The 72,089-nt window shown below is 41.6% G+C and overlaps 4 protein-coding genes across 7 annotated transcripts; 2 read left to right on the top strand and 2 right to left on the bottom strand.

Moving 5' to 3' along the window:
- The first annotated feature begins 4,274 nt into the window (after positions 1-4,274).
- LOC131250564 (uncharacterized) lies at positions 4,275-6,072 on the top strand. Its single transcript, XM_058250852.1, has 3 exons — positions 4,275-4,523; positions 5,381-5,583; positions 6,015-6,072. The coding sequence occupies exons 1-3, from the start codon at positions 4,275-4,277 to the stop codon at positions 6,070-6,072; spliced, it is 510 nt and encodes a 169-aa protein (XP_058106835.1).
- Positions 6,073-12,452: 6,380 nt separating this feature from the next.
- Positions 12,453-14,518, top strand: LOC131251107 (uncharacterized). Its single transcript, XM_058251619.1, has one exon. It carries the CDS (start codon positions 12,510-12,512, stop codon positions 14,289-14,291), a length of 1,782 nt encoding a protein of 593 aa, XP_058107602.1. The 5' UTR covers positions 12,453-12,509; the 3' UTR covers positions 14,292-14,518.
- A 5,628-nt stretch (positions 14,519-20,146) lies between these two features.
- Positions 20,147-41,178, bottom strand: LOC131251108 (uncharacterized). Of its 4 annotated transcripts, XM_058251621.1 has the most exons (7): positions 41,111-41,178; positions 40,927-41,015; positions 37,496-37,596; positions 30,588-30,764; positions 30,156-30,254; positions 22,865-23,107; positions 20,147-21,121 (listed from the first exon to the last, which is right to left on the bottom strand). In XM_058251621.1, exons 3-7 carry the CDS (start codon positions 37,577-37,579, stop codon positions 20,654-20,656), a joined length of 1,071 nt encoding a protein of 356 aa, XP_058107604.1. In that variant the 5' UTR covers positions 37,580-37,596; positions 40,927-41,015; positions 41,111-41,178; the 3' UTR covers positions 20,147-20,653. The 4 variants fall into 4 exon arrangements, with proteins under 4 accessions (XP_058107604.1, XP_058107605.1, XP_058107603.1 ...); XM_058251622.1 differs by lacking the exon at positions 37,496-37,596; XM_058251620.1 differs by lacking the exon at positions 41,111-41,178 and having other exon boundaries at positions 40,927-41,067.
- Positions 40,974-44,254, bottom strand: LOC131250565 (uncharacterized). Its single transcript, XM_058250853.1, has 3 exons — positions 44,243-44,254; positions 43,359-43,839; positions 40,974-41,140 (listed from the first exon to the last, which is right to left on the bottom strand). The coding sequence occupies exons 1-3, from the start codon at positions 44,252-44,254 to the stop codon at positions 40,974-40,976; spliced, it is 660 nt and encodes a 219-aa protein (XP_058106836.1).
- Positions 44,255-72,089: the final 27,835 nt, after the last annotated feature.

Raw genomic sequence — 72,089 nt, forward strand, 5'->3', positions numbered from 1 at the left:
TGTAAAACCATTACCTCTGTTTGTAAAACAGAAGGATTTTAAAGTTGTAGTTTAAGTGTTTGTGGAAATGCCTCAATGGCGAACTCGGCTCAATCTTGGCTCGAACTCGGCTTGAGCTGCTGGCCGAACTGAGTCGAGCTGGCCAATTAGGATCGAGGATCGAGCCGAGCCAAGTTCGAACTGAGGTCAGCCACTATTCGAGGCAAGTCGAGCTGAGGTCAGCCACTATTCGAGCCCAGTCGAGCTGAGGCCATCTCGACTCGATTCGACTCGATGTACACCCCTACACATAACTCTATCTGATTGGTTGTGGCAGGGTATGACAATAATGGGGATGAATAACTTTAAGAAAACAAGCTACTTTTGCAATAATAATAATATACGCCTTATCATATCAACGGTACGGATCGCTTCACGATGGGCCCCACTTATAAAAATTAAAAACCCTAACATACTATAAAAACTCTAGGCCAAGCATAGTATAAAACCTTTACAAATCGAACTATTTAGAATACTGTCACTATGGTGGGCCATCGCTTACATGCACACATCCACCGCATGCTTGCCAATCTAGACCATTCGATATGTGTGGTAAGCTGTGGATCGATAGAACCAAAGAAATCAAACTTATCGGATGATCCTAAGCATCCAACTCCTATAGCTGAATTTTGACCCTTGAACATATTTAATTTTTAACCATCCGTTCGATGACCAAACTTTAGACATGTAGGATTGTCTAATTAATTGGATTTTTCGAGTGTGCCCCACCCTCCGTGGGACTCACAATGCAATCAGTCTAGATCAATCGATCCACATAGGATGTATTCCTGTCCAATTTTTGTGAAAAATCATAAAACACCTCTGCAATTTCTTAATTTCTAAAATTAGGACCTCTAAAAAGGTAAATAGCCTTGTTTGAAGTAAATATCTCATTGAAGAAGATCACATACATTATGGTTTTTTTTTTTCTTCTTCTTCTTTAAAGAGTTTCTCTCATTTAATTTGTCTAAGATGGGGTCCATGGGGAAGCTGATTGAGTACTGAATAAACTCTCTGAGGCCCACTGTGATATACGTCTTATCCACACCGTTCATTTGTTTATCAAGGTCATTTCAAGGCATGAGCCAAAAATTGAAGCATATCCAAAGCTCAAGTGGATTACACCATAGGAAAAGTGTGAATTGAATGCTTACTGGTGAAAATTTCTTGGGGTCTGCTTAAGTTTTGCATGAAGCTAATATTTGTGTTTTCCTTTCATCTCTATCTTTGTGACCTTACAGGTTGGATGATAAATAAACATCACAATGGGACCATAGGAGGTTTCATCCATATCTTTGTGACTTATAAATAGGTTAGTTGACAAATAAACATCATTGTGGGCCCTAGGAGTTTGCAACGGTAGATGTCATGATCCCCATTATTTCCTGTGATGTGGTCCACTTGAACTTTGAATATATGTGCTTTAATTTTGGGCTCATGATTTAAAATGATTTGAAAAAATGAATGGACGACGTGGATAAGATATTTATCACAGGAGGCCCTATAGAGTTTACTCGCTACGCAATCCAGTTCCGGTCTATGGGACTTGTTATGGGAAGATCCGAGCCCCTTAAATTTCGAGGTCTGAAGCCATCTTACTCTGATTAGATACGTTAGGACTAATTGGAAATGGGGAAAACAACTGAAGGGAGATTCTCAGCTCGGGTCCAGTCACGCTCCTGCTCCGAGGCAGTCAGCTCTGAGTATTCTAAGACCGGGGCAGTCAACGTGAAGCTCAGATCGAAGCCTACTCGGGAAATCTCAGGTCACCCCGCCACTGCTTGGCCAGTGATGGAATACTCGAATACCCATGCCTGCGCGACACCCATTATGAAGAAATCCAACTCAACAGGTTAAGTCCGCCAACCACCTTGGAGCTTGGAGGGGAGACCTCGGGAGTACCTAACAGACAAGTGATTCTGAGTCCACCACAAGCCCAGAACTAAACTCGTCCCTACCTCTGGAGGCTATCCTCTGTATACTAGTCCAGGTCCGAGGCTCGAGGTCAGGGCTTCTTTAGCCTGAGATCCCGAGCCGAGGCCGAGGTTAGATGTGGACGTCTCATGCACCAAACTAAGAAACTACCTTAAGTGAACACACCCAATTATCTTGCCTGCGGATACGCACGATACGCTACACGATCTCCTAATTACGGACAATATCTCCACGATCGTAGAATCCGACTGATTGAGCAAATCATGCCGAGATTAACGGACCCAGACCATTCGATAAGCAGGTATAAATACAACGAGACTCCATTGCTACAGGTATGCAAAATCTTGCACTCTCTCACTACACCCGAACTTAGACCCAGATTCCCTTGACCTGACTTAGGCATCGGAGGGTCCCCTGCCTAAACTAGGATCTCCTTTGCTCATTGTGAGTGTACAGGTTCAAGACGTTGGAGTGGTTTGGAGTCTGTAGATCAGAGTGGAGAGCCGTCCAGATTTAGTCATCAACATTTTTGGTGTCGTCTGTGGGAATCTGATACAAAAGGTCAGGTTCTTATTCTTAAGCATAATGGCAAGAGGAAAGAAGAAAGTGGTAGCTGCGAAACCGGACTAAAATGATCAGACCTGTTCCTCTTCACTACTTCATGCCGAATCGGCCCCATGGCCTTCCTAGCGTTCTCGCAAGTGGGCAAGCAAGTATCGAGCTATGTATAGCAAGATACAAGTCCTGCGCGACGAAATCAACCAGATGAAACAGCAATGGGAGCTGCGAACACGTCCTGTTCAGGAAACAGTTGGCCCGGTAGTGGAAGCCCATTCCGTGCCGAGGAGTATGAGACCCGAGGGGTCTCAATGTCAACCTGCTCAGACACCAACTTCGGCTCAGAACCCTCCCTCGACCCAAACATGAATTTTGGCTCGAAATATAGAACTCGGATTCCAACGAATGCCTCAGTCACCTCGACCCTGGCACCAACAGATCTCCGCCATGAGCTAGAAAGGAGGAGGGAAAAAAAACTCCTAAAATAGAAGAACCCAAGAGATAGTGGCTGAAAACAATGATCTGTGGGAAACATGGTTCGTGAAGATCAACAATAAGATCCTAACGCTAGAAAAGAATCTGCAGCCGTCGTCAGTCCCCGCCACTATCCAAGCAATGATGAAAGAGACCGAGCCTCCCTTCACCTCTGCGATCATAAGCGAGGTGATGCCTCAGAGGTTCTGGATAGCTCCCGTCATCTAATACTCTGGGTCCGGTGACCCATCCAAGCATGTGGAGGCTTATCGCTCATGGATGCAGATCCACACATCGACGGACGCGATGATGTGCAGGGAGTTTTCAATCACACTTATGGGATCCGCTTGGAGTTGGTACCACCAGCTCAAACCCAACTCCGTTGAATCCTTTGCAGAACTCAACCGATTATTCCTTACTCAATTCATAAATGGTAAGAAGAGTCGGAAACCGAACACTTATCTATTCACCATCAAGCAAGAGCCTAAGGAGTTGTTGAAGGACTACATCGCTCGTTTCAATGAAGAAGCGTTGTAGGTGGAAGACTACGACGATAAGATGACGCTCTCTGTAGTGTTCAACGGTTTAAAAGAGGGGAAGTTCGTCTTCTCCATTGGAAAAAATCCACCGAAGACATTAACCGAGCTCATCACCAAAGCTCAAAAGTATGTTAACGCCAAGGAATTCTCCAACGCCCAGAAAAATATTCAAGTAAAAGAGCCGACTGACAAAGAGAAGAGGCCAAGGAACGAAGAACCTCAGACATCTAGTAAAGGACCAGATGACTGTGCTCCCTGCGATCGTCGTCCAAGTAGAAAACCATAGGGCAAATTCCGTTCCTACACCCCCTCAACATATCCACCGAGCAGATTTTACTGGACATCTAAGGGCAAAAGCTTCTGAGTTGACCTGTTTGTATGAAGGCCGACCCGGATCATCGAGACAAAAATGAGTATTGTCATTTTCATCGAGATCACGACCACAACACAACCGACTGTGTGAACCTCAAGGATGAGATTGAGACCCTTATTCGAAAAGGTCATCTACGCCAGTATACCAAGGAAGAGAGAACAGCTTGGAAAGAAGAGCGAGAGCAGCCGAATAATACCCCAGAAGAGCCATCCAAAATCCGCACCATCTTCGGTGGCACGTCCGGTGGAGGAGACTCGAACTGGGCTCGAAAGGCCCACTCTTAGAAGTCTGATTTAGAACACTACATCCACATGATCGAGAGGCCAAGTAAGGAAATCCGGGTCAACCCGTGCAGTATGACCTTCACGGAAGACAATGTGCATGGAATCCAGCATCTGCACGATGACGCCCTAGTGGTTACTATGACCATAGCCAACCACAAGGTGTACCGCATCTTAGTCGACACCGGAAGCTCAGCCGATGTGATCTACTCCGAGGCTTTTGAAAGAATGAGAATTCCAAGGTCACGCCTTAGACCTGTGAAGACCCTCCTACACGGCTTTACTGGAGAAAGGATAATCTCCGAGGGAGCTATTTCCCTCCCTGTAACTGTGGGAGAAGGACAACACCAAGTCACCCTCATGGTAGACTTCCTCATTATCAACGTGTCATTAGTACATAACATCATTTTGGGTAGACCGTATCTCAATGCAATGAGGGTAGTCGTCTCCACTTATCATCTGATGATGAAATTTTCAGCCAAGGGCGGGATAGGCTACGTCCGAGGCAACCAATGCGAAGCTAGGAGATGTTACGCGATAGCAGTAAAGAAAGGGTCCGTGAAGCAAGCACTCACCTAGATCCCCGATGACTTACAGAGGATTCATTTATGGAAGACCTGGAAAAAGTACCGCTCGATGAAGCAGACCCAAGCAAGACTGTTTAGCTCAGAATGTCGTTAAGTTCCGAGCAATGGTCTGAAATGATGACTTTCCTACGACAACATAGGGATGTCTTTGCATGGTCGCATGGGGACATGCCTGGGATCTCTCTAGATGTCATGGTCCACAGGTTGAATGTGGACCCGGATTACAAACTCGTGAAATAGAAGAGGAGACCGTTCGATGCCGAGCGGTATGAGGCTATAGCTGACGAAGTCTCCATTTTGCTCGACGCTGGCTTCATAGAGGAGGAACACTATCTCGATTTGATCGCAAATGTAGTCTTCGTCAAGAAAGCCAACAGGAAGTGGCGGGTTTGAGTGGATTACTGGGATCTGAACAAGATGTGTCCGAAGGATAGTTTCCTATTATCTTGGATTGATCAGCTAGTAGATAGCACAACAGGGCACGAACTACTCTCCTTCTTAGACACTTATTCTAGGTATAATCAGATTGCGATTTATCTCCTAGACAAACAGAAAACTACCTTCATTACTGATAAGAGACTCTATTGTTACTAGGTCATACTGTTTGGCCTGAAGAATGCTAGGGCCACATATCAGAGGCTGGTGAATCAAATGTTCGCCAAGCAGATCGTGTATACTATGGAAGTGTACATCGATGACATGCTTGTGAAGAGCATCAAGGCGTCCGATCACTTGGTAGACCTTGGAGAAACATTTGTCATCCTCCGAGAATATCAGATGAAGTTGAATCCCGTGAGGTTAGGATCTTGCACTCTCTCACTACACCCGAACTTAGACCCAGATTCCCTTGACCTGACTTAGGCATCGGAGGGTCCCCTGCCTAGACTAGGGTCCCCTTTGCTCATTGTGAGTGTGCAGGTTCAAGACATTGGAGTGGTTCGGAGTCTGCGGATCGGAGTGGAGAGCCGTCCAGATTTAGTCATCAACAGGACCCTAAAAGTTTATGATCTTGTGACCCATCACACTGCAGGGTTGATCATTTGGGGCCAAAAACCCCACTTTCGAATTTGAATTTGTAGGGTTTAAAGGGCTAATAGAAGAGCCTAACTTAGGGTTTTAAGGGCCATTTATGTGTCCTATAGGTACATGAATTTGAAAGAGACAAGGCAAGCTACATAATTTTAGTAGACTTTTGTTAATGTTAGGCACAGCTGTGTGTATTTGGCAGAGAGCTTGTGAGGGTCCTCTCATGTGGGGAATTGGGTTTGAATAATTTGAAGACATAGACATAATTTAGAAGGATTTGTGGGCCTACCTCCATGTATGCTGATTATAACACTTGTCATGATCTATAGCTACCTATGTGACATTCACGTCCACAAAATTTTATTTATTTATTTATTGAATTCCTCCTTCTTCTTTTATTATTATTATTATTAGCATTTTTATGACAGGTTTGCTAGAACAACCTGACCCCACCTATTTGTGGTACATGAGGTCAGGATCTTCCTATGATGCGCCTAATGTTTTTTCATCCATCGGTTTATATTGTAAACTGGGACCCACTTGATGGGCTGAATCTTGTGGCAGAGGGATCACATGATCATGAACCTGACCCATTTGTTGGATGGCTTAAATTGCATGCTTGTATGCAACAATGCCACATTTAGCAGTGTGTAATGAGAGGGCTCACTCTCGTGGGGCTTGAAAAAGCTCTTACAGCATTCCTTCTACATCATTTCACTAATTTAATTAATCTATACTAGACCTTTTTGAATGGAGTGGTAGTTAATTAGGGTGCGTTTGGTTGTACCAAATATCACAAAATTTCATGGTATTTTTATATCATGAAGTGATATTTGGTGCAACTAAGTGCAACCTTGGGTAAAAGTAAAAATTTCATTATTATACTTCTTACTCAAGATATTACCTTCATACCTGAGAAATAAAAAGAACTTAAGGCAAAAAGATGAAATGATTATATGAATTATATGGATGGTAGAAGTTAAAACTTTTCAATTTAACATTAACATCGGCAATTTACTCGTTTAGGCTCTTAATGGTACCAAGATGATCAGTGGGTATTTGCGCGACCCAATTTTAAACGATCTGGATTCAATTTAGTCTAGAGTACATCGGACCACATGCCATGATCTACGATCCACTCTGATATCACCTGTAGGATTTTAAAAAATAAAATATAAACAGAAATTGTCGGACCATGCCCGGAATCTGTCGTTGCTTGAGATGGGATCCCTAGATCCTTGTGTTGGTAAATGTTGCATTGAGTTATCTCATTGGGCCCCCACCCCTTGGGTGGTCTGATGTATGGGTCCACAAGTACCCTATCTAGAAGTTGCATTGGTCCCAAATGTGGGGCTGTGCCAACCCACAAACAGATCCAATATGAAATGCGCGGCGGGCTGTATTGTTTAGATCTTGTCCTAAAAATATGGCTATTATTGCTTGGGTGGGTCACAATGCATGAAACAGACTAGTGGCCAGAAAAGAATGTTTTGATGATCAGTATCACTCTATGCATTGTGGCCCACATGAGCAGGGAAATGGCCTTCCTTAGGTAGAAGATTTAATAAGCATTATTTCCAATTAGTTGAAAAGCTTGGATCTTACACATCTTCTAAATTGTTACATGTTTGGGTGTGGATGGGTGCAACTCTACTCAATTATGCTATGATTACTCTCTAGCCTATAATCCTTTGTGTTTGACATGTTTCAATGGTCTATGTTTCAACACTGTGGGTCTTGGGTTAAAGTGCTCATGCGAGGTGTGTGAGTAGGTGTTTAAAATAAAAAAAAAGATCTCCTTTGATTTTAATCTTTTAGGGCCTGCTTGGATTTGGGCAAAGTTTTGTAGCGGTTGGTAAACCATGCTATTAAGGTTAGTTGACCATGGACATGATATTGATGACCGGTTGTCTTGTTCCATTGTCGTTCAAATATCTTGGATCATGAACTAGAAGGACTGCGGTGCATGTGAGGAAATTAAAATTTGTTGGGTGGAATTACAATTAGATGTATGCATGTGTTGCACATTGACACATGCACCACACTTTTCCTTGCTTGAAGATCGTTAAGAGAACATATGCATGTGTGAGATGTTGGAATATGGACAGATGCACATGTGGCACATTAAAACATGTCATTCATGTGCATAGATAATACAATCCTTGTATGTATCAAAATTATAAAGTGTCATAAGTAAGTTCCATGGCTCTATTAGAGACACCTACTCCATGTTTTAATAATCACATATTCATGACTACCTATCAAAATGTACATTAGCTATTGTGGGCCAAGGGGTTGACAAACCATGAACATATAAGGTTGTACATAACTTCATGTTGGAATGCAACTTTGTCTAAATCTAAGTAGTCGACCCATGTTTGGGTATGAGCTAAGAGTGGGTTAAATAAGCTTTTCTCTTATAGACATGACTGCTGGCTAGGATCTGTTTACCCCATAGGCCTGAATTTTTTCAAGGGAGGCCTTTTCTAGTCATGGCACTTTGGAGGGATGGTTTGTATCTTTCACAAGCATAACGCACCCGCAAACTTGTCATGAATCTTTTTTTGGTATGTTGGTGTTGGGATTTGGTCTGCGGAATCACACAGATATGGATCTAAGATAGCAATCCAAGAGCACCGAGCAAACACAAAAGAACACAAAGATTTAAAGTGGAAATCTTTATGGAAAAAAATTACGGCATAAAATGACAAAAATTCCACTATGAAAACACATATTACAAAAATAGAGGACTTACTCGGCTTGAGCAATCCTCAAACCTCACATTCTTTCCACCCCTTAAAACCTTAGAACCCTTTTAGAAACGCTAGCACCCTTTTAAAAATACATAGAACTTCTTAGCATACCTTCCCAGTCCGTATAAAACCCTTTATTTAGTTTTACAAAGAAGCCAAAATGAAATAGGAAACAAAAAACTCAAAATCTGTGTTTTCGTAGAAAATTTGCGTAAAACATTCGATCTCATCAAAAAATGACAAAATATGTCCAGTGAGCAGGGGTGAAAATTTGAAATAAATTCGATGACATCGATTGGCTTCGATGTCATCGAACCCTCCTTGATAGGTTGAAGACATCTGTCAGCAACAATCGGTTGTGCTGGTAGAAATTAATTTTCTCTTTTTTTGAATGGCACCCAAGCATGCCCAAATTAAGAAGGAAAAGGCTAAGAAGAAAACAAGTGTTGCCTCGGTTTTAAAATTTAGTCACGTGTGATATTTGTGGGTGTACCAGAACCAATTGTGCGGCTCGGTTTGAACCGAATAACTTTTACCCCACGCGCCAAGATAGGATGATATGTCAAACTTGACTGTATATAATCGAGATTTAAGAAGACCAGTCACCTATTTAGTCACTTGTAAGTTGTTTAAGATAATCAGAAAATTATTGAAGGGTAGGATTCGTCATCCAAAAAAGAGTTGCACATTCCCTTCAGTATGAAAGGACTTTCAGATTCAAAGATAAACAAAAAGGAAATACTTACAGTCGACTGCAGAGAATAACTGCAAAATACCTTTCTGAAAGGAGAATTGCTTGTATTGAAATAGAAGTTGTCTAGCATAATAGCATAGAATTAGATTACAGCAAAGGATTACAACTATTGGTTTATTGCTGCTCCTAACGTAGGATTAAGCTACTGATTACGCTAAGAAACATAAAGGACATATTATTAGGGCTGTTCACAGGTCAAACTAGCTCGAAAAGCTCGCTCGACTCGGCTCGAGTTAGCTCGGATTGACTCGGCTTGAATGGCCGATTCGAGCCGAGCCAAGCTAATTATTTGAAGCTCGAGTTGAGTTCAAGCCAAGTTCGACCAGGGGGCATTTCAACTCGACTCGGCTCAACTCGAAGCTCGAACTCGAGCTCGACTCGGCTCGATTAATAAATATATTAAATATTATATATATATATATATTATTAATATAAGTTTTAAGTTTAAACTTAAAAATAAAAAAATAAAAAACAAACCCTAGAATCTCTACCCGACCGCACACCCCCTTCCCTTTCCCTTTCTTCTCTTTCTCTGCACACTGCCAGCTGCACGCTCGCCCCGACCACCACCACCAATTTTCATTTCAGCTCCACAATAGTATAATTTCAATATCTTGAGATATACTTCTTTGGCGAGAAACCCAAGAAATTCGAGATGGGTTCTTCTCAAATTTGTTAGAGTTTCAAGGAAATCCAATGATCTGATTGGCTAGAGCTCTTTATTTGGATTTTTGATCTGTGTTCTGCTCTATTTCTTTTCTAGTACTTGGATTTTTGCTGGTGGAAGAAGATCAAGAACAGATCGATTTTTATAGGTTTCCTCATCCAATTCGAAGCTTTGTTTGGTTTTTTTCATTGGGTTTTGCTTTGATTCTTTTAAGATTTTTGAATTTTTCATCAATAGAGGAGGATTAAGAATAGAATTCATTACTCTCTCACCCAACAAGCTCGAGCTCGACTCGAGGTAAACTCGACTCGATCCACTAGCTCGACTCGAACTCGACTCGACAACTTTGGCTAACAAGTCAAGCTTTAATGTTGAGCTCGAGGCCAAGCTCGAACTCGAGTACATCATGGACAAGCCAAGCCAAGCTTGGCCCACCTCGACTCGACTCGGCTCGATGCCCACCTCTACATATTATGCTAAGAAACATTAAAGATAATTGATAATATTTTGCTATGATAGATTTGATTAAATTGGTTTCTTTAATTGACTTGGTATAAGACACTTTGCTTTGTTGAGCTCATTCGCTATTTATAAACTTCCCTAATATAATCATTTGACTGCATCTTCCCGCGTTCGTTCAACGGTTACAACAATTACTCCAACACCACTTTGTCCTTCCATATTCTTCTTTTTCTTCTTGACACCTATCTTAATAACTGCGTCAACACTGCTTTTTGCTTGACCACATTCTATCTTGCTAGCCACATTACATCCTGGAATGACGTTTATAATCTACCGAGTGCCTGTTGTCATTTTCACAAAACATGCTCCAAAAATCCTCGCATACCATATGCACGTTATATACTTTTTATGTGATAACACACGTCCTTTCCTAATTAGCTCTTTCAAAAATGGTAAAAATAATGTACAACAACATACACCACTTGTCCATTGGCCGCATGCTCACCCTTTCCACACATGCCACACATGCCATCTTAAAAGTCCATGAGACATCTAAGCAATATGTAAGTTGACCCAATCATAAACATAGCTATATTGAAAAATAGTCAAGTTCATTTATCGGTGGGCCAACCCTTTGAATAAGGAGTGGATGGTTTAAAAAGAAGTTACCAACAATCTACATGCAAATATTAATTAAGCATCGACAGTGTAATGTTAAAGTGGTGGTATAAGCGTGGCTAAAGTCAGAACTCAGACTCTTTTTTTACTAAGTGTTTTTATTATTATTTTTATTTTTTTAATTTTATTTTAAGGTGACGTATTGTCTATAGTAATAAATTTTTTCATCAAAGTTGTACAGATTGGCTGAAAAATGTTAATATGAATATATATTTTTATAATAAATAATAAATGGACCGCATTACTCTTCCAAATGATCACAACAAGGGATATAATGGGAGTTTATAAATCCCAAGGATGTCATGCACACATCACAGGTCGACTAATTAGCTGCTTGTGAAGAGAGGAGGTAGTTATGCTGAGCAAGCTCTGTGTTCAACGTGATGTTTGTATGTCATTATCCACACCGTTTATCTGTTTTTCCACCTCATTTTATGACATTCAAGCGTATCCAAAGCTCAAGTGGACCACACGAAATTAACAATAGACATATTGACACTTTTATTGGTTGAATGAGAACCGTTCATCTAATTCCTTTTTAATTGCGCCTCTTTATGGTGCAGATCTTGCGGATGCATTACACGTGGGCAGATGTGCTGCGAATCGCCTCTTTAATATTTCCTTGCGCGATTCCTCCAAAACCCTATCTACGTAGACATAAGTTAGTATGCGCGTACAGTTCTCGTACTCATACATGTATAAGAAATCCTACAAAATACACGTAATTAAATCAATACAAATCCTACAAAATAAAGCTTAAATCATCACCATACATCACGTCCGACCACCTACATAAATACGTACGTAAAAGCATATACATACCTGTATTTACACAAGTATACGTACGTATTCATATGTACGTGCATGCACGCAGGAGACAGCTTCAGTTGTAGGAGGGATTGCCTTCATCGCGCTGGATATGGAAGTGCTATTCGTCACCCAATAACCTATACATTGCAGCTGATAAAATGGATCCAGACTGTTCATCAGTGGGTCATAGCAAAACATGCTCTATAATTGAAAACTGAAACACAAGAGACAATCACTACAATACGGATGGTCTCCTTCAAACAAACGGTTAATATAATAATAAATTCAAGAAGAGAACATGAAACCTACTATCATTGGTAAGGACTGAATTTTCAACCAAGATGGATGGTTCAGATCTATCTCTTTGCCTTCAAAGTATTGGACGATGATGATCATCAGTTGCTGATCAAGGGCGACGGATCCAAGTGGGCCACTAGTTCTAGAATAAGAAGATACTGTACGGTGGGACTGTTGTATCTGACTCTACATATACCAAGAAGGAATTTCAGGTAGCAACTGAACTCTTCCTACTTCGAAATTTAGAGAGAGAGAGAGAGAGAGAGAGAGAGAGAGATGGAAAGATGCACATTAACAGCAACAACCTCCTTTAATGGCAGCCTCGGCCAAAGGTCCACCTTCCAAACTACAGATATATCTCCTCCTTACACCAGATTCCAATCCAAACCCAATTTCAGAGACGGTTCCTTCTCTTCATATATCCGTCCTGATACTGCTACAACCGTCGCAAAACCATCCCTCAAACCTGCCGTTGGAAATCGAACTGACGACACTGAAATCAGCATATTCGACGCGAAGCAGTATTTCGATGAAAACCCAGATCAGAAACAGATCAAGACATCTCAGCCACTCGATCGAATTGCGGAAAGATGCGATCTTTCTACCGCTCCACGCCTCTCCTCTGTTTCTTCTGTAGATGGGTTTGGGAGAAATTGCAGAAGTGGATCTTTCCATGCAACCCCAACAGCTTCTTCAGAAGCTAGTTGGAATAGTCAGTCAGGGCTTCTTTCAAATCCGCCGGGTTCGATTTCAATCTCCATGAAAAATCTCCCTTTGAATGGGCATAGAAGAGGGTCATCTTCTTCCAGAAAATGGCTCTTTGGAAGAAAATGCCCCTGTTCTGGGAAGAAATCTGTCGATGTCGAAGAGAAATTCCCAGAACCCAAACACCCAATTCATTTGAATTCAAATCCCAACGGCTCTGTAAATCTTAAGAAACAGAGTTTCAAAGCAGGGGAATCTGTTTCCATGGAGAAAGGAGGTAAAGAGAGCGAGAAAGGAATTGGAATTGAGGAGATGGCAAATTTGAAATTAGTGGCTGGAAGTTGGGCAAAAGATCAGGAGTTTACACCGGATTTAGGCAGTTTTACACCGGATACATGCAGTTTTTCATCGGAAAATGGTATTGCAGCAGAGATTGGTCACCGGATTGTCCCCTCCGGGAGGTCTTTTGGCGATATGGGTGGTTTTACTTTTCCCATATTGAATCCACCGGCGGCCGGAAAACTGCTTGGGGCGAGTCCGGCGAACCACTTGGAGGACCTGCCACGGGAGTCGCTGGAGGTATTCCGACCGGCAGGGGATGCCGGCACCGTTCGGAAATCAACGGAGTTCCAGCATCGGGTGACAGTGCCATTCCCAGGAGATAACGGCCGCCGGAGCTTCACGTTTCCCACAAGCCCGAAGGGCCGGGCGGTGGTAACGGACGACGACGTCGCCAGCGATTCAAGCTCAGACCTCTTCGAGATCGAGAGCTTCTCGACACAGGCAACGTCATATCCAATGTACCGCCGCCGAGACTCGCTCGATGAGGTGACGAGCTATGAGGGGCGGCGGGTCGGCGCCCCTTCGCTGGGGGTGTCACAATTCCGCCAGAGCCTCGATGAGACAACTGCATCGATGGCTCCGACGGAATGTTACGAGCCCAGTGAAGTGAGCGTTGATTGGAGTGTGACCACGGCGGAGGGGTTCGACCGCAGTAGTGCGGCGAATTTCTCCACCGTGTCAGAATACGAGGAAATCAGGTTCACACAATTGGAGTCTGAGAAGACCACCTCCGCCCTAGGCGGTGGGGTGGCTAAGCGGAAGAGTAATGGTCTATTGAGCTGCCGGTGTGAGAAAGCGGTTAGCGTCGGGCCCCAGCCGGTGAAATGTGGGCCTGATCACCAAAGGATGAGCCCACCATCTTTCCCTATCGAATCAGCGCGGATTTCAGCCATGTCGAGATTGGCCACCGTTAGCTCGGTGCACGCGGCGCGGGCTGTGGCTGCCTCCGATAAGCCACCCCTCGCACGCTCACATTCGGCCCGTATCGCACGTACGATCGTGACAAGGTAATCGGGCCGCACATGTGTTTCGGGTGCAAATGTGACCGCAAGTGCGTGCTACATGCATGCATGTTATTGGCACCTGTGTGGATATGTTTCCTTTATGTGTTTGTATGAGTTAGGGAAATCACATGAGTGATGTATTTTATTTTATTTTTTTTCATGTTTGCTTTGGTGTATGCAAGTGATTGTTTCCATTCAATTCGTGTAATTCCATTCAATTTCTTTCTTTTTTTTGTTTTTTTACTTTTACATGCTTGTAAATTAGATGGCCAGGATTTATCCAATGGAAGGTGGGGCCCATCAGATAATTTCAACCCCCAGTTGTACGGACGGTGTGGATCATGACCCTTTAATTACTAAAGTATGCCATTGACATGAACGTATGGAGGTGTGTTGTTTTTAAATGCATGACAACGTTGCTGTTATGATTTTATGAAGTATGGGCGTTAGTTACTTTCACGTGATGATGTATGCATGTCGATGGTCCATGGAAATGTTCTAACATAGGCTTGAGTGCGCATGAGTGTTATCATGCGCCCAAATAACTAGAAACTTGTTACACGTGTGCATGATTTAGTCATGTGGGGTGCATGATAAGTACGTCAAGCCACGTGTCACGTTATGATTTTAACAATACACGTCACTCTTTTGTACTGATGGATTTGATGGATGGTTATGGTAGGTCCCACCATGTAGATGGCCTCTCCAAAATCAGGTTGATCAGCTTGGCAGGTGGTCCAGACCTGTACGTCGAATCAGACCATACGATGGGTTGTACAATGATTTCAACGGTGTGGTCCACCTGATGCTCAGAAAGGCCTGATTATTGTTCCATGTGATATTCATGGTGGGGACTACCTTTTCCATGGTAATGATATCTCTACAAGTGGCAGGTAGGCGAAAATGATGGTCCGGTACCGCAAGTTGTGGTACTGGTAATTGATCTTTCTCCCACTAATATTACACGTAAACCGGCCAGGCTGTTAATGGGCCAGACAGTTCTAAAAGCTATAGGCTTTCACCAACTTAGGTCCATGTACTGCGGACTTGCAACTAGAGCTAGGCATGGGACGACTTGACTTGCCCTGACTTGACTTGTCCAACTCGTTCAGATCCGCCTCAATCCAATCTGAATGGGTGAGTCCGTCCGAACTGAGTATGCTTCGCTTAATTTGAACTCAAACCAAGTCGAGTTTACCCAGTATCACAACCCAACTCAATCCAGTCATACTGCACTCAATTTGAAACCCGACTGAACTCGGATTTGAGTATATATATAATATAAAATCATAATTTCTAAGTATCTCTAATCCTATTCACCGCACCCGGTCCCGACCCCAACCTGATCACAAACTCTCTCTCTCTCTCTCATCCTCTTCCACTTACAAGACCGGCAGCCACCCACAACCATCTTCACCCTCCTCCTCCTCCTCTCTCTCTCTCTTTCCTCTCCACTCCCTCCCTCCTCTTCCAAGCCCGATAGCCCCTCACCACCATCACCACCCCTCCTCTTCCTCTCTCTTTCTCTCTCTCCTCTCCACTCCCTCCCTCATCTCTCGATCCGATTCGGTGCCAACTCGACCCGACTCGGTACTTTTGACCGGTCAGACTCGGTCCGGATTAGTCCAGGCCATACCCGAACTCGGATTAGGTCAGTCATGCTAGACTCGGTAGCGAGCCGGGTCAAGTTCGGGTCAGGCCTATTTCAAAACCGGGGCAAGTTGGGTCAGCCCTAACTTGGTCCGACTCGACTTGATGCCCAACTCTACTCGTAACTCGTCCAATTCAACTCGAACTCAGTTGCTGATGCTGTGGGCCCAATTTTTCTATCATTTAATGGGGTGAAAATGGGCCCGGACGGCATGGAGCTTTATGGGCTTGGCTATGAGTATTAAGCCCCAAAAGCTAACGGGCCACGCGTAGATTCAGATACGCAGAAAGCTTCGACATGAAAACCCAGCCCGGCCCAACTTTTACACAGTTAGAATGGGTGGGGCCCAAGTACGCACGTCACATGTTAGGCCCACTATTGTCCATTCACACACCTAATCATGGCCCACTATCTATAAATGGTCCCAATTAAACCCACATATCGAAGGGAGGTCGACACCTGGGCCAGGCCCACACACCATTCAACAACCCAAGGAATCTGATGATGGGCATATCATGCATGCATGTGCACCTAGGTAGATGTAGGTTAGGAGCATGGTCATGTGGGGGAAGGGACGGTGAGCTGTTGCTTTCTTTGTTGATGTATATTGCTTTGTTTTGAATGTCAAAGAGACCAAACCCCTTGTCTCCTTACATGAAACAATCAATGTGCAAGAAAAAATAAAAATAATAATGAAAAAACAAAAGGGCTTTCTATCCATGTATCTCCCATGTCTTCATGCTTTCAAGAAAGTCATGTATTCATGCATGAATGTATCATGTAGGCACACATGTGTCATCATGCATGGTAATGGCACTATGATTGACTATGCATGAGTTCTCATGCATGCATGTATGCAATAACATCGTGCCGACATGAGTGAACATCATGTATCGCAAGCCATGCAGCATTATGCACATCTTATCAGATGCACATGCGCATCGCATGCATGCATGCATTCACTTATATACATGCATTAGACATGTCATGTCAATTAGGTAACACCAACATGCATGTCATGGAGAATGTCACATGCCATCTGATGATGCAACATACATAAGAAAACATGTTTTTATGTTCTTGGGAGGAGAAATTTTGTAAAATGGTGAAAAGCTATTTTTGGTGTTTGGATACATGGAAGAATTTAGAAACATTTATTTATTTTCCTGGAAAGGCTTTTCTCCAAAGATACCATAAGATGTTTCTTTCATAAAAAAAGCTGGTAACAGCTATTTTCTTGAAAATATAAAAGATCTCAATAACAGACAGTATTTTCCCTCTTTGGTCGAAACATAAAATCATAATTCTATAGGATCACAATTCTATGATCCAAACATGATTATTTGAAGAGTATGCTTCTATTACAAAAAAGCTAGCTTTGACCTATTTATTCATATACATACAAACAATCTTTCCTACCCAAAAAGCCTTCCTAATTACAGCTCCTCATTTTCACACCATGCCTGTAACTACTTTTTTCTTAAAAAATTTTAGAAGATCTCAACCACTGAATGACTTCCTTTTGTTCGAATTGAACATAAATTCATGATTCCATGAAATTACAATTTTATCACTCAAATGTGCTAATTCGAACAATTTTTATTTGGAAAAGGTACACTTCCTATTCATTAGATTTTACGCATCGTTGGATTATTATCTCGAAAAAGGCCATAGTTTCTTCCTTTCATGAGAGCTTATGGTAGAGAGTCATTTTCATGTCTCTGATTGACAAAGAGTGGTGTGACATGCAATACTCAGTCAATAATATTTGTGCTTCTGTTTACACCTGATCTAGTTAGATTTTCCATGTGGCAGTGAAATCTCAATAAGAGAAACAAAAGATCTTTTGGCTGGCGTAATGGCCGCATGTGGTTAGAGTCCGCAAAGTTACGAGCAACTTGAAAAAGGTTAAGCCCAGCTGGCTACAGCTATGAGACATATGTTGCATTTCTCGCTCATGTGGTGCCAACTATTCATCATAGTGGCCTTTTGACCGAAATTGAGTATCGATCGAAACACAATCACAACAAGTGACGAGTTCAGGTGATGCACCCTAACATTTCGTAAAAGGCTTTCTAGGTGAAAACATGTGAGGAGCAGAGTAACAACCACGCTAAGTTGGTTGAGTTTTACGGTGCATTACACATGACCGTGCGGAAAAGGGATAGATATCAACAACATGTGCTCGAGAGAGACTCGTCTATCTAATAAGAGAAGGATGTGTCGTAACCAATGACCATCTCACAGCAAACGACTAGCACACATGACATTATTTGATAGTCCATAGCTGTCTTTTGGCAAAGATGATTATTTCCACATTAATAGATGTGAGGGGTGATTATAAAGATTTCTCTTCAGTTACTACCCCAAGATCTTGTAAATAGGAGAAATATCAATGAGCTCTGGACCCTCGCCAACCTAACACAAATCAAATCCATAATGCAATGTTGCCTATCCTTTTATTTTATCGTAGCTTATCTTAAACTAAGACAACCTGTCTACATTATTATGCTGGATTGACTTTATGACGCAGGGATGAACGTGATGAAGATAACTATTCCGAATCCACGGAGCTTCTCTGGACTCCTCACAGAGACTTCTCGAATCCACGAGGAAAGAAAGCAGAAAATAGAAATAAATTCTAATAAATTCGAAATTGATTAATTGATGAATAAAAATGAGTTCACAACCCTTTAAATAGGGGAACCAAGCAATGGGAAAGAAATCAGAATCAAACAACAACTCAAACTCCTAGAATCCAACAATTGCATCAACAGACCATTCGATACCACCGAGAACCGTTCGATGTCATCCAACAATGCTCGATCTCATTGAGAATTTTCTAATTTTCTCTAGTTGGTCACTGGATTAATTGGGTACTTTTTCAATGCCATCAAAGATGGCTCAATGCAATCGAAGGAAATCCGATTTTCATATATTGTCTCTAAACTGATTAGGTATTAGTTCGATGCCATCAACATAGCTTCAATGTCATTAAAGGATAAGCTTCAATGACATCGATCAGATCTGCGCAGATTTTCGCAAAATAGATTTTGCAAGATTTGTTTTATATTTCGATTGTGATTCTTCCAAAGGCTATATATTGGGGTATAATCAGGATTGAGAGGTATTCATAGCTTTCTAATTCGTTCTAGGGTTTCAAGGGTGTAGCTTGGGTTGATTCAAGGTTGTTCGGACCGGGTAATCTCTCGACTCTTGTAATTTTATGCTTTCATAGTGATATCTATTCCTTTGTGCCGTGGTTTTTTCCCACAAGAGTTTTTTCATGTTAAAACTATGAGTGTTTGTGTTGTGCTTGCTTAGTGTGATTGGATTACTTCACTCGATTCATCTCTGTGTGCTTTTGTGGTCCCCAATGATTTCAAATATGAAGAAGAACCTGATGTCTGTGTCTCAGCTCATGAAATCAAGTAAAGAGAAGAAGAGTGAATTCATCTATGTGATATCAGACCAAGACGCATAAGCAAATAAAACACGAAAGAATGATATTGTTGATATACTACAAGCTCGACTTGCACGTCTGGTATACAAAGCTGTGTGATGGTGAAGAAGCAGCTATTGAAAGGGCCTCCTTAGTCAGACATTCGCCATGAAACAGTATGTCCCAATTGTCAATACGGGAAGACAAATAAGCTCCTTTACATAGATTCGACTTTTTATGGAAAGAAAACACTCAAACTAGTAAATTTAGATGTGTTTGGCAAAGTAAGAGTACCCTCTATTGGGGATTTTTCTTGTTACATTTGGGTGTATTTTCTAGAGGAGAAATATGAAGCGATCAGGAAGTTTGAAGTTCCACGATCGAGAAAGAATGATCTTAACAATAAGATCAAATGTTTTAGGAATGATATTATGATGTAGAGCAGGTCGCGGACAGTGGAATAGTTATCCTCTTGAGGAAGATGGTGCTCGACCTCACGTCCTCCCCTGCGTCATATTAGCGGAGAATTCTCATCGAATGCAACTTCCACCCTTGAAAATGGACTAGGACATTTGGTAGACGCCTAAAAATGAGTTCATCTCATTTGAGTTAATCACAATTATATATTAGAGATCATATTTCTTTTGGGTAAGGATTTGAAATAAAAAATAAATAAAATTCTTGATAACCAACATGAGATGAAATTTCAAGCGTCTATCAAACAGTATCTAATAAGAATCGTAGTAAACATTTCAACAAATGGGCATGATTCTCACAAATGCGAGTCAGTGGTATTATTGGTATTTAATGATAAGACGCGTAGTTTAGGGAGGATACAGGATATTTTAGTATTACAAAATAAGAAAGCTTAAAACATTTGAATGATGGGATTACCATTCACCCACAAGATGATCATGGTTTGTAACCTTTGCAAGAGTAGCCGTTACAAAGTGTTTGAATTCAAGAAGAGCTCTGTTTAGGAGGTTAAAGATGGTCTTCTAAGAACATGTGTGCAATATCCTGGCTATTCATCTGGTGGAGCCCACTGTTAACGGGCTCCACCCAAAAGAATCAGGTTGGTCCACTCATCAAGTGTGCTGCGTGTATACATTGAATACATGCTGCTTGTCACCTTATCTAATGGCTCTCCTCATACACATGCAGCCCAGCTAACGAGTGGACGGGTCTGATTTTCTGGCCATGGCAGTTTCTAGTAGGTCCCGCCTGATGAAAGGCCCGGATCTTGCATACATGTGCCATGTTCATCATATAGCCATTAGCCTATAGCTTGCAAGTCTTTAGCTGATTCAGTCAGTTGCGACATATCTTGTGCATCTGCTCCAGCTACCTTTGCAATCTCCTTGCAGCTGAGCTGGGGTTGTATCTTACCGTCCGATGAGTAATCAACGACTCCAGAATTTGGAGAAGGAAGATCACTTGATGCAGAAGCTTCATCTGAGGCGTCTGAACTGGGGTCTAAAACTAATGGCTCAGATAGCTGGATAACCGATTCGACGGTTGAAGATTCCAAGATCAAGGAAGAGGACATCTTTCTTTCATCGTCGCCCTTCATTCGGTCTCCGTACTCTTTGTAATCAAACCCAATTGAGCTCCGCCCACCAAACGTGGATTCGAGCTTGTCCAAGTTGAAAAGGTCCTCCATGATCTTCTGACTGTCCATGTTGTCTGAGTAGACGAACCTCGCTTTCTTGTATGTCTTGGGCTCTAGAAAGGGTTTCACAATCTGCAAAATACAAACCAATTATGGAAGTGTGGTCAATGATACAGTAGTAGTTGCTTGGTTTTAATACTTGCCATTTGGACCCACTCCTGATGTAGAGCGGGGGTTGCGGACACTTTCATGTCCCAGATGGACCAAAGAAGGCCTGGTCGGAGGTGAAAGTGATAAGGACAGTTAGAACCCTAAAGCAAGCATATCTCACCCTAAAGCAAGCATATCTCACAAATCGAAATAAGTTACCCAACGTACCATATATGACTTTGGGTAGAAGAAACTACTTTAGCCACCCAATGCTGAATTTGCCAGATTTCATTAAATCCACGGTCAAAACTTCATTTTAATTTCATTTTTACTATTTATAATAAGTTTTAGTTTGATCAACACCCATATCCATAGCTCAACTGGGAGACTGAGCAGAGATACGTCGTTTCAACACTTGAGGTCTTGGTATTGATCCTAGCGGGGGTGGCTAACATGGAGTGTGTGTACTGACATGGGTGTGTACTAACAAGCTAACCCGCAAAAAAATAAAAATAAAAATTAGTTGGACCGTAATCCTTTGACCTTTAGGATTGGCGCCCAACATGAAAGGGGCTTAGAAAAATTACGAGAATAACATGGTTATGCCAAATTGGACACTTACTATTTTTGGCCCAAAACCAAGAAGTCTAGTAGAAATCATGACCGTATATAAATAGTAAGTTTACCATTTATAATAAGTCACATTTTTTAAGTAGTTTGATTTGGAGATTGATTCTGAAACTTCTTGTAGGTTTGATATCATTATTTAAAGGATTGTAAATTCGCTTTTTTACTATCAATTAATTTATTTTCGAATTTATTTAAATTTTCTTTATCTTTTTTCCTTGTGAATTTCATTTTTTTAAAATTTAATTTATTTATTAATATTATGTTTAATTATCAATCAATTTGAGTAGTCTTTGTGAGGAGTTCAAAAAGCTCCATGGATTTGGAGTATTTATCCCCTCGAGCAAAACAAGGATTGACCTTATCACATCCATCCTAGTGACTTGGCCGAGTTAGACTGAGTCATATATTTTCAATCTGCCTTGTGGTGTTAGACCGGAATGGACCTGATGAAGTCCGAGTCAACTCGGATGAGTCCACAAGGGACTTCTTCTGAGTTTTAAAACTTTGGTGTAGTTGACGAAGTATAGCGTTCTCACCTACAATTCTGAACATGTGGGGTCCATGATTTGGTGGTGATACATACAAATGATCGGACGGTTGGATATGGGATTGTCCCACAATCTCTCATATCGAAGATCCTACTCCTAACCCTTGATTGGTGGCCTCAAAATAGACATTTCAGTGGAAATACAGAAATACTTCACATTCAACAGAACCAAGCCAAAAATCAAATATTACAATCTTTCCAATTTGGGATGGGTTACCCCACTTCCACCATGGGGCCCATCAGATCAATGATCTGAATCACCAAATCATGGGCTGTGACTGTCTAACAAGGGAGAATTTAATACCATTGCCCAAAGAACATGTCATCGATAAGATGAACGGTCTGGATCTCAAAAGGTCCACCCCACCTATAAAAATGCATCCTCAATCTGGTAGTATTTTATAATGAGGAATGGCCCAATGAATCACGTGTCTTCTATCGTTTCTAAGGCCAGTACCAGTAGTCATATAACAATAGCTCGAAATCGAAGGGCTTAGATTTGAAGGTTTTAACAGAAATGAAACAGAACAAGAAATCAAATGACATACCTTCCAGAATGATTCGAATATCTTCGGGGGGTTGTAGAGGATTCCCAGGCCAAGCCTCTCAGGGTAGTAGTTCTGCAGCACATGAGCTGTCTCACGGGTTACCTTCACAGATATGCTCGACGGATTCCAACCTTGGAAATCAACGAGCCAAACCATCTGCTCCTGATCAGGCCCCAAGTTAAAAATCGCATTCTCGATGCAGTATACCAAGTACTTGATCTGCCCTTTTGATGAGCTTGTGTTCTGATAAAATAACATGGAAGCAAACCATTCAGATGAAATCTCATGCCAATCATGTAAGTGAGTTTTATTATATGGCTATGTTGTTCATGTCTCAAATCTTTTAGCAACAGGGTTTGTCAATGCCATCGACAGACCATATGATTCCATCAACAGCTGTTCAATGCCATTGATAGCTACTCGATGCCATCGAGAAAATCCAGAAATCCCATGTTAGTTAATGGACACTTTGTGGTATCTTGCTCGATGCCATAAATGGGGTTCGAAGCCATTGAAGTCCCATAAAAAATGCCATCAGAAAAAATCGGAAAATCTATGTTTAGTCGCTTGAACGTTTTGGTGTTCTATTCGATGACCTCAAGGGTATTCGAGGTCATCGACAGTTTGTCGATGCCATCAAGCGTGTGCAGAATTGCATTAAGTGCGAGATTTGTTTCCTATTTCGATAGTAATTCTCATGAAGGCTATATATGACGCAGGGATGAACGTGATGAGGATAACTACTCCGAATCCATGGAGCTTCTCTGGACTCCTCACAGAGACTTCTCGAATCCACGAGGAAAGAAAGCAGAAAATAGAAATAAATTCTAATAAATTCGAAATTGATTAATTGATGAATAAAAATGAGTTCACAACCCTTTAAATAGGGCTACCAAGCAATGGGAAAGAAATTAGAAGCAAACTACAACTCAAACTCTTAAAATCCGTGACTTACTATAAATAGTAAACTTACTATTTATAGACGGTCGTGATGTCTACTAGTGCGCAAGGTTTTCGGCCAAAAATAGTAAGTGTCCTATTTGGCTTCACCAAACCGTTCTCCTAATTATTCTAAGCTCTTTTCACGTTGGGCGCAACTCCTAAAGCCCGACGGATGAAGAGTTATAATCAAACTAAAACTTACTATTTATAGTAAAAACGAAATTAAAACAGGGAAACGACCGTCAATCCAGGGGTATTTTGCAAATCTGGCTTGCGCAACCCAGCATAGTAGGGTTGGTTGGCTAAAGTAGGTCGTTCTACCCTAAAATCATATATTTTACACCTGATAACTCATTCCGGATTGTGAGATACGCCCGATTTAAGGTTCGATGGTCTGGATCACTTCTGTCGTCGACCGGGCCTTTTCTGATCCATCTTGGCCATGTAATTGTCTGCGACCCGCTCTACATCAGTCTCCTCCACTTCAAAAGAACTCGTCCTCGAGTTCTCGTCATGCTCTGGTTCATGATACTCGGTAGGTCCGCGACATTGAAAGTCTGTGAGATTGCCATGTCATCTGGAAGATCAACAATATAAGCGTTATCATTAATCTTTCGGATGATTGGGACGGGTCCAATCTTCTTATTTTTCAACTTGTTGTACGTCCCGGTCGGAAATCTCTCTTTGCGCAGATGGACCATAACACGGTCGCCCACCTCGAACACTTTTAGTCGCCGATGCTTGTCCGCTTGTTCCTTGTACTTCTCGTTCGAGGCATGTAGCTTGGTCTGCACTTCTGCATAGATGCCCATGATCTTGTCTGCCATATGTTCTGCTGCAATGCTCGTGCCTGGGTGCTTGGGCAGAGGGACCAAGTCAAGTGTGTGGTGAGGCACTCGTCCGTATATAATCTGGAATGGTGATCTCCCTGTTGAGCGGTTCACCATGTTGTTGAATGCAAACTCTGCCTGAGACAAGGCCAAATCCCACTGCTTCGGTTTTTCTCCTGAAATACAGCGAAGGAGGTTTCCCAACGTGCGATTCACAACTTCGGTTTGCCCATCAGTCTGTGGGTGGTAAGCACTGCTGAATTGAAGTCGTGTATCGAATCGATTCCATAAAGTCCGCCAAAAGTGGCTAATGAACTTCGTGTCACGATCGGAAGTAATGGTCTTGGGGACCCCGTGTAGCCGTACAACCTCCCTGAAAAATAAATTCGCCACGTGTGTTGCATCGAGGGTCTTCTTGCATGGGATAAAGTGCACCATCTTAGAGAAACGATCTACCACCATGAACACCGAATCCATGCCACGTTGTGTTCGTGGGAGGCCAAGCACGAAGTCCATTGATAAATCCTCCCAAGGACCATCAGGAACAGGTAACGGGGTGTAGAGGCCCGTATTCTGAGATTGTCCCTTGGAGGTCTGACAAACATGACAACGTTGTACGGCTTTTCCCACATCACGTACTAACTGCAGCTAGTAATACCGCTCTTCCACAAGAGCTCGCGTCTTGTCTCGCCCCAAGTGTCCACCAAGGCCACCTCCATGTAGCTCCTGAATAATCTGCTCCCTCAGAGAACTTTGGGGGATGCACAATCGATTCCCTTTGAAGAGAAAATCGTCATGTATATGAAGGTCACTGGGGTGACCTTCTTGACACTTCATCCAAGAATCTTTGAAGTCCTCATCTTCGGCATACAGCTCCTTGAGACAGTCGAAGCCGACTACCTCGTTGCTCATTGTAACTAGTAGTGATGCACGACGGCTAAGTGCATCAGCCAACTTGTTCTGCTGCCCTGACTTGTGCTTCAGAACGAACGTGAATTCCGGTAAAAACGCAACCCATCTAGCATGCACACGATTCACGTTAGTCTGACTATTAATAAATTTTAATGCTTGATGGTCAGTGTACAAAACAAACTCTCTTTGAATCAGATAATGCCGCCAATGTCGCAGTGCCTGAACAACTGCGTACAACTCAAGCTCATAAGTCGACCACTTCTTTCGGGCTTCGCTGAGCTTCTCGCTGTAGAAGGCTACTGGCCTGCCTTCCTGTGATAATACTCCTCCAATTCCGACGTATGAAGCGTCACACTCAACCTCAAACAATTTGTCGAAATTAGGAAGCACCAAGACCGGTGTTGTAGACAAACGATGCTTGATCTCATGAAAGCTCTTATCAGCTTTATCGGTCCACTGGAACGGTCCTTTTTTCATGCAATCTGTTATAGGCGCGACTATGGTGCTAAAATCTCGCACAAATCGATGATAGAAAGTCGCCAACCCATGAAAACTCTTCACCTCATGAATGTTTGTCGGGATCGGCCATTCCCTAATAGCTCGCACCTTTTCATCGTCCACACGAATGCCTGTGGACATTACAACAAATCCTAAAAACAACAGGCTGTCAGTTAAAAAACTACACTTCTTCAAGTTGAGGTACAACTTGTTAATTTGTAGGACCTGTAGCACCTGCCTGAGATGTTTCCTGTGCTCCGCCTCATCCTGACTATATATCAATATATCATCAAAATATACTACCACAAATCGACCAGTGAATGGTTTTAGAACTTGATTCATTAAACGCATAAAAGTACTTGGTGCGTTCGATAGGCCGAAGGGCATGACCAGCCACTCATATAACCCTTCCTTAGTCTTGAATGTCGTTTTCCACTCATCACCGGATCGAATACGAATCTGATGGTACCCGCTCCTTAGATCTAGTTTAGAGAACACCTTGGCCCCTTCTAACATATCGAGCATGTCGTCCAACCGTGGTATTGGAAACCGATATTTGATGGTAATTTTGTTGATTGCTCAGCTGTCGACACACATGTGCCAGCTTCCATATTTCTTTGGCGTTAATAATGCTGGTACGGCACATGGGCTCATGCTCTCTCTCAAGAGACCCTTACGAATCAATTCCTCCACTTGCCCCTGAAGTATCTCACACTCCTTCGGACTCATCCGATAATGAGGGCGATTGGGCAGGCTAGCCCCAGGGACGAGGTCTATGTGATGTTGGATGTCCCTCATGGGGGGCAATCCATTAAGTAAATCCTCAGGCCAGACTTCTTTGAATTCGTTTAGCAACAGTCTTAAACTTGGAGGGATGTTTGAGGGTTCCTCTTCCTCGCCCTTTACTACTACGGCGTATACCTCGCCAGTTTCCTTGGATTCCCTTATGAAATTCCGAATGGTCAAGAGGGAACTCCCCTCCACTTTAGAGGCTTCAGGGTGGTTCTCTGGTGCCATAGGGGCAAGGATTATTTTTCGACTATCTTTGACGAATACGTAGACATTATCTCGTCCCCGATGGGTCGCATCACGGTCCGACTGCCAGGGCCGACCGAGTAACATATGACAAGCTTCCATATCGACCACATCACAAAGTATTTGATCCTTATAATTTTTGCCAATTGAAAACGAGATAGTGCATTGTTCAGTTACCTTGGTCTCATTCACCTTTTTTATCCAGCCAATAGAGTATGGGGAAGGATGTTTCATCGTTGGTAGCCGCAACTTATCCACCATTACTCTCGAGACGATATTTTCGCTACTACCACTATCTATGATCACATCACAGACCTTTCCGTTGACGGTGCACTTAGTACGAAATATATTGTGTCGCTGTGGATGTAATTCCTTTAGTGGGGCATACAGTAATCACCTCACAACTAGAAATTCGCCACGATCCTCGCCCGTCATTTCATCGCCACCTGCTATTTCTTCAGTGGTTTGTTCATGTTCATCAAAGCGATGGTCTTCTTCTGCGGCCTCATCTTCAGTGCCCCCTTCGTTTATAGTCAAGTGCGCTGCGGGACGTTGAGGACAAGTGTTTGATAAGTGGCCTGGTTGGCCACAGCGGTAACAATTGTTCGACCTTGGCCGAGTATAAGGATTTGGAATCCTACTCGGACTTGCTGTTGTGGGTGCTGCACGTTGAGGTTTGGATGAGCCGCTCCCCGTATCACGGTTTGCAGTTGTAGGAAGTTGAGGTACTGGATCTTTTCCTCGTGGTAGCACTGGATCCTGCGTGGGACCCGTCATGGGGGGTCGATTTGAAGGATATGGACGAGCAGGAGCTCTTGCAAGTTGTGTTTCTGCCCTACCCGCCAATTGAACTGCTTCATCCACGGTCCCGACTGGGTACTTCTGAACTCAGTCCTGAATTATCGGTCGCAACCCACCTATAAATCGTGCCACCTTCTGTGACTCAGATTCTGACAGATCGTTTCGTGTAGCCAACCGTTGAAATTCTTCAGTGTAATCTGTGACAGTTCGATTTCCTTGTCTGCAATTTTGATATTGCTGGAATAATATCTGCTCATAATCACTGAGGAGAAATCGAGATCGAAGAAGACGTCTCATCCGTGGCCATGATGAGATGGGCGCCTTGTTATGGCGGGCTCGTGAGAGTTGTAATTGTTCCCACCATGCAGAAGCACCAGATTTTAATTTAAACGCTACCAACTTTACCCTTTTATGATCTGGCACGTCCATGTAATCAAAATATCTCTCTACTTCGGCTAGCCAATCGAGAAAATCTTCTATACGTAATAAACCGTTAAAACTAGGAAGTTCAGCCTTACCTCGATAGTCTCTTTCAGCACGATCTAGATGATCACCTCCATGGATTGGCCGTCGAGCAAAACCCTCATTAAAGTCCTCGTCGCTAGAACTTGAATCATCTGGTGTAGCCCTACGGTTTGCCACTGGTAGTGATCTACGAAAATCGGGATTGTGTCGTACAGCAACCATGGGTGGTGGAGCCACCATGGGTGGTGGAGCACCGCCTAGGGCTCGGGGCGGAAGTAGCGCATCCGCAAGACGGTCGAGAGTTGCCTGCAGCCCTTGCATGGTCAACTGACTCTCCCGGTGGAAAGCTTCCATTCTTTCCGAAAGATAACGAATCCCTGGATCACCGTCCACAGGATTTTGATTCATACCTTCGTTGTTTGCCATCGGCCCGAGAGAAATCCTCGCTTTGATACCAATTGACGCAGGGATGAACGTGATGAGGATAACTACTCCGAATCCACGGAGCTTCTCTGGACTCCTCACAGAGACTTCTCGAATCCACGAGGAAAGAAAGCAGAAAATAGAAATAAATTCTAATAAATTCGAAATTGATTAATTGATGAATAAAAACGAGTTCACAACCCTTTAAATAGGGCTACCAAGCAATGGGAAAGAAATTAGAAGCAAACTACAACTCAAACTCTTAGAATCCGCGACTTACTATAAATAGTAAACTTACTATTTATAGACGGTCGTGATGTCTACTAGTGCGCAAGGTTTTCGGCCAAAAATAGTAAGTGTCCTATTTGGCTTCACCAAACCGTTCTCCTAATTATTCTAAGCTCTTTTCACGTTGGGCGCAACTCCTAAAGCCCGACGGATGAAGAGTTATAATCAAACTAAAACTTACTATTTATAGTAAAAACGAAATTAAAACAGGGAAACGACCGTCAATCCAGGGGTTTTTCGCAATTCCGGGTTGCGCGACCGGCGTAGCTAGGTTGGTTGGCTAAAGTTGCTCGGTCTACCCCAAAGTTATATATTTTATGTCAGATAACTCATTCCGGATTGCAAGATACGCCCGATTTAAGGTTCGATGGTCTGGATCACTTCTGTCGTCGACCGGGCCTTTTCTGATCCATCTTGGCCATGTAATTGTCTGCGACCCGCTCTACATCAATATATATATTGGTGTAATCAGAATTTGGGAGGATCATAGAGGTGTGAGGGCTTTTTAATTCGTTCCTAGGGTTTCAAGGGTATAGCTTAGGGAGATTCGAGGCTTGTTCGAATCAGGTTATCCCTCTCTTGTAATTTTCTTCTTTCATAATACATTATTGTTACATTGTGCTATGGTTTTTTTTTCCTGCAAGATTTTTCTACGTTAAATTCGGAGTGTTTGTGATTGGAGATTATGCGATTGGAATAGTTTGCTTGATTCATCTCTATGTGCTTCCGCGGTCCCCCAACATGCTATATATTCCAACCCGATATGCGTGGGGAGCGTCCATGTCATGCATCAGGTGGACCCCATGTTGTTGATGACCTGCCCCAAAAACAATTAATCTCATCCATCAACACTTAGGTAGATCACTCATGTGAAACCAATATATGGCTTTTTCTGAAATTGCCAATGTTCAATCTTCAATATACAGAGCGATCTACTTGAGATAATTGGGCCAAGTTATCTATAAGTGGGGCCCACATTATGAACACTTTGGATGCCTCACCACTTGTCCAGATCATCAATCAAGGCAATTTGAATGGTTGGACTAGTTAGATCTTTGATCAACCAGCTTGTGTGACCTTCTCTCATATAATTATACCTGGAAACCAGGTCTCATGACTAGAACCGTCCTTCCATGCTTGTCAAGGTAATTCGCCCGGTAGATCTTTCCTGTCTCCGCTTCCTGGGCCACATCTTCCTATCAGTCACAAAACAAACAACTTCAACATATCATACAAACAAGAATCCACATTCAATCAACCCATTGCACCATCTTAGAAGAGGAAGTAAAATACATCGAGTCTCAGAAAATGTGGGTCCCACAATGTGGTGATCTAGACCATTGATCTAATGGACCCCAAGTACATTTGGGTGCTACTGCTCCCTGAAGATCTCACAGATTGAACAATCAACGACCATAACTGTCAATTTGTAGACCAAAACAGTTAAAATCTTTCTATCTGGGAGATTTTTCAGGCCTACTTCCTCAAGGGAGAATTAAAATACAAAGCATAACACAAGAACTGCATACCCATTTGATTTTTTCAGGCTTGTGTTCCAGTCTCCACTTCAATGTTTCTTTCAGTATCTTACTCGCCTTTTTAGTATTCCAGTTCCTCGCTCGGAGGTACCTTGATATCAAAGTGTCCGAACAGAAGATTGGCAGCGCTTCATTCAGTGGACCTAAAAGCTTTCGAACCTCATTGATCTATAGAAGAGTATAGATGCTAGTATTAGATTTTGTTCAACAAGAATGACAGACTACACAGCGATCTTTTTTTCGCAAATTTCTCACACTCTACAAATTTCAATAGGTATTATATGATGCTCGGTTTGATGAAACAAGAGTGACCCACCTTTTGACAATCTAATCTGTTCACATTTCGAATGATTCTATCAATATCATGAAATAGGCTAGTGGGCCAATACAATGGCTGGGAAGATCCAATGTGGGACTTTTGGTAACACAGGGATGGACGTGATGAGGTTGATCACCATCTTCCTTAGGGATAACTACTTCGAATCCATGGAGTTTCTTTGGACTCTTCACAGAGATTCCTTGAATCCATGAGGGATGAAAACAGAAATAATTTCTAATAATTCAAAGTAAATTAATTGATGATAAAAAAACAAAATTACAATCCTTTTAATAGTGAACTCAAACCTAAGAAGTTTGAGACTCAAAACTCGCTAAAAAACATGACTTACCATTTGATAGACGATCATGATTCATACTAGACTTCTCCCTAAATAAATGTGACTTACTATTTATAAACGATCATGATTCCTACTAGACTTCATAGTTTTTGGCTGAAAATAGTAAGTGTCCAATTTAGCCTAAGAGTGCGGATCCTCTGCCTCCCGGAGGCAGGAACTCCCTGCCTCCAGCGTTTTCATTGGTCAACGTCATTGTAAGTGCCACGTCATTAATTTTTTAAATATATTAAAAAATACATTTAATAAGAACCGTAACGGAAACGTTAAACCGAAGCGGTTTGCACACTGAGTACCTCAGTACGGTAAACGTAATGAGTAAAGTCTGTGGAGCCCACCGTTATTGTCATTCCTGCATTGTATCAACTCCATCCAACTCTTTTATCATCTAATTTTAGGGTTTTACAACAAAAATTAATCATATCCAAAGATCAAGTGGACCACACCACCTGAAACCGTGTGAATTGAATTCTACGGTTGAAAAGTTTTTGGGGATTGAATTCTACTGTTGAAAAGTTTTTGGGGCCCACCGAAGTTTTATATCAAGATGATATTTGTTTTTTTCCATTCATCCATGTCTTTGTAATCTTATGAATAGTTTGGATGAAAAATAAAAATAATTGGGGGCTTAGAAACACTTCAATGGTGAAAATCAATACTTCCACTGTTTCCTTTGGTATGGTCTACTTGAGCTTTTGATATACTTTAGTTTTGGGCTCAACTCCTAAAATGATCTGAAAATATGGATGGACGGCGTGGATAAACCACATGAATTCACAATGGGCCCAATAGAGTTTACTCAGTACGATAAGACTCGGTACGCAATCCGATTTTACGTTTTAGACGTAGATTTCCAGCTAAAACCTTTTGCTGTAAGATCCTGCACAAGGATTTCAGATGGGCCTACTATGACGTTTGTGATAAATCTAATCTGTTCATCCATTTTTAGATATCATTTTAGGACATCACACCAAAGCTAATGAATATACAAAACTCAAATGGGCCACACGAGAGGAAACAGTGGAGATTTAGTGTCCACCGTTGAAATATTTATATGGCCACAAAAGTTTTGCATCAGTCTAAAATTTTGGTGTTTTCACTTCATCCTAGTAAAAATGACCTTTTAAACAGTTTGGATGGCATATAAACAACAAGAGGCCCAGGAAGGTTTCAACGGTAGGAATTTCTTTCTCCACTGTTTCATCTTGTATAGCCCAGTTGAGTTTTTGATCATCCTAATTTTTGTTTACATGTCTTTAAATGAGCTCTAAAAATGGATGAATGGATTGGAATTCTTATAAACATCACGGTGGAACTCACCATACATCCAGCGTTGGAACTTCATGCAAAAGGGTGAATCCGCGTACACGGTTTCCATTGGAAACGTATTGGCTACTCCCCTGCCACTTGGTGCTCGTGGGCCCACCATGATGTATGTGTTTCATCCATGCCGTCCATCTATTTTTCTAGATCATTTTATGGTTTGAGACCAAAAAATGAGGTATAACCCAATCTCAAGTGGACCACATTACATGAAACAGTGTTGAATAAATGTTGACCATTAAAAACTTTTTAGGGACCATAAAAGTTTTGGATCAAGCTGATCTTTGATTTTTCCCTTCACCTAGGTCTTTATGACCAAACCAATAGATTGGATGTCAAATAAACAATACGGTGGGCCTTAGGAGGACTTTAATGATGGATATCCAATCACCATTGTTTTCCTGTGGTGTGGTCCATATGAGATTTAAATCCCTCTCATTTTTGGGATCAACCCCTAAAATTATGTGTAAAAATAGATTAACGGAATGGATGAACCACATACATCATGGTGGGGAAGTGATGTCACCCATTTATATGGGTCCCAATATGATGTATGTTTTGTATCCACACTGTCCATCCATTTGGAGAGATCATTTTAGGGCATGAGACAAAGAATGAATCAAATCCAAAACTCGAGTGGACCCCACCACAGAAAACAGTAGAGAGAGTCACGCCCACCATTTATTACGACTGAATCCAATCCAAACCTCGTCACTTTGTCTACTGAATTCCGTCATTTTGAACTACAACCCCGTCACGTTGTCTACTGAACCCCGTCACTTTGTACTACAACCTTGTCACTTTATCTAGTGAACCTCGTCACTTTGTACTGCAACCGCGTCACTTTGTCTACTGAACTCCGTCACTTTGTACTGCAACATCGTCACTTTTTCTATTGTACCCCGTCACTTTATGCTACAACCTCGTCACTTTGTCTACTGTACCCCGTCACTTTATGCTGCAATCTTGTCACTTTGTCTAGTGAATCCCGTCACTTTGTACTGCAACCTCGTTACTTTGTTTTCTGAACCCCATTACTTTATACTGCAACCTCGTCACTTTGTTTACTGTAGCCCTTCACTTTGTACTGCAACCCCGTCACTTTGTTTACTGAACCTCGTCACTTTGTCTAGTGAACCCTTTCACTTTGTACTGCAACCCCGTCACTGTCTAGTAAACCCCGTCACTTTATACTGCAACCCCATCACTTTGTACTGCAACCCCATCACTTTGTCTACTGAACCACATCACTTTGTACTGTAACATCGTCACTTTGTCTACTGTACCCAATCACTTTGTGCTACAACCTCATCACTTTGTGTATTGTACCCCATCACTTTGTCCAGTAACCCTACTTAACCCATCACTTTGTCTAGTAAAACCCCATCACAAAGTGACGGGGTACTTCACAAAGTGACGAGGTAAGGTAGAAAAAGTGACAAAGTTGCAGCACAAAGTGACTGGGTACAGTAGACAAAGTGACGATGTTATAGTATAAAGTGATGGGGTTCAGTAAACAAAGTGACGGGTATAGTAGACAAAGTGACGATGTTGCGGTACAAAGTGATGGGGTTCAGTAGACAAAGTGACAAGGTTGCAGTACAAAGTGATGGAATTCACTAGACAAATTGACGAGGTTCACTAGACAAAGTAATGGAATTGTAGTACAAAGTGACGGGGTTCACTAGACAAAGCGATGAGGTTGTAGTACAAAGTGACGAGGTTTACTAGACAAAGTGACGAGGTTGTAGTACAAAGTGACGGGGTTCAGTAGACAAAGTGACCGGGTTGTAGTACAAAGTGATGGGGTACAATAAACAAAGTGACGAGGTTGCATTACAAAGTGACGGGGTTCAGTAGACAAAGTGACGAGGTTGCAGTACAAAGTGACGAGATTCACTAGACAAAGTAACGAGATTGCAGCACAAAGTGACGGGGTATAGTAGACAAAGTGACGAGGTTGTAGCATAAAGTAACGGGTTACATTAGACAAAGTGACGATGTTGTAGTACAAAGTGACGAAGTTCAGTAGACAAAGTGATGGGGTTGCAGTACAAAGTGATGGGGTTCAGTAGACAAAGTGACGGGGTTGCAATACAAAGTGACGGGTAGATAAAGTGAAGGGGTTGCGACAAAGTAACGAAGTTCACTGACAAAGTGAGCGAGGTTGCGGTCAAAGTAACGAAGTTCACTAGACAAAGTGACGAGGTTGCGGTGCAAAGTGCGGGGTTCACGAGACAAAGTGACGAGGTTGTAGCATAAAGTGACGAGGTATATGAGACAAAGTGACGAAGTTTGGATTGGATTCAGTCGTAATAAATGGTGGGCGTGACTTCTCCACTGTTTTCTATGGTGGGGTCTACTCGAGTTTTGGATCCGATTCATTCTTTGGCTCATGCCCTAAAATGATCTCTCCAAATGGATGAACGGTGTGAATACAAAATATGCATCATAGTGGGACCCATATAAATGGGTGACATCACTTCCCCACCATGATATATGTGTTTCATTCATTCCGTTAATCTATTTTTACTTATAATTTTAGGGGTTGATCCCAAAAATGAGAGGGAAATAAATCTCATATGGACCACACCATAAGAAAACAATGGTGATTGGATATCCATCATTAAAGTCCTCCTAAGGCCACCGTACTGTTTATTTGACATCCAATCTATTGGTTTGGTTATAAAGACTTAGGTGAAGGGAAAAATCAAAGATCAGCTTGATCCAAAACTTTTATGGTCCCCAAAATTTTTTTAATGGTCAACGTTCATTCAACACTGTTTCATGTAATGTGGTCCACTTGAGATTGGGTTATACCTCATTTTTGGTCTCCGACCATAAATGATCTAAAAAAATAGATGGACGGCATGGATGAAACACATACATCATGGTGGGTCCACATAGCACCAAGTGGCAGGGGAGTAGCCAATACGTTTCCAATGGAAACGGTGGACACAGGTTCACTGGGGGAATTCTTTTGCATGAAGTTCCAGCGCTGGGATGTATGGTGGGGTCCACCGTGATGTTTATAAGAATTTCAATCCATTCGTTCATTTTTAGAGCTCATTTAAGACATGTAACTAAAAATTAGGATGATAAAAAAACTCAACTGGGCCCTACAAGATGAAACCGTGGAGAAAGAAATTCCTACCGTTGAAACCTTCCTGGGCCTCTTGATGTTTATATGCCATCCAAACTATTTATAAAGTCATTTTTACTAGGATGAAGTGAAAACACCAAAATATTAGACTGATGCAAAACTTTTGTGGCCATATAAATATTTCAACGGTGGACACTAAATCCCCACTGTTTCCTCTCGTGTGGCCCATTTGAGTTTTGTATATTCATTAGTTTTGGTATGATGTTCTAAAATGATATCTAAAAATGGATGAACGGGTTGAATTTATCACAAATGTCGCAATGGTCTTATCCGGAATCCTTATGCAGGATCTTACTGCAAAAGGCTTTGGCAGGAAATCTGTGTCTAATATGAAATCGGATTGCGTACCGAGTCTTATTGTACTGAGTAAACTCTATTGGGCCCAGTATTGTGAATTCATGTAGTTTATCCACGCCGTCCATCCGTATTTTCAAATCATTTTAGGAGTTGAGCCCAAAACTAAAGTATATCAAAAGCTCAAGTAGACCATACCAAAGGAAACCGTGGAAGTATTGCTTTTCACCATTGAAGTGTTTCTAAGCGCTCAATGATTTTTATTTTTCATCCAAACTGTTCATACGATCACAAAGACATGGATGAATGGAAAAAACAAATATCATCTTGATATAAAACTTCCATGGGCCCCAAAAACTTTTCAGCCGTAGAATTCAATTCACACTATTTTAGGTGGTGTGGTCCACTTGATCTTTGGATATGATTAATTGTTGTTGTAAAATCCTAAAATTAGATGATAAAAGAGATGGATGGAGTTGATACAATGCACGAATGACAATTGCAGTGGGCTCCACAGACTTTACTCATTTAGCTTACCGTACTGAGTTACTAAGCATGCAAACCGCTTCGTTTAACGTCTCTGTTATAGTTTTTATTAAATGTACCTCTTCTAATATATTTTAAAAAATTGATGAGGTGGCACTTACAGTGACGTTGACCAATGAAAACGCTGGAGGCAGGGAATTCCTTCCTCCTGGAGGCAGAGGATCCGCACTCTTTGGCCTAACCACATTATTCTCCTAATTTTTCTAATCCCTTTCATGTTGGACATGACTCCTAAAACTCAAAAGGATCAAAAGTTATGATCGAATTAAAACTTACTATTTATAGTAAAAATGAATAAGTATGACTTTTGACTGTCGATTTAATGGAATCTTGCAAATTTAGCATGGGAAACCCAGCATAGCAGGGTTGGTTGGCTAAATTAGCTTCTCCTACCCCCAAATCATATATGATACGTTGAAAAACTCATTCCAGTTTGTGAGATACAACTGTTTTAAGGTTCTGATGGTCCTGATTACTTCCACTTCTGATTGGGCCTTCTCTGGTCCATCTTGGACATGAAAGTGTCCATGACCTGCTTTACATCATATGTTGATCACCAGAGGGTGGGGCCATACACGTACTGTTTTTCAGGCCAAGCAAATGCTTGATCAAACATGTTTAAATCAATTATTTCAGAGACTAGCATTTCATGAACAAAGATCATATACAAATTGAAGTTGTGAAATCTTATGCAATGGACTATATTTAAGTGGGCTCCACTTTAAATTGCAGATGGGAATGTATATTGTTTAGAGAGTGTGTGAACTCCATTAATCCTGTGTTGAGCAGAACAGAGAAAGTCCATCGAACTGGCTCGTGATTGAGTTCATTTTCCCAAATGGAAGAATGGAGTACAATGGCTGTTTTGCTCAATGCATATCTCCAATGAAATTACGCACCTTTGCTTGCTGTTCTTCCAATGACAATGGTTTCTCGACGCTGCTTGAGCCAGATTTCTTCGACGACATCCTTCCCAAATTCATTGGAGTTACAGTAAGGTCTGGAGATGAATTTCCAGAGTCAGATGCATCATAATTCCAAAAACTTCAGTGAGTAGAATCATCAAATGAGAAAACTTGTAAAGCTCTCTGAGTTTTAGGACATCAGATCCGTGCATCATGTGGGCCCCACCATGTCAGAGTGGACCAGCCTGATATGTTTTTTTTTTTTACCAAATCATTTATACAGTGGGGCCAATCTCTCAGTAGTGTCCATCTATGAGCCTAAGCTTGGGTGCTTGTGGCCCATTACTGATTATCAGATGGCCAATGGCCCAATTCAACAATTAGGATAATTCTGATGGGGCCCACGATCAGCCCATCATATGAACACTTTCAATCCCCAATAGATGGGCCACACACAATGTTTTAAACAGCTACACTATGTAGGGTGTAGCTTAGGCTTACACTAACACGACGTAGTTCATGAAAATAGCTTCAGTTGGTGTGACTTATAATTTGCATATTACAAGTTATTTTTCACTGCAACATTAAAATCAAATATTTTTTTTAATGATTTATTACATTTTTAATTTACAATAATAAAAGTTAAATAACTTTTTTATGCTTTTAGTAAAATAACATAGACAATTTTACATGATTTTTTTTTTTTTTTTTACCTAATTAATATGGAACTTATGTTCTGATATCTTTTTCTAAAAAGGTTTTTTAAAAGCTACATCATTAATTGATATAATTATCATTCCGCTACCTCCCCCTATCGGTTACCATGTGAAGAAATAGGTCAGCAGCTTGGGTGGGCCCCACCGTAATGTTTATCTAAAATCCACCTCGACCACTATGTTCATCACCTTATGTTAGGGAAAGGGTCCAAAAATCATCTCCATTATGTGAATATAATCAAGTGGACCACATGATTGAAAACAATGTAAGTGGACCACACTGGCTTCCAAACTATTTCCATTAGCGTGGTCCACGTGAGTCAGAGAGTATGATTCTTAGGGCATGGGCCTAAAATTTTGTTTGACATCTAACTGTTGTAATGGATTTTTTAATCATCATCGCAATGACCTTATTAAAATTGAGGGTGGTCATTTCTCTCCCAGCTATTTCTTTAAGTGTGACCCACTTAAATCACAGGTTAGCTCGATGTTTTGTCTGGAGCATGATATTGGATAAAAAAATATCTAATGTTTGGAGTCGATATTACATAAACATTGCGGTGAACTCCTTCGAATTCAAGAGCAGCGTCTCCCATCATTTTGTTTTTTATTTTTTTCTAAATATTTGAAAGTCTCTGTACATTTGGAGAGAGACACTGGGACTTGATATTTGACTAGGCCAATCATGATGTCTATGTGAAATCCACTACAACCATTAGATGTGCATTCCCATTTTAGGCAAAAAAGAAAAAGAAAAAAAAAAAAAAAAAAAAGAAGGGCAAAAAGCCTGAAGTGGTCCACACCAAAGGAAACTATTGAGAGAGACATCAACCCTTGATTTTTACAAGGCCCACCATGATTATTATATGCAATCCACTCCAACCATTAAATGCTACACTAAAATATAGGTATGGGGCCTAAAAATCAGGCCGGCCCATCCCTAATTTAGGTAAACCATGCTAAGGGAAACATTTTGGATGGCAGTCATTGCCCTATGCACTGCATCCAATCACATGGTCCACCTAAATCATAGATGTTTGTGATTTTCAGGGCCCTTGTCTTAACATGTCCCACCTATTGGTTGGGGTGGATTTTACATAAATAACATGGTGGGGCCCACCCAAGCAGCCAACATAGTTGCTTGCACGCCCAAGTCGGTTAAAAAATCACAACCGAAGATAGTGAAATGATGATTGTATCAAATAATGGGGTACTTTTTTTTAAAACCTTCTTAAAAAGGTAATGAATTCTAAATTTCATATTAATTGGGTATTGTTGTATTCCATATTAATTCTATCATTTTAATAAATGGTGGGCCCCACCCAAGCAGCCAACCTAGTTGCTTTCATGCCCACCTAACCGTCCCTTAAAGAATCACAACTGAAGGTAGTGCATTGATAATTATATTAAATAGTGAGGTAGTTTTAGGTAGTTTTCTTAAAACTATCTTAAAAAAAGGCACTGGAATGTAAGCTTCATATTAATTGGGTATTTGTTGTATTCCATATTAATTCTATCGTTTTAATAAAATTCTCCACAATATAATGTTATTAAATCAATATTATTCTTATTTCTTTAACTTTATCCTTAGTTTTTACTCTCAATTATTATTTTAGTTTATATTTGGTTGTATTATCATGAAACTTTATTAAATTAAATTATTAATCAACCTAATTAATACAAAATATCACAAAATTAGTACAACCTTGATTAAAAAGCTAAAAGTAACGCATGCCATAAAACTTATCTCTCACATCTCAAAGAGTAGATGCTATGCTACACCCAATTCACTAATTAAAATATAGATCTATATATGCGGCCAATCACTCAATTGAATTTAGATGGTTACACAAAAATAGCTGAATAATCCATATCTAACAGTCAAACATCAAGTAATCAAAATTATAGTGTTGAAACAAAAATAAAAATAAAAAGAGAAAAAGAAAAACATTATTCACAAATAAATCAGAAAATACTTTTCCAGTCCACCCGAGTGGATCAAATTCCACTTTCTACACCATTCACGTGGCTTATATATATGATGATCTGAACCATTCATTCATTGGAGACAACCATGATGGATCAGGGACCAAAAGATTCAGTGATCAGAAAATCCTGACCATTTCAAAGATGGTGTACAAAAATCACTAAAATCCAATCAATGATTTTTATTTACTACAAGCATTCTAATTTTCGCTCTATGGTTCCTTCATGGAGGTTGATGATGAACGTAACGGTCTGGATCATCATACCTACATCTGCAAATTTAAGGAAAATTACACCCACCCATTTTTTGTTAGGGGCCAACTCAATATTATATAAAAATAAGAAAATAAAATTGCTCTCCTTCTTCTCTGATGTCAACTCATTTACTAATTGAAGCAAAGTGTACCATCCATCAAACAGGGAGGGTTTAAATATCATTTCCCAAAAAAATAATAAATAATATGATTGTTAAGAAAAAAAAAATGTCCTTTGCAAAAACATACAAGAACCCAATTCCATAAAATCACTACTGCCCAAAAGAAGGTGATTAATCAACGTAAAAATTAAAAAGAAAAAAAAAAAAACCAAAGTAAGAAAATACAGCATAAATGAAAAATCCAAACCATACAAAATTTGAAAAAAAGAAAAGAAAAGAAAGAATCATCTGAAACATACCCAAGAAAATAAAGAAAAATAAAATAAAATTTAAAGGAAAATGCATACCTTGACCATGATGCTATAATTCTTTTGTATTTTACTTCAAGTAAGAATTAACCAACCTCTCTCTCACAGTCGCTGTTCTTATAGAAAAGCTGTTTTGGGTGCCAGAAATTCCAACAATCAAAAAGAGCAGAAGCTTCATGAAATGAAAGGGATTGAAGGATAGAATGGTAGGAAAGATCAATACCATTTTGACCAGCAGGTGGGTTGACAGCTGCTGCATCACCATAGGAATTTCAAATTCCATACATGGTTGGACTCCCAAACTAGTATTGCACCAATTAAAAAATGGCAGTAACTGTTCAAACATGGATATGGCATGGTTGTAAGGCAATCCAGACCATCCAAATCCTCAAAAGTAGGTGGTGCATGGTTGTATTGATCTGGTCCACCCCTACACTAGGCCCCAGGAAGAATGGCTTCTTTTTTTAATTCTTAAGGAAGAATAACAGGGCACGGATTAGGTGAGACACCGGATCCACTAGCTAGGGGTGCACACGGAACCGGTAGAACTGGTAAACCGGAGGAAACGGATCAGACTGCACGGTTTGGTCCAGTTTTGAAGTGCACCGGTTTTGATTCCAAAAATCAAAGAATCGGTTAATTCGGCTTGAGGTTTTGTAGAACCAAACCGGACCGTGGACCCTTTTGGTCAATAACTATTTAAATTTTATTTTAAAAAAATATTAAAAAAAAAAAACTATACCATTCATCAAATGCAGCAAAATCATATTGCGAACAATAAAGGGTCATAAAATGAATCCATGACAAGATTAGTCTATGTGAGAATTTTCAGTAGATGAGTTTGGGCTGGATTGGTAAAAACACCCATCCAATTGAGTTGGATTATAAAAAACCCAGAACTGTGGAATCGAACCGGTGTTTTATGGTCCGGTTCCAATTCGGTTTTAGGGTGCAAACAGTCCGGTTCCGGATCTAGTTTTCCTAAAACCATTGGAAAGGGTTAATTCCAGTTTCACCCCAAAACTGGACTGATCCACCCAGGTGGGTGGGACCTTGACTGCGGGGCCCACAATGAAGAATGTTCCTTAAATCCACACCGTCCAACCATTTAGAAAGCTCATTTTAGGGCATTATCCAAAAAGTGAAGCAGATCCAAATCCTATGTGGACCATAACACAGGAAACAATAGTGATTGAATCCCCACTATTAAAGACTTCATGGGGGCCACCGGAATGTTTATTTTTCATCTAACATGTTGATAAGGTCACAAACATCTAGATAAAGAGACCACAAAAATATCAGCTTTGTTCAAAACTTTTGTGGGCCATGAGAAGTTTTTAATGGTTTATTACCACCGTTTCCTATATTATGGTCCACCCGATATTTGGATCTGCTTCATTTTTTGGATAATTTCTTAAATGAGCTTTCAATACAAATGGATGGTGTGGATGCAGTCACATGCATCACAGTAGGCCCCACAGTTACTGGGACGAGGCCCCACAGTCAGGGGTCCCACCCACCTAGAGCCAGTGTTCGAAATATCGGTATCGCATAATGTATCGCACCCTTGAGATACAGATACTTATCGGTTATCGCACGGGATATATCGTTTGTATCGCATAGTTTATCGCACTTTTTGGGAAACATGGGGAAACATCGGGAAAATGGTTGAATTTTTTAATGGAACTTTGGGGATTGTTAAAAAGGCCCTTAATACACACTTTTAAATCATAATATCTCAAAAAAAAAGATGCACATAATAAATTTCTTTTGTATAGGGTCCTAAGTTATGCGGTGTTTAACTGAACTAATACAACTATATTTAAATTGAATGAATGATATTTATAAATATATCATAGTCATGTATGAAAACACAACCAATTCATTGAAAAGCAAAATAAGAACTGAAGAAGTAAAATTTGATCAATATACATATCAATAATGGGGACTAGTTGTGGTCTAGACCCACATAGAGTTGCGTGGTGGCTCGTAATCATCATCTCCATCTCGACGGGACTGGGCATAGTACTGCTGCTCCACAATTCGATAATATTATGCCCAAGTCATAGTAGAGTGGTACCAATTAAGATACTCCCTTATATAACACTAGTACTCATCCTCTCCAAACTGAATTAATACGCCCATTCGTGGGTACTGTGTAATCGTCACAGTCTGTAACTGATATGGATCTGGGAAGGGCACATATGAAGCTCCTTGGTATCCATATTGTTTGCCATATCCATACTGCTGCTCATATCCTTGCCCATATGTAGAAGTGAACTCCTGACCAGGGTTGAAAAATGATGTGCCGTAACTGCTGGAGTCACTCGTCGCATATCCACTAGGTCCATATCCATGCCCATACTGTGGCACAGAACTCGAGCTACTCTCCAGTGTTTGTGATCCAGGTTCATGTTGTGGCCTGTAACTCGAGCTCCCCTCCTTCATCCGTGATCCAAATCTAGAGCCACCTCGCTTGCCACGAACGCTTGTGTTCCTCATATATTTTGCTAGCAGCTCCTCCTCAAAATCTGAAAGTTTATGAGTCTTCTTTTTCTGCAGTAGCTTTTTACGCGTGTATGTTTTATTGTAAACAAGACAAGGTCGTGATTCTCCTGGACGAGAACCATGGTTAGGATCCTGCGTGGAATAATCGAAATTCTCCTCCCCGGTAAAAGGGCTAAGAGGCCTCTTATCCTGACTCCCACCTGTGTCGCCACCATCCCTGTTGCCACCACCACCATCATCATCATCATCCTTACTGTCATCAGAGTCATCGTCACCCTTATCGCCGCCATCATCATCACCGGACTCATTTCCTGCATCACTCTCTAACTCAGTCTCGGTGTCAGATAATGTTTCCCCGCCACGTTTCCCGCGTGATAGTGACTGCCGCGGGTTGCCCTCCGGACTCCTCGTTAATGGGTCGAATGCTTCATCAGGAGACCTCTGCTGCTCCACATGTTTGTCAACATTAATCCATTATGTCTCTGCTTCTGCCGCAATATGTGGCTCTGGTCGCCCATCCGAGGTATCTAAGTCATCCGACCTAACCCACTGGTAAACTAGGTCAGCCTTCGCATCCTCAGCATATGCATGCTGTCCGACCGTCATCAGGTCCAGTGGGTCTTCCTGTGCTTTTCTTCTTCTTTCCAAGCGGAGCAACCTCTCTTGTAACTTCATATTGTAGTGACAATACACTAGCTTCTGAAGCCTCTCATACCCTATTCTATTACATTTATTTGTATGTATGAGGGAGAATGTACTCCAATTCCTTTCACAGGGTGACGAGGACACCGTCTGTGCAAGCACACGGACAGCCAATCGTTGTAAAACCTCACAGTCAGTCCCATACATGGACCACCATTTGCTTGCATATCATAAGATTCTTTCATTATCCTAGATTTTTTAAAATAATATAAAAGTTAAGTTTGCTACAATGACTCACATGGCATCATGGCGTTCCTTGACTTCATTGCAGGGTGACACCCAAACATCCCAACTGCGTCGCGGAATTTAACAATCTGTTGATGGTATATAGCAACTAGAATAAGTGTTTAATGATTGAGATGAAGATAAGGAGAATGTAAGTGCGGAACATATTTACCTCACTACCAAAGGTGCCTTTCCCTGGACAGTCGGGGAATAAGTGATCGTACACCTCATGCACAGCCCTTTTTAATGAATTATCATCGAAGAGGTTCCGACTGTAGTGGTATTTGGGATTTAGGAAATATGCTGAAAACCAACATATACACATCAATGTAACCCTAATTTATTATTGCATATGGGAAAAAAATCCATATAGGTACTTACCGGCCTGATGTAGTGGGTGAGAAAGCGTCCTTTCCTAACAATCGTCTATTATTGCATGCACCCACTTATATGCATTGGGAGCTTTAACCATGATAGCCTCTTTCATCAGCTGTATAAACGGATACAACGACCCCATTGACGGATTTGTCTCATTGTCCACCATCCTCAACACCACATAAATAGGCTCTATAATACCCACAACACCACGCACTTTATCCCAAAATGAATTTCCCAACACCAACTCCTTAATTCTATAGGTTACTTTTATCAACCTCTTTTTCCATTCTACATAATCATAAGAGGCGAAAAGCTCTCGTAACCCTTGTTTGTGTTTGAGAAGGCTACTTAAGGCAATATAATTTGTGGCGAACCGCGTCGCTCCGGGGCGCACTATATCCCCACCACACCTCTCGCGCATTGCGGCTAATAACCAGCTGTGGTTATATACAAAGTTTGTAATGAGTCGTGCATCAGTAATTACAGTCTTCACCGATGGCCTATCCTCGATCGCCTCTAGCATGAGATTGATGTAATGGGCTGCGCAGGGGGTCCAATACATATGATACTTGCTCTGAATATCCTTCCCCGTCTTAACAAATGCACTCCCATTATCCGTAACAAACTGCACAATATTTCTCCTCCCAACATCTTGCATGACGTTGTGCATTAGTTTGTAAATATAGTTAAAATCCTTGATCTTACTACTCGCATCTATACTCTTTAGGAACACCACCCGTCTCTTGGAATAGACCATAAAATTTATAATCGACATCTTCGTCGGTCCGGTTCAACCGTCACACATGACGGTGCAACCATACATCTCTCATGACTGCCGATACGAATCAACGTATGTCTTCATTTCTGCATGTTCATAATCCAAGTATTTCCCCATGATCTGGACGGGTGTGGGAGGCTGCACACCCTCACCCTCACGCTGCACTTCACTTATCATATTTTTAAAGTGCGGGCTTGCTGCGGCATTTGCTGGGATTTGATCGTATATAAAAATTTTTGCTATAAATTTTTCAACTTTTTTCCTCACATCCCCTCCACTAAACATCTCCTTTATTTTCTTTTGTGTATCTCCTGCCTCTTTGTACATCCTCGGATCTGAAGGTAGATCCGATACCCACATGCTACTACTCTTGCCCATGCCCCATATTCTTTCCCGCCTACTACCCTCCCCTGATCCACCCTTAACACTCTCCCCTGTTCCACTCCCCCCACCACGCTCATGGATAGACCCCTCAAATCTAGGCTTGCTTGTGTCCCACCTCCTATCCTGATCCCTCTCCCACTGATCCCGTATGGACTCTTGAATTGCACATCTGTATTCGGGATCATCATCATTATCGAGATCCACTACATCATCCTCACCTGCATATGGTGGCCGCCCCAACTCTTCCCTAATCTCCCTCTCCCGTGCATATCGTTCATCTTTTGTCTTCACATTTTTTTTCAATATGGTCCTCATCTGTTCTCGCACATCCTGTGGGCACTTCGGGCAATCCACAACATTGTGATACCCTCCTACTAAATGCTCCTTTAAGCGGGTTACCCCACCACTCCTCGATACATGGCCACACAAATTACATATACTCCCGAATCGATTATCGGGAATGGGCCGACCGTACGTCCACCCTATATCAGGTTACCTACCTCCTCTTCCTCCCGACATAGTTTATCTGTAAAATAATATTATATTAGTACTTGTTAGGGCCCACCTTGGGGCATATGTTGTATATCCATGACACTCATCCATTTTGTTAGATTATTTTAAGGAATAGTCCATAGAGCACCATCCACACGTACATGGTATTGGATGCTTAGATTTGCCCGATTGGTGTGATTTTTACATGGTATTCAATGACATGTATTGTGCATCTAATGGATGGTACAGATCAATAGATTGGACTATTCAAGTATTATGGTGCAACTAGAAGTACTATAACTTATAGTACTCCGAAGGCGCTGGAGCATTTTTTTCAAAATAGATGGGAAAAACTTGTTTTCTTTTTTATTTTCTTTTTTTCTTTTTCTTTTTTTTTTTTCGAAGGTAACCATATTTAATATAAAAAGTTGATATATCTCGCATCATAAAATGGATTATACTATGGTATATGCCCTTGGTTACTTTTGGAAGGCATCTGTAGTTGGCAAGCTTAAACAACAATCTGGACTGTCCACACTGTGGTTCAGTTTTGTTGTGCATGGATAGGATGAAGCCATGTGGCAATGGTGGGACAGTAACGGCTAATGGTGCTTCCATGTGACGTGGCAGTTTTTAATTTTATAAAAAAAATTAATTGTATTTCGAAAAATGAAGAGATGTCTAATTTTATATTTATATTGTTTTAAGCTGGGTGCAAAGCACGAGGAAAAGTAGTCATGTTTGATTAAGGGGAGTTATTTAACACTCTGGTAGAGGATGACGCCTCATACACAGGCGCACAGAAATCTACACATGGCATAATTAAACCAATTAAATTGCAGAGCTCGTTGATGCTAAGCCACAATAAAAAATTCAGATCTGATTTGTCAACGCTTGTTTGTTGGAACAGTACCATCGGATCTTTCATTTTTGGCCGTCCAGTAAATATATATAAATCCTGTTGTCAGATAATCAAATAACCGTATTTTTGGGTCCGTGAAACACCTCAACACAGGCCCATAAGTTTTACGGTTTAAGTTGAATTACATGTACGCCAAACATGTAATCTTGTAAGTAATTTCGAAGTGGCTGCGTATCATCTTTCATGCTCTGCCAGAGTATCAAAATATAGTTAGGACTCCGGTTCTGAAAAGTGGGCTCATGGTTCAGTGATCTAGATCGTTGGTCTGTTTCATTCGACGGTCTATGCAGCCATGCTCTAAGAATCTTGTTGACAGGACAAGCAAAACAGTTGATGGTACCCTACAAATATCCTTAATTGTTGGAATAAAAAAAATAACTAAGATTGGTTTCTACCATCTTCTCTTCTAAGAGATTTTCTTAGGCATGATCCATCCACCACAGGAGGCAACAGACCAACGGTTCGGATTACCAAACAATAGGCCCCACTTTCAGGTGTATGCAAGGCCCTCTGTCGCCCCCGACTTTAGAGAGCTCCATGCCCGACGGACCGCTAGGGAGCGGATTGCCCGTGACCTCGGGCACCCGGAACTGTGTGGATACCATACGGATGTTTTTGATGAATCTACTCCGTTCATCTGTTTTGAAAGATCACCGTAGGACAGGATTCAAAAACTCATGCAGATCCAAAACTCGTATGGGCCATACCACACGAAACAGTGGGGATTGAAAGCCTGCTGATGACAAAAGTTGTATCAGGATGATACTTTTTCCTACATTTAAGATGGACCGGACCGATCAAATGCGTTTATAGTTTGAAAATCAGATGGTTTGGGCTTTAAAAAAAAAAAAAGATGAACGGTGTAGATATAATAAATACATCACTTTGGCGCCATGTAACTTTGATCTCCTTTGAACCGTTCGTACAGCTGGAGGTCGAGGAGCATCAGTGCTCGCCTTTTACAGCAGGAAGCGGATTGCGTACTGAGTAACTCAGTACGCTAAGCGTACTGAGTAAACTCTGTGGGGTCCACCTTGATTTATGTATTTTATCCACTCCGTCCATCCATTTTACCTGATAATGTTAGGGCTTTAACCAAAAAATTAAGTATATCCAAACCTCAATTGGACCACACCAACAGTGTGAATTAAACATCTACCATTGAAAATTTCTTGGGGGCCACAGAAGTTTTGGATCAAGCTTGTATTTGTGATTTCCCTTCATCCATGTTTTTGTGATCTTATGAACAGGTTGGATGAGAAATAAACATCACTGTGGGCCCTATAAAGGTTTCAACGGTGGAAATCATTATTCCAACTGTTTCGTATGATATGGTCCACTTGATCTTTGGGTATGCTTAAATGTTTGTCTCAACCCCTAAAATAAGATGGAAAATGTATGGACGGCATGGATAGACCAGATACATTCACGGTGGACCCAAAAATGAGGTAGATTCAACAATCCAACGTAGCTGTTGCGTGGACTATCCAACCTGTTTATGCGTGCTACTCAAGTGACGTCACCAAGTTACGTGGGTCCCACCATGATGTATTTTTTCTATCCACACCGTCCATCCATTTCAATAGATCATTTTAGGGCGTGAGTCAAAAAATAAGTCAGATCCAGGGCTCGAGTGGACCCCACCACAGAAAACAGTGGAGAGAGTGACGTTCACCATTAAAAATTTCTTGAGGTCCACCACGATTTATGTATATTATCTGCTCCGTCCATCCATTTTACTAGATAATTTCAGGGCTTTAGCCCAAAAATAAACCATATATAATGTTTAAATGGGCCACACCTTACAAAACAGTTAAATTGAATATCCACCGTTAAAACACCCTTATTGGCCACAGAAGTCTTGGATGATTGGATCCATCTTAAATTCATATTTTCCCTTCATCCACGTCTATCTGATCTTATTAACGGTTTAGATGACTGATAAGCATCACTGTATGGTCCAGAAAGGTTTCAACGGTGGAAATCAGTTTCACCACTATTTCATGTGGTATGATCTACTGCCCCTCTCTAAGTTTTGGGATAAACCCCTCAATTTAGATGGGAAAACAGATGGACGGCGTGGATAGACCACATACATTACAGGTGGGCCTAACTGAGTTTACTGAGTACGATAAGAACGTGCTCAGTAAACCACACGATGCGCTGATCCCTGTTTCACCCCTCCCGCACGTCTCCTTCATTTTCCCCATCCGTCGCGAGAGCTTTCCCTCTCCTTCACGCAGCGAGGGTTCCGGAGAGGATTTCTCTTCCGTTTCCTCAAATCCGGCCTGATTTCTCGCCGAATCACCGAGAAATCCGCACAGGCACGCTCCAATCAGCGAAGGAACCGAGAAATTGAAGAAAATATCAAGAAAAATTCGAAGAAAGAGGGAGAAGGCTACTTACCTGTCGAATGGCCCACCTCCGATCACTGCTAAAACCTACGGCTACAGGTATGTCTCCGATTTCTCTCTCCCTCTCTTTTTTTTCCTAATTCAAATTTTTTTTTATTCTCCACCACCTACGGCATCGACTTTTTATCGTCGTGGGTTGTTGGCTACAGTGGGACTTGTGAGTCCCCTGCAAATGCACCCGTGATTGCTCGTGACTATGTTTGTCGATTTCTGACAATAATGGAGGCGGAAATACCGCGATATCTAAATCGGGGTGGGTTGTATCGGCGATGTCGACAATGTATCGTACGATATCGACAATATATCGCACGATATCGACAATAATATCGTACGATATCTAAAGTTTTGGATTTTTTGTATCTTCCGGGTATTATCGGGGGTGTTTCGTCTCGCCGTGGTGCGATGCCGATAATATCGGCCGATAGTATCGATATTTCAAACACTGCCTAGAGCTAGCCATCAGACCGAGTCAGATCGGTTTGGGTCCAACTCCACTCGGTCTGGATTCTACATGGTTCAACCCGAACTCGGACCAATCCGGGACCAAGTCCGGGTAATCTAACTCGAACCAATTCGAATTCCTTCTGGCCTGTCTCGATTCGAGTCCGACTCAATTTTCGGATCGATATGAACGGTTCTGATTTTGATAAAGTGGGCCCATTTTGCCATAATAAAGAACACGTGTACGATATGAAAAAGATTCCGGCAACGTATGAAGCAAAGGATTTTCTTCTTTGCGCAACCTCCTACAGATAAGGATTTTTGACAGAACAGCGTATGAAGTAAAGGATTTTCTTCTTTAAGCAACCTCTCGCAGATAACGATTTCCGACATAACAGCTAATCATATGATTTTCTTCCTCCTTTCATCTCTCTCGTTTTCTGCTCAATTTTGAAGAAAAAATGGCGGATCAGCTCACGGACGACCAGATCTCTGAGTTCAAGGAGGCCTTTAACTTGTTTGACAAGGACGGAGATGGTCAAATCCCTTCGATATTTGCTTTGCCCCTTTTTTCTGCTGAAAAATCAGATTGGACAAGGGCCGGATTGGTTCGGATAGACTACTATCCGAACCCGATTCGAAAAACAATCAGATCTAGATGGACGGACTCGAACCTGACCGATCATAGCCATCGGTTCGGTTCAGAACGGGTCAGATCTACCGGATCGGGTCCAATATGCCCACCTCTACACCCACCTTGGTGGATCTGGGATCTCACCTAATCGGCTCAAGGACTCACTACTCTATATCATATCGGTGTCATGGTGAAATTCGTTGATAAATTTCACTCTCCATTCAATATTTGGCTCACGTGGCCATTGAGTAGACATACCAACCAACTTAAACAATGTTTTGAGCCATTGAAAATAAAATTTATGTGTTATATTTTTACCATTCATCCATTTTGCAACATCTTTTTATGATATAACTTAAAAACGAGGCATAACTAGAACAAGTGTAAACCGTAGCATGGAAAGCAATGGGGATAATAACATCCACTCTTGAAACCTTTGTAGGGTCCATCAAGATATTTATTTGCCATACAACCTATTTATAAGGTGATATATACCTGGATGAAGGCAAAACACAAATATCAACTTGACACAAAACTTCTATGGGTTGCAAGAAGTTTTCAATGATAAGCATTCAATCCCCATTCCTTTTCTTTGGAGGGGGGATCTGCCTGATTTGTGGGGAGGGGTCCACTTAAGCTTTGGATCTGCCTGATTTGTGGGTGTTGCAAAAAATATTGATTTTAATAAAATATATTTCAATAATAAAATAATATATAATATATAAAAAGTTGTTTTGAAAAACACCTTTTTGTGAGTTTTTGGGAATAGTCCCACATGGAAAAGAGAAGAGAAAAATTTGTGGTTTATATGAAGGATGTGGAGTATTATAATATTTACCTACCTAGACCGTGGACTATGGACCTTAACATGTTCCAGTGTGTAGCATTGGAACACCCGCGCGTGCTCGCTCGCACTCAGGCTCGGGCTTGGTCTCGGTCTCGGTCTCGGTCACGGTCACGGTCACGGTCACACGCACGGGCTCGGGCTCGGTGCGAGGGCTGGGCATGTGTGGCTGTAGAGGCGTTAGTGGTGCACTTTACACTTCGCACGTCCGCATCTGGTTAGCAGAGAGACTAAAGGACTGGGAGAGAAATCTCTCAGTATAAATAGAGAGACTGAAAAGAGCTGTTGCAGCAGAAACTGTAACAGTTGAGCCATTAGTACAGATACCAGTTGTAACTGCTACATGGCTAGCCCAACAGCTAGAAAACGGCTAGTTGTTGTCTCACAACAGTCAGCATGCAGCAAATTAATGGCTCATGCACAACAGTCAGAAAATGGCCATAAAACGGCTAGTTTTCCAACAGCCAGAAATGGCTTAATGAAATTTAAGTCTCTGGACCATAACCCCCTAGCCACTATAGCCTATAAAAGGAAGGCCTGAATGGGTTTCCAAATCATCTCAACTCACTCCAGCAAACCCATACGAACTGAGACAGTCAGCCCCTCTCCACTCATATATTCTAATGTTTCCAGCAACATAGCAAGGCTTAAACCTTAGCTTGAAGAATAGACCAGCGGTGTGGTCTAGGACGGTTCAACTGAACCAGTGGCTGAAGATTTGAACTGACATGTGCAGAAGTCGAAACTATTTTTCTCTTCTTTTCTTCTTCTTTTGGGATTTTTCTTTTATACTGTAATACTGCCAGAAAGTGTGTAATTGAGTTCCATTTAGTGGGCCTTCGTGTTTGCTAAACGCAGACCCACACCAGGCTCGTCGTATCCTAGAAGCTATTTGCTTGTAACCTATTAGCATACTCAATTCACTTGAGTAGGCGCAAATAACGCTTTAAGGACAGCGTTTCAGACGTGCTTCAGCCTGTCCTGATTTCATATTATTTTACAATTTTCGGTTTCCACATTATATAGAAATACATTAATCTGTATAATTTCTAACAATCTTAAAGCGTTATTACCTTGATGGAAGTCACAGTGTTAAATCCATCAAGTTGATGAATCAGGACTTGATACGTCTTGATCGGTTCGATGGAACCAATTTTACAAGATGACAAGACAAGCTGAAATTTCTCCTGACGGCGCTGAAGATCTATTATATATTAGATCCAAATTTGCAAGCACTACCTGAAGCATCTGACAAAGACACACCTGAACAAGTAGCTGCCCGCGCCAAAAGGGCCGAAAACGAACTCTTGTGTCGAGGACACATTCTGAACGCTCTCTCCGACCGCCTGTACGATCTGTACCAACAGACGTCATCAGCAAAGGAGATCTGGGCCGCTTTGGAATTCAAATACAAGGCTGAAGAAGAAAGTAACAATAATTTTATCATCGCCAAGTATTTTGACTTCAGCATGGTAGATAATAAACCGCTGCTGCCAAAATCCAAGAACTGCAGCTAATAGTAAACAAAATCAAAGCGATAAAAATCGATCTTCCTGAATCATTCCAAGTCAAGGCTATAATCGCCAAATTGCCACCGATGTGAAAAGACTATAGAAAGAAGTTGCTGCATAAAACCGAGGACTACACACTGGAACAAATCCAGAAACACCTCAGGATTGAGGAAGAATCACGTAACCGTGATAGAAATAATGATAACGGGAATACCTAGTCCAAGGTACATGCTGTAGAAAACACTAATAACAAACATCCCAAGAAGGACGATTCCCTAAAACCTAATAAAGAAAAATTCAAGAAGAACACCCAAAAGAAGAACGAAAAGTTTAAGGGCCCATGCCATGTCTGTGGAAAAATCGGGCATTATGCTTAAGTATGCTGCTATCGCAAATCTAAAAAAGAGGCAAGTGCAGTAGAAGAAGGCGATATCGTAGCTATTATCACTAAGGTAAATACCATCCAAGGCAAAGTTCCAGGGTGGTGGTATGACACTGCCGCTACTGTACATGTGTGCTACGACAAATCAGCCTTCAAAACCTATAAAGAATTGACCGATGGTCAAGAAGTTCAAATGGGTAATGAAGTCTGATCAAAGGTCGTAGGCAAAGGAACTGTAGAACTGATATTTACCTCTGGAAAGAAAGTGATTCTAACTAATGTACTGCACGTCCCAGACATGAGGTGAAACTTAGTTTCTAGGGATCTTCTAGGAAAACCAGGCATACGTGTGGTGTATGAGTCAGGTAAACTGATTCTGTCCAAAAATAAAAATTTTGTCGGAAATGGATATGCTTGTAACGGAATGGTTAAGTTTTCTCTGAATGAAAGTAGCACTTCTGCGTATATGGTTGAATCCGCTGCACTGTGGCATGATAGACTAGCCCATATAGGGTATAGTATCTTGAAGTTCATGGTTAAGAATGTTTTAATCTCATACACAGATAATGAAACCGAAAAATGTGAAGTGTACATAAGATCCCAAATGATAAAGAAACCTTTTTCAAGTGTTGAAAGATCATCTCAAGTATTGGATCTTGTGCACAGTGATATCTGTGAGTTAAACGGCATTCTTACTCGTGGACGTAAAAGGTACTTCATAACCTCTATAGATGATTGCTCTAGGTATGTGTATGTGTACCTATTAAAGAGCAAAGATGAAGCATTAAACATGTTTAAAATATATAAAGCAGAAGTAAAGAATCAACCGAATAAGAAGATAAAAATTCTCCGTAGCGATAGAGGAGGAGAATACTTCTCCAATGAATTCGATAACTTCTGTTAAGAACATGGACTAATACATCAATGTACAGCGCCATATACACCTCAACAAAACATAATAGCTGAAAGAAAGAATAGAACGTTAGTAGAGATGGTCAACTCAATGCTGATAAGAGCAAAGTTGCCACTTGGTCTATGGGGTGAGGCACTGCTTACAGCGTGCCATATAATAAACAGAATTCCGTATAAAAAATATAAAATATTTCCGTATGAAACATAGAGAGGTAGAAAACCTAACCTGGGATATCTAAAACTGTGGGGGTGTCATGCATATTGCAGAACAACTGATCCAAAAAGAAATAAGTTAGGACCAAGAGCTATTAAGTGCACCTTCGTAGGGTATGCACAAAATAGTAAATCTTATAGACTTCTAGACATGGAGTCAAATTCAATAGTAGAATCAAGAGACGTTTAATCCTTTGAAAACTCACTATCCTTGGAGTCAAAGGATAATGAAATCCAAACTCCTAATAGAGAACCAGATAGCACAGCTCCACAGATAGTGGAAGCTCCTATTGAACCTCGTAGGAGTCAAAGGACAAGAATAGAGAAGAGTCTAGGAGATGACTATATAGACTCACAACATGTCATTTTCCATCTTGTAGAAGAAGATAGAGAAAATGTTATAAGAAAAATACCTATATTAATGATTATAGAAGATGATCCTAAAACATATAAAGAGGTCGTATCCTCTAGAGACTCAATTTTCTGAAAAGAAGCGATAAACGATGAAATGGAATCTATACTATCAAATCAAATGTGGGAACTAGTTAACTTACCTCCAGGTTCTAGACCCATATATTATAAGTGGGTATTTAGGAAGAAATATCACACTGATGGGACTATCCAAACCTTTAAAGCTTGACTAGTAGCTAAGGGTTTTAGATGAAAAGAAGGGGTAGATTACTTTGACACATACTCTCCTGTAGCTAGGATAACATCTATTAGGATATTATTTGCACTAGCTTCCATACATCATCTTTACATCCACCAAATGGATGTAAAGACTGCATTTCTGAATGGTGACCTCAACGAGGAGGTATATATGGAACAACCTGAAGGATTCGTTCTATCAGGAAATGAAAACAAAGTATGTAGATAGTCAAATCATTGTATGGATTAAAACAAGCACCAAAACAGTGGCATGAGAAGTTTGATTCCAAAATATTATCTCATGGTTTCATGCATAATGTAACTGACAAATGCATATATTCTAAAGTAGATGGTAGTTACATTGTTATTATTTGTTTGTATGTAAATGACATGTTAATAATAAGTAATAAAATGGAAGGTGTGACTGAAACAAAGAGGTTTCTATCTTCCGTATTTAAAATGAAGGATCTTGGACAAGTTGATACCATTCTTGGTATCAAAGTTAAAAAATATTGTGGGGGTTATGCTTTGTGTCAATCTCATTATATTGAGAAGATACTAAACAAGTGTAATCATTTAAATATAAAGGAAGCAAAAACTCCATTTAATCCAAGTATCAAGTTAAAAGAAAATACTGGAAGAACAGTTGCACAATTAGAATATGCGAGTGCTATAGGGAGTCTTATGTATGCTATGCAATGCACTATACCTGATATCGCGTATGCTGTGAGTAAACTTAGTAGGTTTACTAGTAACCCCAGTACTGAACACTGGAATGCAATAAGTAGAGTCCTTGGTTATTTAAAAGCAACTAAAGACTTAGGACGATTTTATTTAGAGTTTTCTACTGTATTGGAAGGATATACCAATGCGAGCTGGATATCGAGTGCAGGGGACAATAAGTCTACTACGGGGTGGGTATTCACCCTAGGAGGTGCAGCTGTATCTTGGGGATCTAAGAAACAGACTTGCATAATGCATTCGACTATGGAGTCTGAATTTATAGCTCTGGCTGCAACAGACAAAGAGGCTGAGTGGCTAAGGGATCTTCTATTAGAAATTCCTTTCTGTGTAAAGCCTATATCGGCTATGTCACTACATTGTGATAGTGAAGCCACATTAGCTAGAGCCTACAACGGCACTTATAATGGTAAGTCTAGACATATTAGTCTTCGACATGATTATGTCAGATAGTTAATTCGAGATGGAATCATTGCTATTTCTTATGTGAAATCAAGCAATAACCTAGCAGATCCTTTCACTAAACCTCTACCGAGAGAGGTAGTAAAGGCTACATCTAGATGGATGGGGTTGAAACTCTTTAACCAAAGTTCTACTAGTGATGGTAACCCAACCTAAAGTCAGAAAATCTCTAATTTTGGGTTTAATGGGTAAGAACAAGTCACTGATATGTGAAAAGTTTTTAGCACTAAATTATATAACCTCATCCATAATAGATAAGTGCAGAGCGTTACGATAGAGGGTTGAGTCTTAGAATTCTTAATGAAATTCAGTCTATAAGGACAAGTATCTTATAGTAACGGAAACACTGGAAGGATTTCACCTATATGAACATAGAGATGATGCCGTCTCTCATGAGAGTTAGGAGTTTTCTCTTGGGATCGTTCACGAATTAGGATAAGCACATGGCCATTAATTGTGCTGAGAAAGATTGTGGGAACTCTAACAAACACATAACGAATATGTGTGTAGTATTTCCAATTCTATTATCTAGGAATAACTGGTTCAAAGCTGCGGCTACCAATCATTTTGACAGAGTTTTGAGATACTTACACTAAGGAAAGATTAAAATCGAAAGATATCTTTCTTTATGCATATAAGCTCATTATTCTAGCAGTATTGTTTAATCGAGAAAATATTTTTATAAAATCAAGTGGGGGATTGTTGTAAAAAATATTGATTTTAATAAAATATATTTCAATAATAAAATAATATATAATATATAAAAAGTTATTTTGAAAAATACCTTTTTGTAGGTTTTTGGGAATAGTCTCACATGGAAAAGAGAAGAGAAAAATCTATGGTTTATATGAAGGATATGGAGTATTATAATATTTACCTACCTAGTCTGTGGACTATGGACCTTGCGTGTTCCAGTGCGTAGCACTGGAACACCCCCGCGCGTGCTCGCGCTCGGGCACAGGCATGGGCACGGGTTCGGTCTCGGTCTCGGTCACGGGCTCGGGCTCGGGCTCGGGCTCAGTGCGAGGGCATGGGCATGTGTGGCTGTAGAGGCACTAGTGGCGCACTTTGCACTTTGCACGTCAGTATCGTGTCGCAGAGGGTCGCTCCTTCGCGACCTTAAGCGAACTGGAGCGAGACGTGTGCGAGTCGCGGTGCAACTAAGTGGCTGTGACGGGTGGCTGGTTAGCAGAGAGACTAAAGGACTAGGAGAGAGAAATCTCTCAGTATAAATAGAGAGACTAAAAAGAGCTGTTGCAGCAGAAAATGTAACAGCTGAGCCATTAGTGTAGAGACTAGTTGTAACTACTACATGGCTAGCCCAACAGCTAGAAAATGGCTAGCTGTTGTCACACAACAATCAGCATGCAGTAGATTAATGGCCCATGCACAACAGTTAGAAAACGGCCATAAAACGGCTAGTTTTCCAACAACAAAAAATGGCTTAATAAAATTTAAGTCTCTGGACCATAACCCCCTAGCCACCATAACCTATAAAAGGAGGGCCTGAATGGGTTTCCAAATTATCTCAACTCACTCCAGCAAACCCATACGAACTGAGACAGCCAGCCCCTCTCCACTCATATATTCTAATGTTTTCAACAACATAACAAGGCTTAAACCTTAGCTTGAAGAACAGACTAGCGGTGTGGTCTAGGACGGTTCAACTGAACTAGTGGCTGAAGATTTGAACTGACCTGTGCAGAAGTCGAAACTACTTTTCTCTTCTTTTCTTCTTCTTTTGAAATTTTTCTTTTATACTGTAATACTACCAGAAAGTGTATAATTGAGTTCCATTTGGTGGGCCTTCATGTTTGTTGAACGCAAACCCACACCAGGCTCGTCATATCGTAGAAGTTGTTTGCCTATAACCTATCAGCATACTCAATTCACTTGAGTAGGGGCAAATAATGCTTTAAGGACAGCGTTTCAGACGTGCTACAGCCTATTCTGATTTCAGATTATTTTGCAATTTTCGGTTTCCACATTATACAGAAATACATTAATTTGTATAATTTTCAACAGTGGGCACATGCCCTAAAATGATCTCAAAAAATGGATAGACGGTGTAAATATAGCTTACACATGACTTGACGAAATCAATACAACTTTTTCAATTTTTTTCCAACAGTACAAGACGGAAATCAATGCTACATTCAGGAAGGATTATTTATATTTCTTTGAAAAGATCATTTTAGAGCATGAGCCATATTCAATGTTCAAGTGGAACACACCATAAATAACAGTGTGATAATGATTCCCACCATTAAGGCATTCATAGGGCCCGCCATGATGTTTATTTTCCATACAATCAGTTGATAAGGTCATACAGACATGGATGAAGGGAACAAACAAATATTAAATTGATCCAATGCTTCTCTAACCCTACAAGGGTTTTAATGGTAGACGTTCATTCTCCCACTACTATCAGCAGTTTGGTCCACTTGATCTTTAGATCTGTCTTAATTTTGGAGCCAAGCCTTACAACGATCTGGGCAAACGAACTTTATGTATAACACATACCAAATGGTGGGGTTATAGAACTTCGTGACGTAGGTGGTGGTGTGTTGTACATCAGTCAATCTGCTTCCCAAAAATTGAGGTTGATCCATAGCTCAAGTGGACCACACCTTAGGAAGCAACACCCACGATTGAAACCTTCTTATATATTTATTTTCCATCTAACCTGTTCATAACCTCACATAAACTTCAATGAAGGGTAAACACAAAAATCAGCTTGATCTAAAACTTATGCTGCTCATAAGAATTTTTCAATGATAGACATTAAGTCTCTACTTTTTCTTTTTTTTTAGTCCACTTGAGCTTTGAATCTGCCTCATTTTTAAGCTACTAATTTAAAGTAATATGAAAAAAAAATGAATGAACGGTGTAGATAAAAAACATTCATCATGGTACGGCCACAAAGCTTTGACCAATACATTACTCAGCATCGAAGTTGTCACTGTCGAATCCGAGTCCCAAAATAGGTAAGCAGGTCTAACTGACATGAAGGTCGGATTGAATTACCATGCTGGTGAGCAAAGCTCTTAGCTGGGAAGGAAGTGGATTGGCTAGTGTACCACACACCACCTACGGTGCTGGTGTGTTGAGGTCACCACGTTATGTGGATTCTGTTGGGGAGAAATATGACAAGTCAGGAAACCCGGTTATGGAATGGACTAACTCTACTGATAAGGCCCAAGATTCCTAGGAAATAAGCTTGGCCGAGTCAGGAGAACTGAATGCCTCAAGGAGAGACTTAGCTCGGATTGCAGGGAATAGAAACTCCAACCGAGGCTTATAAAGTCATGAGCCAAAGGCAAATTACATAAGATGCATGAAGTTGACTCGAACGATGAGGCAGCAACATCTAAAAGGCCAATTAAGGCCTAAAGTTTAGAAGCCACCTGACTGACCATAAAACCAACCCAATAAGGTTGGCAATCGGAGTAAGAGAGGATGTCGATTACGGATCAACTCCATCTCGCCCGATAGATGGCGAGAAATTTGATCTATAAAGTCGGCTCAAACTAACTCGTTATTAGAGTTGGTCAGAACTGGGCCGAGCAAGGAAAAGATGATGTAAACAAAAACACTGTCTCGAAAATTCTGTAAAAGGATCCCCGATCCTGAAGATCCCGGGACCAAATAGAGACCAAAAATGCATGAAATCAAATCTCTAAGATATCAGGGGAAGAATCCCTACACGATGGAACCCTTCTATTCCTATAAATACAAAGAACTCCAAGCTAAAGAGGTATGCAGAAAACTCCTCTCAAACCTTTCATACACGATCTTGTCACTGACTTTAGCATCGGAGGGTCCCCGGCTCTAGCCAAGGTCTCCTTTGTTTCATTCCTGTGCAGGTGACAGGTCAAGGAAGACTCACCCATTTTTTACATCAACAGATTGGCGCTGTCTGAGGGAAGTGATACGAAAAGTCATTTTCCAGGCTCTATCCAGTAGCTTCAAACGAGTTCCAATGGCAATAACTAAAAAAACTGCTCAAAACGAGCCTGCTGCAGTCGTTATTGGACTACCAGCACTTGAAGGTCCGTTAAGTACGAACTGGGCCTAGGGAGCCCAGAACCAACCCAACAACCGACAAAACCCTACCCCCCATCCAGCATTCCCCGTTTCAACCAAGCAAAACCAACGAAATAGAGGAAACAGTCGACTAGTTAGGGAAGTCCAAGAGCTCAGGACCAATTTGAACTACATGAAGCAGATGCTGGAGCAGATCCATAGCCAGCAAGTTCCTCCCCAATGTGATAGTGGCAGGGCGAATGCTCTGCAATAATTCACTGACCCTCAGCTTGCCGCTCCGCGATCCACCCCTCAGCCGAGTTGGCATTAGGGTCCGACGGAGCCTACGCCCGCTCATTCCATGACTGCCCCACTGCCAGCCTCCGATCTACGACATGAAATAGATCGGAGGAGGCGTAGTAGGCCTCCGGTTGAGGGCACGACCGATAGTGATAAACCCTGGAAAGTCAACCTTCAGGACTTCAGGAGAGAAGTGTGGGAAGATATTGCAGATGTAAGACCCGTATCCTAGTCCATACTGTTCCGTCGACTGCCACGATTCTTCCCGTCGAATTTCGACAACCTGCGACATATAATCGACATTTGCGTGCAACCGTAAGTCGAATCTAGTAGATTTGAGTCGGCTTAATCCAAGACTTGTACCATTGCGACTGCACCGTTGCCGCAGTTCCAACGCCATGACTCGCGCACTGATCTGATACCCTGGCTAAGAGATGTAAGCAGGCGTTTATTTCAACGTAAATGTCGCGCGTTTATAATCCCAAGAGAATCTCTACAACATGTCAAATCAATCCCATTAATCAATCACATCCATCACCTCATGTCAAGTACAAGAGCACCCATGCTTTCTTTCTCCACAAGTTAAGCAACCACTAAGTCAACTCTCTCTCACCCTCTCTCTTACACACCCATACATGTCAAGTACACCATCACCTCACCCATCACTCACATCTATCTCTCTCGCTCTCCTTACAACTCTCTCTCTCTCCCTCATTTTCCAAGCAATAAATCCCAAGCAAAAGAGGTGCTCACGTCCAAGCTCTTCCATGTGAGAAAAAAGTTGAAAAGGCCAAGCTATATGTCCTAGAGGGGGGGTGAATAGGACAATGCCAAATAAAAACTTATAACAGCGGAATAATAGAGAAAATGATAGCCAAATTAAATAATAATGAAGGAAAGAAAAATAACCTCAAAATTCAGATCTTGAGAGGTTGATACAAACGTTATTCTAAGGACAACCTTACACCAAAAACAGAGTTTATGGTAGGACAACCTTATTTCTAGAAAGGTCTTTGTATCAAGTCTCAAATCGAAGAGAAATACAAAAACAAATATGAACTGAATTGAAATAACTTGTAATTAAAGATGTATTGTTCTAGGGACAGCCATACACCATAAAAATGGCAGGGCAACCTTGCTGGAACAACTTTCAAAATGAAATTGAAAAACAAGCTTATAAAGGAATAGCAGAAAGTAAATTCTAAGCTATTACAACATTCTCACAAAGCTTGAAATAATTACAACATTCACCACCATACATACATCCCACAAAAAGAATAAAAACAATTAAAAGAATAAATCAATCAACCACAACTCAAAGGATTTATAGTGGTTCGCCTGTGTGTTCACCAACTATTATCCAACAGCCACACAAAAAGCTACTCCACTCCTAATATCCTCACACAGGGGATATTAGCGTTCTCTATAGTTAGGTTTTCCCAGTGTTCACCCAAAACCCTTACAATTGTGTCTTTGTATGTGGGCTTACACAATTAAAAACCCCCACTTCTGAGTTTTCCTGGCTTTCCTCAGATAACCAATATAACAAGATTTTTCCGGCAACTCTTGAAAGAAACCAAAATAATAGAAAGGAATTTACAATATGTAAAATACCTGAATATCTTCTTCGTTGTAGCAGCCCGGTAGAACCAAATCAAAGTAGATGATTGAATGTCCAAGTTCAATGTCCAGTACTCGATTACAATGGTTCTAGTTCTAATTGATTTTAAATTAAACCAAACAGAGCTTGCCTTAATTGATTTTGATTCCAAAGAAAGGGAATAACAATTCCTCTTTTCAAATCGGATTGGAATAGCCGAAACAAAATCAATTAAAATAAAGCTAAGGAAAGAAGATATTAAATAAGCACACTTAGCTTAAATGGAGCACAAAATTATCTCTCGGAAGTTCGACGAAGATTGGCTTGAATACTATAATTAAATCGATGATTTCTTCGAGATTCGTGCACTATTTATAGGTGAGAAGATCAGTTCTTCGACTCGTCTAGAGTGCTCTTCGACTAGTCGAAGCCATGTATATTTGAAAGATTAGGCGGGATAAGCGCAGATCGTTCTACGACTGGTCGTAGCCCTCCTACGATTGGTCGTAGGTTTCCTTCGATCGGTCGTAGGTCCTGCAAAGTTCGGACTTCGAGTCGTAGATTCTATGATCGGTCGAAGATGCGTAAACACTGCTTCCTACGATCGGTCGAATGCATTCCGTGACTAGTCGAAGGCTACAGATTTTATCCTAATTTGTAACAAACTTACGATCGATCCAGGAAATGTTTAGATTGGTCGAAGCAAGTCTAGGACTAGTCGGCAGACCTAAGACTGGTCGAAGAACAGACCAATCACATGAAAAATAACATTCGACTTATGTATCCGAAATGACCTACTTCTAAGGTCATCCTATGGTCAAACAAACCTCAATCATGAAGTATGGACATTGAAACAAGAGACCATGAAGAATGAGCCTTGAAGTCTTGATGTAGACTAAACCTTGAAGTAGCTCAATCATGAAAGTGGCTTGAGTTTCAACTTGAGTCTTGAGTTCAGCTTGACTTTCAACTTGAGTCTTGAGTTCAGCTTGAGTCTTGCCTTGTACTTTCTTTTTCTTTTCAGCTTGAGTCTTGTGAGCAGTTCTTGCATTCAAGAGTCTTGTCTTGTGATCAGTTCTTTCATTCAAGATCCTGAGTCTTGTACTTGAGAGCTTTGCTTGATGTGAGCTTAGTTTGTTCATGAAGTCATGAATGTTGATCCTTGAGAGAGCTTCACTTAAGCAGGTTATATAAAACATAACAGAGATTTTGGCACCACAAATTTGACAACAAACAGGGATATAAACTATAGCACTTACAAAAGTGATTTTTGGTGGCCCACTTTTCCATCCCTTTAACCTTCATCCTAGCCATTCAAACCTCATCTCTCTCCATCAAAGTGAAGCACAAGGAGATTGGCTTTCCAACGGACCGAGAAGATCAACAGTGGGTGCTCATTAGACTAGACTTTTCATGTTTTGATGATGGGCCAAGTGAGGCCTACCGATTGATGGTATGGATCTCACTTTGGACCCTAGGTGTGGCTGATGGCCCACCTTGATCCTCATGATCATTCCATGATGGGGCCATTCTCTATGGACCCCATCATGATGTTTATTTTCTTGCATAAATAGGGTTACCTAGATCTTTCATTTTGGTAGAGAAAGGATCTCCACTGTTGATTTTCAATTTGATGGGCCCATGTGTAATGGGACCCACTTGATGTATGATCGATTTCAAGGGAGGGCCCATAGTGTCGGGGTCCCTCCATCACACGCATCCCACTCTATTTCTCTCTCTCTCTCTCTCTTTTCCTTTTGTGTGATGGTGTAGTTAAGTGGCCACTTGGATGGACCCCACTTTGATATATGCATTACCCATGCCATCCAACCTGTCCTTTTGGTGGCCCACGTCCATAGGTAGGGCCCACCTCAAATGTATGTAATATGCCCAAACTGTCCAGCGTCTAGGGACGTTGGACGTTGCTGGAAAACCAAAATATTAGCCTTGGTTTAAGGCTATTTGGGTGGGCCACTTGTGTAGGCCCCACCTTGATGTATAAATTCAATCCAAGCCGTCCATCCTTTTCCCCACCTCATTTTAGGCGTTAAGCCGAAAAATGAAACTGATTCGAATTTCTGGTGGGCCATAACATAGCAAACGGTGGTTTTCATCGTTAAAAAATTCACCTGACTCTTCTATACCCCAAAATATATTGAATATTGGGCTTGTCCTGCTTGTCTTGAGCTATGGGGACCAAGGGCAGGGTCAGATTCCACTAATGCGGGCCCCATACACGAAAAACCGCGATATTTCATGATTAAAAAAAAATTAAAAATACGTGCAGCAGATGCTGCTGCTGTCAGAGACGCAGGCAGCGCCTGTTGCTGGTGGGCGGGTGGACGACAGGGACCCACGGCCCCTGCCATGGGCCCCACCATGATGTATGTTTAGTATCCAAACTGTCCATTGGGTGGGCCCCTCCTTGAAGTAGGCCCCCTCCGAAGATCCGGACGTCTGACGCTTAGGTGGCCCACATCACAGGAAACAATTTGGATGAACATTTGTCATTGAAACTCTTGTTGTGGCCACAGAAGTTTTGGATCAGTTTGAAATTTGTTTTTCTCTTTCATCCAGGTACGTGAGACCTTATGAACGGATTGGATGGCATATAAGCATTATGGTGGGCCCCACGTGGGACCCACAATGATGTATGTGTTCTAGGCACATCATCCACTGCTGTGGACGGTGGATCCCACCCAGATGTATGTGTTTTACCAATGTCATCCAGTGACTGGACGGCCAGTGAGCCCCACCATGATTTATGTGTTTATTTACACCGTTCACACCTGGACGGTGGAACCCACCATGATGCATGTGTTGCATCTAAACCGTCAATCCATTTTGCAAGCTCATTTTTGGGCATGAGCTAAAGAATGAATCAGATCCAAGGTTCATGTGTTGCATCCAAGTCATCCATGATGCATGTGTTGCATCCAAGTCATCCAGCCACTCGAAAGCTCATTTTAAAGCTTGAGTTCAAAAATGAGACAAATCTAGGAATAGGTGGACCACATTATAGAAAGTAGTGGGTTTGAAGGCCCACCATTAAGATCCTTGGGCTACTAAGTTTGGGACCAAATATGATATTGGTCTTTCCTTTTAATTCAGGTCTGTAAGGCCTTATAATCAGATTGGATGGGAAATAAATATTATGGTGGGCCTTAGGAATTTAATGGTGGAAATCATTACCACCACTTGTATTTGGGTGTGGCCTATTTAATATGCATATGGCCCATGTGATCAGGCCCATTTGGTGTGGCCCATTTGATATGCATATGGCCCATGTGATCAAGCCCATTTGGTGTGGCTCATTTGATATGCATATAGCCCATGCGATGTGGCCCACTTGTCATATTTAAGGCCCATTTGAGGAGGCCCACGTTGATGTATTTGTGGCCTGTTGTTGAGGCCCACCTTGATATATGCGAGGCCCATTGTGATGTATTCAAAGGCCCATGGGATATGACCCATTGCAATGTACATAAGGCCCATTGATACGGCCCACTTGATTTATATAAGGCCCATATGGTGCGGCCCATTTGATGTATCTAAGGCCCATGGGTCGAGGCCCAACGAGATGTCCTTAGGGTCCATTGCAATGTGTGATGCCTCCATGGTTTGTGTAATGATGTTTTATGACGGGCCATGCCTTGAGAGCAATGTTCGTTTGACGTCCACATTGTAAGAATAATGTCGGTTAAATGTCTGCATTAAAACTCTCCCTAGGGCCATCTAAGACCATCTTCATTGTAAGGACAATTCATTACTTTATAACATGCTTAGTGCACTTCCATGATTCATGCGCATACGCATCATATGTATGCTTGATATGAGGAATGTTTGATCATAGCATAAGCCATTGGGCTGAGACATTTACGGGACTCCTTATGAGACTGAGTGCCCCACATGAGCGCGTGGTACGCACGAGATTGCTGTATGACTGACAGTGTAACTCATGCATTTCGCATTGTGTGTCGTGATTCACTGTACGCCCTAGCGACATCAGGGTCATGGCCTTCATAGGCACAACGTGGATGGTCGTATGGGATACCGAAAATATTGGCTCTAGTATTGTGGGCACTTAGGATGTCCTTGGGTGAAAATCCCAGAACCTTTTTGGTACCAGGAGATGCTCCAACGTCTAGACCAAGTGGATACACGAGCGCCCGAGTGCCGAATACCAGTAGGCTGCGTCTCCCACTGTGTCGTGGTCGGTTGAAAGGGGGTGTGGCCTTATCCGCCCGATTGAGGGGGCTATAAGTTAGGCTGAGTTTGACCATCTTACAAATGAGTCTGCTATCGATGAGCCTGGTAGGTATTGGCAGACTACTTGTTAGGCGGATAGTGTGGTCTCTTCCACTTGCTTAACTGTGCAGCTAGGGAGGAGGCAGTCAATGTAAGATGTATTAGACCCCAGTGATATCCAGAGAAGAATTGTACTGATATGTGTACTTGATGAGGACTGACATGCTTGCTTTGCATCTCGCATATGACAGTTGGCTACATAGGCCTCGCATTGCATGGCCTTGATATGGCCGATAGCATTCATGCCTTGCATTATATAGCTTTGGTACAGCTGATAGCATTCATGGACTTACCGCATATTTTCGCATTACTCTGATATTGTACACTTGGCACTCGCCTTACACACACTTTCACCACTCTCTAAGCTTTCTATAAGCTTATACACGATAGATGCGTGTAGGTGGCGTTAGGTTACAGCAGCGTTGAGCTTGGAGTGTGCAGCCGATCTTCTAGAGTTTCTGTTATTTTCATTATATTATATTTCCCTTTCATACGCATTGTACTTAAAGTTTTTGTTATAGTGGATATGTGGTGATGTTGTTTTGTGACTAGGTTATACTTGTGGTTATACTCCATTACCAAAAAAAAAAATTCATACGGAAAATCCTCCTTGTAGGATCCCAGGATCGGAATCTGGCGTATGGGCGAATGGGGTACTATGGAGGCTGTCGGCACCGGATTCGGCGTTCGAAAATTTTATGAGCCCGCTTTCCGAGTTTGGGGCGTGACAGCACATATGAAGCAGGGTCGTGATATACATTAGACGAGGCCCGAGGTAAAAACGTCTTCATTCATAGAAGAGATAATGCAAGCTCGCTTACCAAAACGATTCCGTCTTCCGCAGATTACACCCTTCACTGGCAAGACCAATCCTACCGAGTACATCGAATCCTTCCGAACGTATATGAAACTGCACGATGCCTCGAACGCTGTGATGTACCGATCCTTCTCCCTCACTTTAGCCTACGTAACTCGACTTTAGTTTAAGCAGCTGAAGTGAAAATCCATTAGCTCATTCACAGAGCTCAGTGATGCCTTCTTCACCAATTTCATTGGTGGGAATAAAAAGCTGAAGTCGTCTGCACACCTAAACAACATAGTGCAAAAAGAGGGAGAGCTGCTAAAAGACTATATCAAGCGCTTAAACTTCGAGTCGCTCTAAGTTTGGAAACATTCAGACGAAACAGTTCTCAACTCGATCATGCAAGGTGTCAGAGATAAGTCGTTTCTAGCATCCCTGGACAAGAACCCGCCTACTACTCTAACCGAGTTTATGGCCTGGTCAGACAAGTACGCGGATGCCGAGGAAACTCGGATCATGTGCGAAGCCGCCCAAAACTCAAAAGTCCCAGCCAAAGAGTCAGCAAAGAAAGAAGTTGACTTAGCCAGTGGAAAGAAGCGTAAAGAAGATCGAACGCGTGATAATCATAAGTCGGGTAAACGACCAGACCGCAAGTTTTTGACGTATACCCCGCTCAACAAATCGCAAGAGCAGGTTTTGATGGAGATTAAGGGCGAAGGATTCGTCAATTGGCCAGATAGGCTTCGAAGAAATCCGAACTGATGGAGCAAAAATAAGTACTGTTATTACCATTGCGATCATGGGCACAACACAAGTGATTGCTATCACTTGAAAGAAGAAATCGAGTGACTCATCAAAGAAGGCCGTCTAAGAGAGCACGTCGAGAGAACCGGGATAACGGAAGAATGTTCGGGTGACAACCGACCCACGGAGGAAATCCAAACCATTTTCGGTGGTCCCTGAGGTGGAGGCGACTCAAACAATGCTCAGAAAAACCACATCAGGAGCATCAGTCGGCCCAAGTTTGAAATCCTAATACTAGATCGGCCTTCGAAGGAAAAGAAAAGAGAAAAATATTGCATATCGTTCACTGACGAAGACGCTCGAGACATTTATCATCTGCACGATGGCGCATTGGTCATTACCCTTACGATAATGAATTGTAAGGTATTTCGCATTCTCATTGATACAGGGTCATCTGTCGATGTACTATTCACTCAGGCGTTTGATAAAATGGGTGTCGAACAATCAATGTTATGGCCGGTTCACACCCCCTTGATCGGTTTCTCTGGTGGACGAACACTCCCCAAGGGAGCCATCTCATTGCCACTCATTGCTGGTAACTCTCCGCACCATGCGACAATAATGATCGACTTCTTGATAGTCGACCAACCATCGATCTACAACGCTATACTCGGCCGACCCTCTCTGAGCCTTCTCCAAGCCATGGTATCAACGTACCATCTCTCTATGAAATTCCTGACTGAGTCAGGAGTAGGAGTTGTAAAAGGCGATCAACAGGATTCACGGCGCTACTACGCAACTGCTGTGAAAGCTCCTGCCAAGGTAACCACGATTGAATCATTGGACCCTCAAGCCAAGACATGCAAGCGAGGTCAACCGGTAGAAGATCTTATTCCAGTACCCTTGTTCGGGACAGACGAGTCCAAGATAGTGCAGATCAGCTCGTCTCTGCAGTCGCCTCTGAAAGACAAGCTGATATCACTACTTCGACGATACGCTGATGTATTGCATGGAGTCATGAAGAAATGCCCGGGATCGATCCCTCGATGAAGACTCATCGACTTAACATCGATCCGACTTACCGACCGATCTAATAGAAGCGACATCCGCTTAGCCCTGAAAGGTACACCATCATTGAAGAAGAGGTCAGAAAGCTCCTCAAGGCTAAATTTATCGAGGAGATCTATTATCCGAAATGGGTAGCCAATGTTGTCCTAATGAAGAAAGCCAATGGAAAGTGGCGAGTCTGTATTGACTATACCGACTTAAACAAAGCCTGCCCAAAGGATAGCTTTCCTCTCCTAAGGATCGATCAGCTGGTGGATAACACGGCAGGACACGAACTTCTTAGTTTTATGGATGTCTATTCTAGGTACAATCAAATTATAATGCATCAATGAGATAAATCTAAGACTACCTTTGTCACCGACAAAGGACTTTACTGTTACCATGTGATGCCATTTAGTCTAAAGAATGCAGGAGCAACGTACCAACGGTTGGTGAATAAAATATTTGCTCGATAGATTGGTCGAGCCATGTAAGTATACATTGATGACATGCTCGTTAAAAGTATACACGCGGCTGATCATATTGCCAACTTAGAAGAGATGTTTCTTATTCTTCACAAATACCAGATGAAGTTAAACTCAAGCAAGTGTGCCTTTGGTGTTGGCTCAGGAAAATTTCTCAGATTTCTGGTCAGCTGACAAGGAATCAAGGCAAACCCAGAGAAAATCAAAGCACTACTCGACATGGAATCCCCAAAAATGATCAAGGATATACAAAGACTGACTGGATGAGTAGCCGCACTCAACCGCTTCCTCTCCCGAATTACCGATAAATGCCTCCTGTTCTTCAAACAACTTAAGGGTCAGCAAACGGTAGAATGGACAAAAGAGTGTGAAACATCGTTCCAGCAGCTGAAGTCATACCTCAGATCTTCACCTGTCTTATCAAAACCCGAGTCAGGGGAATCTTCGCTATTGTACTTGGTGATTTTCGACGCAGCCGTAAGCTCGGCTTTGATACGCGAGCATGAAGGAAAACAATTACCGGTATATTACGTCAGCAAAGCATTATTGCCAGTAGAAATGAGATATCCGCCTCTAGAGAAGGTGACCCTAGTCCTAGTCGTCTCCTTGTGACGACTTCAGCCATACTTTCAAGCTCACACTATCATCGTTATGACCGATCTCCCACTGCATCAGATCCTTCAGAAACTAGAAGCCTCCAGTCGATTAACGAAATGGGCGATCGAGCTCAGTGAATTCGACATTCAGTACAAGCTGAGAGTGGCGATAAAAGGACAAGATGCGACTGACTTCATCGTTGAAGTTACACCACAAGCCGATTTACTTACCGAACTTGAAACTGAACAATCGACGGCTGCTTCTCCCGAGTCATCGCCCGACCCAATACCCTGGAAGCTTTATGTCGACAGTTCATCCAACTCTAAGGCAAGCGGGGCAGGAGTCGTCTTGAAAACTCCCGATCTAACCTACATGCAATATGCCTTAAGACTTAGATTTCATGCCTCGAATAATACAGGAGAGTACAAAGCCTTGTTGCTCGGCCTTCGACTCGCAGCCAGTCTGGGTGTTACTCATCTCAACATATTCAGCGACTCGCAGTTGGTTGTCAACCAAGTCACCAACGTGTATTAAACACGAAAAGAGTAACTGAAAGCATACATGAAGAAAGCCAAAGAGTTGATCGATGGTTTTTAACTATGTATTGTGACTTAGATCCCTCGAACAGAAAATGTTAAGGCCGATCTACTGGAAAAACTTGCCTTGCCAACGAAGATGACATACCCAGGTCTATTTCGATCGAGTACGTTGCTAAGCCAAGTATTGATGACCGAGTTAGCTCGACTTTACATTCAATTGATTCGGAACCCACTTGGCTTGACCCGATTGTCCAATATCTCAACAGTGGAAAGTTGCCCGAGGATCGATCTGAGGCTCGACGGTTGAAAATTCGAGCCTCATGGTACACTATACTTAACAGTGTGTTATACAAGAAAGGATTCTTCACTCCTCTGCTGTGATGCCTAAATCCCGACAAAGCCGACTATGTGATGCAAGAGATCCACGAAGGGATTTGTTGAAATCACTCAGGAGGACGATCACTCGCACATAAGGTCTTATGACAAGGATACTATTAGCCGACTATACAACACGACACTTAGAAGGTCGTCCAAAGCTGCGATAAATGCCAACGATTTGCCGCCATTCCTCGACTGCCTCCCGAGGAACTAACTCCTTTGACCGGCCCTTGACCATTCGCACAATGGGGAATCGACATCATCAGACTACTTCCTTTGGGGAAGGGATAAACCAAGTTTGCTGTTGTTGTAGTAGACTATTTCATAAAATGGGTCGAGGTCGAGCTATTGGCTAGGATAACCGAACATAAGATCACAAACTTTGTTTAGAAGAACATTATCTATCGATTTGGTTTACCTCAGACCATTATCACCGACAATGGGAAGTAGTTCGATAATAGACAATACCGAGAAATGTGCAGTAATCTCGGGATCAGAAACGTTTATGCATCCCCTCATCATCCTCAGACAAACGGATAGGTCGAGGCAGTCAACAAGATCATTAAACAACATCTTCGAACTAAACTCGATCGAGCTAAAGGAGCATGGGCCGAATAGCTTCCTAAAATACTATGGGCATACCGAACTACTGCACGAACGACCACAGGAGAAACTCCTTTCTCCCTTACGTATGGATTGGAAGCCGTCACCCCGGTTGAGATTGGGTTGCCTTTAGCCCGAGTCAGCTCGTTTAATGAAGAAAACAATGAAGAATTGCTAGCTCT

The sequence above is a fragment of the Magnolia sinica genome, chromosome 7 (assembly GCF_029962835.1).
Source record: "Magnolia sinica isolate HGM2019 chromosome 7, MsV1, whole genome shotgun sequence".
In the NCBI taxonomy this organism is placed as follows: Eukaryota; Viridiplantae; Streptophyta; class Magnoliopsida; order Magnoliales; family Magnoliaceae; genus Magnolia; species Magnolia sinica.

Bases quoted from the DNA above. Each gene is read 5' to 3' on its own strand.
- LOC131250564 (XM_058250852.1), top strand. From the start codon at position 4,275: ATGACCTTCACGGAAGACAATGTGCATGGAATCCAGCATCTGCACGAT. The intron at 4,524-5,380 runs GTAACTGTGGGA...TATTGTTACTAG, and splicing joins AGGGAGCTATTTCCCTCCCT to GTCATACTGTTTGGCCTGAA. The intron at 5,584-6,014 runs GTTAGGATCTTG...TGTATTTGGCAG, and splicing joins ATGAAGTTGAATCCCGTGAG to AGAGCTTGTGAGGGTCCTCT.
- LOC131251107 (XM_058251619.1), top strand. From the start codon at position 12,510: ATGGAAAGATGCACATTAACAGCAACAACCTCCTTTAATGGCAGCCTC.
- LOC131251108 (XM_058251621.1), bottom strand. From the start codon at position 37,579: ATGAATTTGGGAAGGATGTCGTCGAAGAAATCTGGCTCAAGCAGCGTC. The intron at 30,255-30,587 runs GTATGCAGTTCT...TGTGACTGATAG, and splicing joins AGCCTGAAAAAATCAAATGG to GAAGATGTGGCCCAGGAAGC. The intron at 23,108-30,155 runs GTATAATTATAT...TTATTTTATCAG, and splicing joins TCATGAGACCTGGTTTCCAG to AACACAAGCTCATCAAAAGG.
- LOC131250565 (XM_058250853.1), bottom strand. The intron at 41,141-43,358 runs GTGGCTCTAGAT...ATGGTGATGCAG, and splicing joins AAGCGTTCGTGGCAAGCGAG to CAGCTGTCAACCCACCTGCT.